Source organism: Scyliorhinus torazame, chromosome 7, assembly GCF_047496885.1.
Source record: "Scyliorhinus torazame isolate Kashiwa2021f chromosome 7, sScyTor2.1, whole genome shotgun sequence".
NCBI classification, from domain to species: domain Eukaryota; kingdom Metazoa; phylum Chordata; class Chondrichthyes; order Carcharhiniformes; family Scyliorhinidae; genus Scyliorhinus; species Scyliorhinus torazame.
In genome coordinates this window covers 103,740,061-103,812,149 of record NC_092713.1, presented here as the reverse complement: position 1 = coordinate 103,812,149, position 72,089 = coordinate 103,740,061, and the positions used below count along the sequence as shown (strand labels likewise).

Sequence of the window (72,089 nt, the reverse complement as noted above, 5' to 3'; positions counted from 1 at the left end):
GGTTATACCCGATCGCATCCAGGATTGCGGTATGCATTTCTGCCAGGGTGCCCCCTCCTACATTCTGTGGGTCGGGAAGGGCTGCTGCGACTGAAGGATCTAAACTTAAAACTGTGAGCTTTACATGCTCTCGCTCATCCAGGCCGTACATGGTCGCCTGCTGCTTTACTCTGGCAAAGAAATGGTGGGGGTCTGAGGTGGGGAGGAATGGTGTGATTTTCTCGCACGCGTCCCGTAATTGGGTCACTGTTAAGGGGGTGGTATACAAAAATTCCGTGTCGTCTGCTGTGGCTGTGCGGTGGGTGGTTACAGGGTTAATTGGAGCCTGAACTATCTGCCCTGTGGGGGGTTGGGGCACTTTCCTCTTTTGTGGCTTTCCCTGCACACATGTTCCCTGAACATATCTCTGCGCTGTCTCGTTTAATTCTTCCCAATCAGGGCCGTCTTCCTTATCTAATTTTGCTCCAAAGGTTTCCTGGAATCCTTTTTGAACTGAAAGCAGAGATTGCAGCTCTGCAATCTGCTTCCGGCACTTTGCGTGGTCTAGTGAGCTTTGTCTTTGCTGTGGTGGCAGCATGGAGTGCTCTTAACGCTGCCTTCAGGTCACCCCACTGTCTCTGCAATGTTTCTACCTGCTTCTCTGTTTCTTCACGTACTGTTTCTGCACGTTGCGTGTCCTGATAGGCCTTTTCATATTGGGACTGGAAGCTGCTTAAGTGCGCCAGGCAAGACTGGTGTGCCCTTTTGGCATCCTCCACCTCTCAGTCTTTTGCTGCCAACTTCCTTCTCAATTCTAAGTTCTCTCTTTCTACCTCGCTTACATCGACCATACTCATTCGATGTATGCCTTCTACCTCTTTCCGGAGCATCCCAACGACCTCCTCTGTGCCTCGCAACTGTGCCAAGCAAGACACGATTGCCATCGGCTTGCGAGCTTTCCCCAAGCTCTTTTTGTGCGTCTCGCTCAGGGTCTCCCACCAAGTATGTCCTATACTCCCGGGGCCGGATTCCTCGTTGTCACAGAATTCACTCCAAAGGGGCCATCCCTTCCCTTTGAGATATTTCCTGATTTCTTCCTCCCAAATGGGACACTGTCCCACTCTACTGCTGCTGGTCGCTGCGACCGCAAATTCCTCGGGGTTCATGAGGCGTTGCATTGCCTGCAATGCCATCTTTCCTATCCGAATGCTGCTCTTCAAATTTGGGACAGGGGTATTAAGGCTGTGCTGTAAATACAGGTACGGCTTTCGCTACATTCCGAAATACAAACTCCCGACAGTTTTGTCGCAACAAAAAATCTATCAGTTTTACCTTATCGCCCTGTTAGTTACGCATGCATACACACACTTCCGAATTATGAGTATTGATCAGAACTGCTTGAACGCTTGTGGTTTTCTGTTCCCAATTGGATCTCTAATTTAAATTCTGGGTTCTGCCGGAGTGGTTATGCCACTTCTAGATCGGGTCCAGTCAGATGTCGCCAAATAATGTTGCTAACTTTCCGGTTGGTTCAATTGCTCTGTTTTATTACCTTTGCTCTCAAGTCGCCAGGTATCTTTATGATACCGCCACGAGGTTCAAGTCCAAGTAATGATCAATAACTCAATACACCGATTAGTAAGATTCAAATCAAAGCACATTTATTATACACAGTAATCGCTACTCATGCACAAATTCCACGTCGAAGCTACTTCTACAACTAACAGGCCTATACTTAACTTCGGACTGGCCCACCAGGTCAGGGGAACAAATGGCCTTTCGTTCGGGTCCTGAGTCTGCGGGATTCGAAGTTGGTACGGATTGGTAGCTAGGAGCGCCTATCTCATAGCGAGCGTTGAATTAAGACTTACTTCTTTTGGTGGTCACTGCACCGGTCACGGTTGGTTTGCGTTGCTGGGTGACCTAGGCAGGACGATGAGAGAGATTTGAACTTGGGGCTTAACTCTTATAGTCCCCAGGGGCTTCCCGCCTTTCGGGGCGGACCCTGTACCTGGTTCTAGGTGATTGGACTTTGTTCCAATCGCTTGGTTCGATTTCTCCATACTGGAGCGGTTCCCTGATCGATGGGCGGTCTTGAGGTGTCCGTTAACCTCTTTTGTGTTGGCTACCTGCTGGCGTTGGGGAGTCTGGCTTTACTTTGTGTCCCCCAAATGTTACTTATTGTTCCCGGGGATTGCTCATCAGTATGTAGATGGCTGCTACATTGTTATGCTGATGGTCGCTGGTATCGATGTTGTCTGGCCTTTTGCAGAGTTAAATACACAGCAAACCTGCACCTGCTGGTTTCTGTCTCTGTTGGCTGACTTTCCCATCAGCCTTTGCCGTTCGCCATTTTAAATCGGGAGTTGGCCAATTTAGGTGGCTACAGTCAGAGGTCTCACAACACTACAGATTGAAGTCTAACAGGTTTGTTTTGAATCACTAGCTTTCGGAGCACAGCTCCTTTTCACCTGATTAAGGAGCTGCGCGCTGCAAGCTAATGATTCGAAACAACCCTGTTAGATTTTAACCTGGTGTTGTAAGACTTCTTACTGTGCCCACCCCAGTCTAACGCCAGCATCCCCACATCAGGAAATATCAACTGTTCTCCGGAGAGACTGAACTTTCAAAAAGAAATTAGAATTGCCAATTGATATGTGAAAAGGATGATACAAGCAGCTTAAGATTTTTATTGTAATATGTCAACATGATTTAATTGAATGGCAGAGCAAGCTTGAAGGGCTGAATGGACTACTCCTACTCCCAAGTCTTAAGTTCATCCAACCAGCAATGATAAAGCACCAGAGTGCATTTCACTTTTGTTAAAAATAGTCTATAAATTCAAAACTACAGTAATAGCCATCCTTTAACTTCAAAGTCCAACTTTACAAAAATAAAAAGACTGCTCCTGAAATTTTGAAACAAAATAATTTTATTGAACATTTTTAATTTGTATACAAATACAAAAACAAACTGACCCCCAAAACTCTCGACAGTGATCAGCTCTTTAAAATACATAACAAACGGCTGTCAACTTAGACAGAATCTCCCAATCGACCCCCTCAGTGTACCCCTAACTTTCTTCAAATAAATTCCAGGAGGTCCCCAAGCCACACTGAGGTATTGCGGGGAGGAGAAGGTGACAGCATAACCAGTCTTTGAGCAATCAGGCCAAAACATCATCCCCGCCTCCGGCTGCAACACCGGCAGCTCGGACACCTCGAACGTGGCCTCTCGGGGACCCGGCTCCAGTTCCCTGCTCCAGATCGCCGACATGGTGCTGAAGAAAGAGCCCCAAAGGTTTGCAATTCAGGACATGGCCAGAATATATGTACATGATTCACTGGGCCTCTCCCACACAAGCTGCACGTATCTTCCACCCTCTCAAACACCTGACTCATCCTTGCCCTTGTTCGCCCGATGCACCTTTGTTGTACATGTAGCATTGCACATGATGACGTGGCATTCACCCTCCAAGGCCTCACACCAATCCCCCTCCTCCTCCCATTTCGCCTTAATCCCCTCCAGTGAGGCCCCATCCTCTGCCAGCAGCCTCCCATAAATACCAAAGTTTTATCCCCCTCCAACCTGACTAGCAACAGTACCCTCTCCACCAACTGGTGGCGCAACTGGAAAACTCAAATCAACCTTCCTCGCAAAATTCCGGACTTGCAAGTACCTGAATGCCTCCGACTGCACCAGCCCATTCTAACTCCACGAACTCCCCCAAACCGTCCCCCCAGGAACAAATCCCCCATTACTGCCACCCCCCTCATCCTCCCATTACCCAAACCTGGCGCCCACCCTAGCCGGCTCAAACAGATGCTTGTCCCCAATTGGTATCATCCTCAACCCTCTCCGAGTGCTGCAGTAATTGCCTCCATGTTTTTTTTAAATCAGAAGACTAAAACATCAACCTGAACAAAACCACAGATCCCCAACATCCCCCAACACCGCACCACATCCTGCCTTTCCAGTTTTTACCCCCTTATCTCCTCCAACCCCAGCCTCCCTGCTAACCCCTCAAACCTCCTTGAAGAAATCAAGGAACGGTTTCCACCTCCTGGTGAACCCCTCTGCAGACCCCTGTTGCGAGTTTCTTTTCTACTCTGTCTTTTCTGCGGCTCTGTTCCAATTATGGCAATCAGTGAGTTTGCCCATCTTTTTATGTCATCTACGTCCGAATGCTTAGAGTCGCCAGGTATCGAAAAATACCACCACAAGTTTCAACCGGCTATCGATCAAAGAGCCAAACACCAGTTAATTAGTTCAAGGGTACTTTATTTACACACAATTAGTCATGCAACATAAACACTACTAGTTAACTACACCTATCAACTAAGACAACCTGTATTTAACTTCAGGCACCTGGCTTAAGTCAGAAAACAGTGGCCGCTGTTCAATTCTGGATCTCTCGGGTTCGAAGGAGTAACTGCTGCTCAGCTGGGCTCATCCGTCTGGGAGCGGGCGTTGAACTTGGGACTCGCTTCTGGTGTTGCTGCAATTGGCGATGACAGTGACCGGGGTACCAAGGCCAAGAGAGAGCGAACATATGGCAAACTCTTCTTCTTATACTCGGTTCGCGCTCTTTTGGGCGGTCCTTAGATTTGGGCCTAATTGGGTGATCCCTGATCACTCCGTTCGATTCCTTAGCCAATAAGTGGGCGGGGATCTGGATGGCTGGACGTGTCCCAAGCGGTCACTAACCCCGTTGTTTGCGTTTCCCTTGAACAGGGAGTGGCGCCAAAATGTCTGGGACTGTCCCGGTTGCTTGAGTACCAGTGAACATAAGAACATAAGAACTCGGAGCAGGAGTAGGCCATCTGGCCCCTCGAGCCTGCTCCACCATTCAATGAGATCATGGCTGATCTTTTGTGGACTCAGCTCCACTTTCCGGCCCGAACACCATAACCCTTAATCCCTTTATTCTTCAAAAAACTTAATCCCTTTATTCTTCAAAAAACTATCTATCTTTATCTTAAAAACATTTAACGAAGGAGCCTCTATTGCTTCACTGGGCAAGGAATTCCATAGATTCACAACCCTTTGGGTGAAGAAGTTCCTCCTAAACTAAGTCCTAAATCTACTTCCCCTTATTTTGAGGCTATGCCCCCGAGTTCTGCTTTCACCCGCCAGTGGAAACAACCTGCCCGCATCTATCCTATCTATTCCCTTCATAATTTTATATGTTTCTATAAGATCCCCCCTCATCCTTCTAAATTCCAACGAGTACAGTCCCAGTCTACTCAACCTCTCCTCGTAATCCAACCCGTTCAGTTCTGGGATTAACCTAGTGAATCTCCTCTGCACACCCTCCAGTGCCAGTACGTCCTTTCTCAAGGAGACCAAAACTGAACACAATACTCCAGGTGTGGCCTCACTAACACCTTATACAATTGCAGCATAACCTCCCTAGTCTTAAACTCCATCCCTCTAGCAATGAAGGACAAAATTCCATTTGCCTTCTTAATCACCTGTTGCACCTGTAAACCAACTTTTTGCGACTCATGCACTAGCACACCCAGGTCTCTCTGCACAGCAGCATGTTTTAATATTTTATCATTTAAATAATAATCCCTTTTGCTGTTATTCCTACCAAAATGGATAACCTCACATTTGTCAACATTATATTCCATCTGCCAGACCCTAGCCCATTCACTTAGCCTATCCAAATCCCTTTGCAGACTTCCAGTATCCTCTGCAGTTTTTGCTTTACCACTTATCTTAGTGTCGTCTGCAAACTTGGACACATTGCCCTTGGTCCCCAACTCCAAATCATCTATGTAAATTGTGAACAGTTGTGGGCCCAACACTGATCCAGGAGGGACACCACTAGCTACTGATTGCCAACCAGAGAAACACCCATTAATCCCCACTCTTTGCTTTCTATTAATTAACCAATCCTCTATCCATGCTACTACTTTCCCCTTAATGCCATGCATCTTTATCTTATGCAGCAACCTTTTGTGTGGCACCGTGTCAAAGGCTTTCTGGAAATCCAGATGTACCACATCCATTGGCTCAACATTATCTACCGCACTGTTAATGTCCTCAAAAAATTCCACTAAATTAGTTAGGCATGACCTGCCGTTTATGAACCCATGCTGCGTCTGCCCAATGGGACAATTTCCATCCAGATGCCTCGCTATTTCTTCCTTGATGATAGATTCCAGCATCTTCCCTACTACCGAAGTTAAACTCACTGGCCTATAATTACCCGCTTTCTGCCTACCTCCTTTTTTAAACAGTGGTGTCACGTTTGCTAATTTCCAATCCGCCGGGTCTAGTGAATTTTGGTAAATTATCACTAGTGCATTTGCAATTTCCCTAGCCATCTCTTTTAGCACTCTGGGATGCATTCCATCAGTTCCAGGAGACTTTTCTACCTTTAGCCCCATTAGCTTGCCAATCACTACCTCCTTGGTGATAACAATCCTCTCAAGGTCCTCACCTGTCATAGCCTCATTTCCATCAGTCACTGGCATGTTATTTGTGTCTTCCACTGTGAAGACCGACCCAAAAAACCTGTTCAGTTCCTCAGCCATTTCCTCATCTCCCATTATTAAATCTCCCTTCTCATCCTCTAAAGGACCAATATTTACCTTAGCCACTCTTTTTCGTTTTATGTATTGGTAGAACCTTTTACTATCTGTTTTTATATTCTGTGCAAGTTTACTCTCATAATCTATTTTACTCTTCTTTATAGCTTTTTTAATAGCTTTCTGTTGCCCCCTAAAGATTTCCCAGTCCTCTAGTCTCCCACTGATCTTTGCTACTTTGTATGTTTTTTCCTTCAATTTGATACTCTCCCTTATTTCCTTAGATATCCACGGTCGATTTTCCCTCTTTTTACCGTCCTTCCTTTTTTTTTGTTGCTGAGCACTGTGAAAATCACTTGGAAGGTTCTCCACTGTTCCTCAACTATTTCACCATAAAGTCTTTGCTCCCAGTCTACCTTAGCTAGTTCTTCTCTCATCCCATTGTAATCTCCTTTGTTTAAGCACAAAACACTAGTGCTTAATTTTACCTTCTCACCCTCCATCTGTATTTTAAATTCCACCATATTGTGATTGCTCCTTCCGAGAGGATCCCTAACTATGAGATCCTGAATCAATCCTGTCTCATTACACAGGACCAGATCTAGGACCGCTTGTTCCCTTGTAGGTTCCATTACATACTGTTCTAGGAAACTATCGCGGATACATTCTATAAACTCCTCCTCAAGGCTGCCTTGACCCAGCTTTGTTTTGGTGAAGATGGGCCATCAAATGTTAATCGGCCCCATTAAAATGCTAATTGGACAGAGTTTCGATACCGTCGTGAACTTTTTGCTGACAAATATGCATTTCAGGCTCGGAACCTGCCCGAGTCTTGGCTTGTCCATTTTACCCGCCAGGCTTTGCGAGTTTTTCTGCACCTAGTTGGAAGTGGCCACCCCAGACCCCGTAAACCAAACTTCACCTTCTCCAGCCGCAGGAATTCTGTCAGGTCACTCACCCATCCCCCTGCCCCCGGTGGCTCAGAGTCCCGCCAACACAACAAAATCTGTCTCCGGCCTATCAGGAGGCAAATGCCAGCACTTCTGCCTCTCTCGCCACCTGGACTTACGGATCTTCCGACACGCCAAATATCGCCACCTCCGGACTCGGGACCACTGCCACACACAAAGCCTCGGGCATAACATCTGAGAACTCCTGCCACCCAAAACATGCGGACTTGATTCGCGGGGACCGCCGCACACACCCGTCTTCCACTCCCACAACTCATCTCACCACCATCATGTGGGCCCTATGCACCATCTTAAACTGGGTGAGGCTCAGCCTCGCACACGTTCACCCTCCACAAGGCTCAACCCATGTCCCGGCCTGCACCTCCCCTCCCAGCTCCTCTCATATATCCTCCACCGGAGCACCATCCCACTCGATCAACTCCTTAGAGATATTCAATATCCTCCCCTAGATCGTCCCTTGGCCTCCGACAACTTGTCCTGCAACAGTGGAGGCGGCAGCCCCAGGAAGGACGGCACCTCTCCCCTCACAACGTCTCACATGCAGCACCCAAAGCCATTCCACTTGAGCAACTCATACAATTCTTCCAAATTTTCCAATTCCTCCAGCCCTGCAAACTTACCTCCTATAAACAAGTCCCTAAAGTACTCTATCCCCACCCGCAACCACCGCAGGAACCTCACATCAGCCTCGCCTGCACAAACCTATGGATACCATGTAAGGTGCCCACAACAACATGCCCTCCAGCCTGCACATGTTCAAATGTTGCCTGCACTGGTCTCAAACTCACAATGTCAAAACCACCAATATCTGCACTCAGTCCCCTCCCCCCCCCCCAAAGGGGAAAGCGACTTTTGCCTAGAGTGGTCCTCTTTCAGGTTCTGGACAGTATTAAGTCTCTCTCTCATTGGGCAGCATGGTGGTTGTGGTTAGCACTGCTGCCTCACACCGCTGAAGACCTGGGCTCAATCCTGGCCCACTGTCCGTGTGGAGTTTGCACTTTCTCCCAGTGTCTTCATGGGTCTCACCCCCACAAACTAAAAAAAAAAGGATGTGTAGGCTCGGTGGATTGGCCATGCTAAATTGCCCCTTCACTAGAAAAAAAATTGGGTACTTTAAAAAAAGGTTCCTCCCCCATGTCCATGCCCGGGCTCGCCACCACCATCCTCTTCATAAAGCCGACAGCGTCCCAAATCAGTGAGTCAACATTCACCAAAACCACCGATTTACATTCCAATCACCATCACATATGTCCCCCCCCACTCCCTGATCTTCCACCACCTTCCCCTCCTGATTGTCCACCACCTTCATCATCTGGAACCGGATTGTTTTATTCAACAGCACTGCCACCCCCAGGCTCTACTATCAAAGCACGAATGGAACGCCTGACTTACTCACCCTTTACGGAGCCTTACCTGGCCTTCATTTGCAAGTGGGTCTCTTGAAACAGCACTACATCGGCTTGCAAACTAAATGCGCAAAAACCCTCATCCATTTCACCGTGCCTCCCAACCCCAGGGCATTCGTCACCCTCCCTCAGCCATTGGTAGCACAGTGGTTAGCACTGTTGCTTCAGAATGCCAGGGTCCTAGGTTCGATTCCCTGCTTGGGTCACTGTCTGTGCAGAGTCTGCACCTTCTCCCCCGTGTCTGCATGGGTTTCCTCCGAGTGCTCCGATTTCCTCCCACAAGTCCCGAAAAACATGCTGTTAGGTAATTTGAACATTCTGAATTCTCCCTCCGTGTACCCGACCCAGGCGCTGGAATGTGGCGACTGGGGGCTTTTCACAGTAACTTCATTGCTGTGTCAATGTAAGCCTACTTGTGACAATATATCCTTTGGGGTGGGGAGGAAAGAAATGTTCTCACCACCACCATCACCCATGTCCCACACAAGATGGCATCATACCCCACTCAATGTGGTCCCCCCCCCCACCCACCCATCAGTAAACAAACCCATCTTCCTTTCCCAGAAACCCCCTACCACTTTCTCTCAAAACCGCCTCATTCCCACCTACGCATCTCCCTAGGCTCACCAAAACTGACTGAACAGGTTCAGCAGGCAGCAGTCTCTACCGTTCTCTAGCTAACCAAAGCTTGCTAGCATGGGTGCCCCTCCACCAGAGTTCACTTCCCCCCCCCACTCAAACAAAGGAATCTCCACCTCATCCATCAACCCTGCCACCCAAGGACCAAGCCTTGAACTCTTACCCCGTCCCCAGCTACCCTCCAAGAAAATAAGGGCATTAGAATAGCTAGGCAAAGAGAAATATACAAATGTAATCAAAACTTAGTCCCCCATCCACGACCAACGTCTCCCATCCACCATGATCAGCCATGCTTGAGACAAACGCCTCCACCGTCTTGAAATAATGGTCTCTGCCATTGCGGGTAGCCCTCAACTCCACCCTTGTACTGTGCCGCATTTGCTTTATTGAAGACAGCGCTCCTTTTCACGAACTGTACCTGGATTCCTGGTAAATTCAAATCATAGTGCCTTCCCACTTCATCTCCCATATCTGTTTGGTTCATCTCAACACCTTCTTCGTCGCCTCGTAGCTATGAAAGCACACTATCACCATCCTTGGCAGCTTCACTCAGTGGTGGGTGGGCCCTATCTAACTTTGGAGGGAGGGGGAGGAGGGGGAGCCACTTCCCTCCCCCCACTATGAACTCTGTTGGCCTTGCATCCTCCACGACCTCCGGTAGCCCCACAATCCACAAGTTCTGCCTCCGAGACAGGTTCTCAAGGTCCTCCATCTTGCTCTCAGGCCTCTATTCCAATCTTCCATCTTGGCCAGTTCGGCATCAAGCAAGGTGAGCTGGTCACTGTGCCTCGACAGTGCCTCCTCCACCCCTTTCAATAATCACCCTGCTCCTGCACCGTTTCCAACATTCTTCCAAGCGTCTCCTTTATCGGGGCCAGCAAGTCCTCCGTGGAATGTTTGCATGCCTCCAGCATCCCTCTCTTGCCTTGTAAAGCGTTTATTGAACTGCTGTTCGAACTCCACCGCCATCACCTACAGTCAATGAATCCATTTAGGCGGTCCCTCCCAGCCCACCCACCTCCACCATATTTGCTGCCCCCGCACCCTTCATTGTTCTCGAACCTCCTGCCAGACTAGCGCTAGAATCCTTCCTCCCCTCACACACCATCCTGAGTTGGAAAGAAATCACCATTCTTTTCACCATCACGAGGTTAAACTCCCTCCCTTGGGACTCCTTCCCTTAACAGTACCTGTGGATGCACCAGCACCATATGGACAGCAGTGATTCAAGAACACAGCTCATGCCTGCCACCTTCACAGACACAATTAAGGATAGTAAGAAGTCTTCCAACACCAGGTTAAAGTCCAACAGGTTTGTTTCAAACACTAGCTTTCGGAGCACTGCTCCTTCCTCAGGTGAAGCCTCAGGTGAAGGAGCTACGCACCTTCAACACCAGGACTTTAACCTGGTGTTGCAAGACTTCTTACTGTGCTCACCCCAGTCCAACGCCGGCATCTCCACATCACAATTAACGATGGGCAATGATGGCAACACTCACATCTCAAGAACAAATATAAGAAGCACAGAAAAGATTTACAATAAAACATTTTGCATAAACGTGGACCCCAAACACTTCACACGAACCTAAAAGGGGCAACATAAATGCATCGTCAGGTCTATATTCTGGCAGCATCCCTATATTTCACAGCTGTCGCACACAATTCAAGCAAATCTTTACCGAAAAACAAACTTCACAGCCTTAGATTTACCGGTTACTAATTTGGACTTGTGTCCTGGTAGCCGACTCGATTAACTTACTTCAGTCTTCTACGTGGTTTTTTTCCTACGTCTAAGCAACTAATTTAACTCCGGCACATTTAGCCATTCCCGGCAGCCCCTGCCGCTTCACCCTCACTCAATCCACTGAAAGCAAGCAGTACCGCCAACGGCAACCCGACAGTGTCACGCAACTGACGGTTGCCCGGTCAGGTTTCACGTGCCGCTCTGGCCGCCAGGATGCTCCTCCCACGTTTACGTCACTGGACGGACAAGGTGGCGGCTCCCATGATGCAAGCGGAGCAGGTTCGAGTGCCACGTGTCCCCTGCGCTCATGCGCACTGGCGCGGCACTTCTCTGGGTTGCGGAGCGAGTCGGCCTCTGCTTCTTGCAGCATCTATAGGCTCCTCTTGAGGGTTGGTTTGTTGTGTGGGAGGTATGGCTGGCTGGGCAGGATTCTCGGACGAGGAGTTGACGCGAATAAAGCAGCTGAAAGGTAACTGGAAGAACCGTGAGATTTCGATGGTTTCTGGGTACTCCGAAGTTTAACCTCTGTTTCTTTTTTTCGGGGGGGAGGAGAACGTTTGAAATTATAATTCAGTCAAAATTGTTAGTCACTTAGGCAAATGTGGGTTGTTTAAGGAAAGCCAGCATAGACTTAAATGGTGTTGAAATAATTTGCTGGAGTTTTGTGGTGAGGTGACAGAGGGTTGATGAGGGCAATGTGTTGAAATGGTGAATAATGTGGGAAAATATGAACTTGTCCACTTTGGCAGGAAGAACAGAATTGCAGCATATTGTTTAAATAGTGAGAGACTACAGACCCTGTGTGGTACAGAGGGATCTGGGTGTCCTGGTACTTCATATGAAGCAAGTATGCAGGTACAACAAGGAAAGCAAAGGAAATGTTGGTATTTATTCCAAAGGGAATGGGAAATAAAAGGAAGGAAATGTTGCAAAAGTTGTACAAAAGAATAGTGAGATCGCATCTGGAGTACTGTACTGTTTCGGTCCTTAGTTAGGATATAATACACAGCTGTTCAGAGAAGGTTCTTTCAACTGATGGGGAAGAAGTTACCTTATGAGGAAAGATTGAGCAGGTATACCCATCAGAGTTAAGAATGAGCAGTGATCTTGTATAAACATATATATGAAAACAGAAAATCTTGAGGAACTTTGACAGGGTTGATGCTGATGGTATGTTTCCTCTTGTGGGGGAGTCTGGAATTAGGGGAGACATTTTAAGTTATGGGTCTTCCATTTAAGACTGAGGTGAGAAGAATTCTTTTGAGGGTTGTTGGTCTGTGGAATTCTCTTCCCCAGAGAGCAGTGGAGGCTGGGTCATGAGACATATTCAACACCAAAATAGACTTTTGATCGCCAAGGGAGTCAGAATTATGGGGATGGCAGATAGAAAAGTGCAGTTGAGGCTGCAATCAGATCAACCATAATCCTATTGAATGGTGGAGCAGGCTCCAGGATACAAATGGTTCACGCGTGCTCCAAATTCATGAGTGCATGGACTTCCAAAGAACATTGGATATAAAGTGCTGCACAACTGCTCATGGGAGAGTTCATGGACAGTAGCAACATGGATATTGCTCAAGGACAATTAGGGATGGGCAACAAATGTGGCCTAGCCAGCGAAGCTCACATCAAATAGTTATTTTGCTGTGGAGGAAGATTTATGGTGAAGTTCCCCAGAGAAAATGGTTAGGACCCTTGTCTTTCCTGATGTATATTAATGACTTAGGCCTTTGTGTACAGGACATAATTTCAAAATTTGCAGATCGCGCAGTGGGTTAGCCCTGCAACCTCACGGTGCCGAGGTCCCAGGTTCGATCCCGGCTCTGGGTCACTGTCCGTGTGGAGTTTGCACATTCTCTCCGTGTTTGCGTGGGTTTTGCCCTCACAACCCAAAGATGTGCAGGCTAGATGGATTGGCCATGCTAAAATTGGCCCTTAATTGGAAAAAATGAATTGGGTACTCTTTTAAAAAAAAAAAAAAAAAAAAAAAATTTTAAGCGCATAGTGGAGTTTGACGTTCTCCCCATGTCTGAGGGGGTTTCCTCTGCGTGCTCTGGTTTCCTCCCACAGTCCAAAGATGTGCAGGTTAGGTGGATTGGCCATGCTAAATCGCCCCTTAGTGTCTCAAGATGTGCAGGCTAGGTGGGGTTATGGAGAGTGTGGTGGGAGAGTGAACCTAGATAGGGTGCCCTTTCAGAGGGTCGGTGCAGAGTCGATGGGCCGAATGACTTCCTTCTTCACTGTAGGGGTTCTATGGATAGTCAGGTTGGTGTCATGGGTGGGCGAGTGGCATTTGAAATTTAATTCCGATAAGTGTGAGATTTGCTAGGAAAAACAGATGATAAAAAATAAAGGTTACAGTTGTAAGGGGGTGCAGGAACAGAGGGACCTGGTTATACATGTGAAGGAGGCCGGTTAGGTTGAGAGAGAAGTTAATAAAGCATTAGGAAACCGTGATTTTATCAATAGGGGCATAAGAGTACAAAAACAAGGAAGTTATGTTAAATAAAAGCAAAATTCTGCAGATGTTGAGGACCTGAACATATGAAATAGGAGCGGGAGGAGGCCATTTGACCCCTCGAGCCTGCTCTGCCATTCCATGAGATCATGGCTGATCTCGACTTCCGGTACGCTAAGCCGCACATTTCGGCAGCTCCCGCGATAACGGACTTTTGGGCTCTCCAGAGGAGTCCCAACGGAACTTTTTTGATTTAATCCCGTGTGGGAAGGTGAAGTAAGGATCTCTTCCCCCCCCCCCCCCCTTACGTTGTATAGCCGAGATTAGCGGTGGAGCGGCGGGAAAAGAGGCTCTGGAGCAGCGGCAGAAACGAGGGGGAAAAAGCAAGATGGCGGAAGGCGGAGATCGAGCAGCATGGGGGCTGGACCAGCAGGAGTTCCTTATGCGCGTGTGGAGGAGCTCAAAATGGAAGTGCTGGCGCCAATGCTGTTGGCGATCGAGGGGCTGAAGGAGACCCAGAAGGCCCAGGCGGTGGAGCTTTGCGAGGTGAGAGATTAAACGAACGAGGACGAGATCCTGGGCCTGGCGTAGAAATGGAGGCGCACGAGGCGGTGCACAGGAGGTGGGCCGAGTAAATCGAGGTCCTGGAGAACAGGTCGAGGAGGAAGAATCTCCGGATTCTGGGTCTCCCCGAAGGAGTGGAGGGAGCTGATGCTGGGGCGTATGTGAGTACGATGCTCCATTCGCTGATGGGCGCAGAGGCCTCTCCGAGCCCCCTGGAGCTGGAAGGGGCTCACCGGGTCCTGGCGAGGAGACCCAAGGCTGATGAGCCGCCAAGAGCGATAGTGGCAAGGTTCCATTGCTTCGTGGACAAAGAAAGTGTTCTGAGATGGGCCTACAAGGTGTGGAGCAGTAGATGGGTGATCCGAGTTTACCAGGATTGGAGCGCGGAGGTGGCAAGGAGGAGAGCTGGCTTCAACCGGGCCAAGGCGGTGCTGCACAAAAAAGAGTCAGGTTCGGCATGCTGCAGCCTGCGCGACTGTGGGTTACTTATCAGGACTGACACCATTATTTTGAAACGCCAGAAGAGGCTTGGACCTTTATTCAGACGGAAAAATTGGACTCGAACTGATGGGATGTGGTTGTGGGGGGCGATGTTGGTTGTATACGGGGTTGTAAATATGGGTAAAGATTACTTCATGGGTGGGACGATGGATGGGGATGTGGGTAGAGTTCTAGTTAAAATTCCCCTTTTCTTTTTTCTTTTCTGTAGACGAGATGATGGGGAATTTGGGCGTCGGTGCTGGAGGGAGGCGAGACTCGGGGATGAGGGAACTGGGATAATGGCCGCAACAGGAGCTGCGCCATAGGGGGTGGGACTGGCTCAGGAAAGCGCGTGCTTTTCCCCACGCTAAAAGGGGGGGGGGTGGAGGAAGGCGAGGAGGAGAGGCTCCCACACGGGGAGATCAACAGGAAGGCGGGGGAAGCCGGGGTCAGCAGAAGTCAGCTGACTCACGGAAGTAATATGGGGGGAGCAAAAGTGATAGATGCGGATGTAGCGGGAAGGGGGGGATGGGGGGGGACATAAGGGTTGCTGACGCACTGTCCGAGGGGGAACTGAAAATGGAAGAGGTGGTCGGAACGGGGGTTTCCCGCCTGGGGGACTGGAGGGTGTGGGAGGCGCGAGCATGGGACTGGCCTAAGTTGGAGATGGCTAGTCTGCGGGGGGGGGGGGGGGGGGGGGAGGTAGGTAACCCCCCAATCCGGCTGATCACGTGGAATGTGAGAGGCCTAAATGGGCCGGTTAAGAGGGCCCGAGTGTTCGCTCACCTAAAGGGACTGGAGGCAGACCTGGTCATGCTTCAGGAGACACATCTGAAGATGGCAGATCAGGTCAGGTTAAAGAAGGGATGGGTAGGACAGGTGTTCCATTCGGGGCTGGATGCGAAAAATAGAGGGGTGGCAATATTGGTGGGGAAGCGGGTGTCGTTTGAGGCCAAGAACATAGTAGCGGACAATGGAGGCCGATACGTGATGGTGAGCGGTAGGTTTCAGGGGACGGAGGTGGTACTGGTGAATGTATATGCCCCGAACTGGGACGATGCTGGATTCATGAAATGGATGTTGGGGCGTATTCCAGACTTGGAGGTAGGGAGCTTGATAATGGGTGGGGATTTTAACACCGTGCTGGACCCAGCATTAGATCGTTCCAGATCTAGGACTGGGAAGAGGCCGGCTGCGGCCAAGGTGCTTAGGGGGTTTATGGACCAGATGGGGGGGGAGTAGATCCGTGGAGATTTGCCAGGCCTTTGGCCAGAGAATTTTCTTTTTTCTCCCACGTACATAAGGCCTACTCCCGGATAGATTTTTTTTGTTCTGGGCAGGGCATTGATTCCAAAGTGGAGGAAACGGAGTATTCTGCCATAGCCATTTCAGACCATGCCCCGCATTTGGTGGAGCTAGAGCTGGGGGAGGAGAGGGACCAACGCCTGTTGTGGCGGTTGGATGTGGGACTACTGGCAGACGAAGTGTGTGGAAGGTGTGGGGGTGCATCGAAAGGTATCTGGAGGCCAATGACAACGGGGAGGTGCAGGTGGGAGTAGTATGGGAGGCGCTGAAGGCGGTGGTCAGGGGAGAGTTAATCTCCATCAGGGCTCATAGGGTGAAGAGTGAGGGCAGGGAAAGGGAGAGGTTAGTGGGGGAGATTTTACGGGTGGACAGGACATATGCAGACGCCCCTGATGAGGGACTACTCAGGGAGAGACGAAGTCTCCAGACGGAGTTCGACCTGTTGACCCACCGGGAAGGCAGAGGCACAGTGGAGGAAGGCACAGGGGGCGATATATGAATACGGTGAGAAGGCGAGTCAGATGCTGACACATCAGCTCCATAAGAGGATGGCAGCGAGGGGAATAGGTGGAGTCAAGGATGGCAGGGGAACTACGGTGCAGAGTGCGGGGAAAGTGAATGAGGTATTCAAGGCCTTTTACGAGGAGCTGTATAGGTCCCAGCCCCCAGGGGGAAAAGGGGATGCGACGATTCCTGGACCAACTGAGGTTCCCGAGGATGGAGGCGCAGGAGGTGGCTGGTTTGGGGACGCTAATTGGGGTGGAGGAGCTGGTTAAAGGACTGGGGAGCATGCAGGCAGGGAAGGCCCCGGGGCCGGATGAGTTCCCGGTGGAGTTTTATAGGAAGTATGTAGACCTGTTAGCCCCGTTGCTGGTAAGGACCTTCAATGAAGCAAGGGAGGGGGGGGGGGGGGACCCTGCCCCCGACAATGTCGGAGGCGACGATCTCTTTGATCTTGAAGCGGGATAAGGACCCACTGCAATGTGGGTCGTATAGACCGATCGCGCTCCTCAACGTAGATGCTAAGTTGCTGGCAAAAATGTTGGCTACGAGGATTGTATCCCAGGGGTGATTCATGAGGACCAGACGGGATTTGTAAAGGGTAGGCAGCTAAACACCAATGTGCAGCGGCTCTTAAACTTGATAATGATGCCATCGGTGGAGGGAGAGGCGGAGATAGTGGCAGCCATGGACGCGGAGAAGGCCTTTGGCCGAGTAGAGTGGGAGTATCTCTTTTTTTTTTTCCTTTTCTGAGTTACCAAGCCAGGGCTCAGAGTGTGGGTCAGGGGCGAACCCCTAATCCAGCTCCTCGCCTGCTCCAAAAAACGAATTCAAATTGAATCGAATTCATGATCTCCACAAGAGAGACATACCAGATCTGAGCCAAAGGCTAAATCTACAGACACTTGATCTTAGCCAAAAGGCCGAGAAGCGATAGTGGGAGTATCTCTGGGAAGTGTTGAGGAGGTTTGGGTTCGGGAGAGGGTTTATTAGTTGGGTTAAGCTCCTGTATAGAGCCCCGGTGGCGAGTGTGGTCACAAACCGGCGGAGGTCGGAGTATTTCCGGCTGTATCGAGGGACGAGGCAGGGGTGCCCCCTATCCCCTCTGCTGTTTGCATTAGCAATTGAACCTTTGGCCATGGCGTTAAGGGAGTCGATGAAATGGAAGTGGGTGATTCGAGGGGGAGAGGAACATAGAGTGTCACTGTACGCAGATGACCTGTTGCTGTATGTGGCGGATCCAGTGGAGGGGATGGTTGAGGTCATGCAGATCCTAAGGGAGTTTGGAGACTTTTCGGGCTATAAGCTCAATGTGGGAAAGAGCGAGCTCTTTGTGGTGCATCCGGGGGATCAGGGAAGAGGGATAGATGACCTACCGTTGAGGAGGGCAGAAAGGAGCTTTCGATACTTGGGGATTCAGATAGCTAGGAGCTGGGAGGCACTGCACAAACTCAATTTGACGTGGCTGGTGGAACAGATGGAGGAGGATTTTAAAAGGTGGGACATGTTGCCACTCTCGCTGGCGGGCAGGGTACAGTCGATTAAAATGGTGGCCCTCCCGAGGTTTCTTTTTGTTTTTCAATGCCTCCCAATTGTGATTACCAAGGCCTTCTTTAAGAGGGTAAGCAGGAGCATTATGGGATTTGTGTGGGCGAGTAAGACCCCGAGGGTAAGGAGGGGGTTCCTGGAGCGTAGCAGAGATAGAGGAGGGTTGGCGTCATCAGCCAACGTGGCAATGATCCGTAAGTGGGTGATGGAGGGAGAGGGGGTGGCGTGGAAGAGGTTGGAGATGACGTCCTGCAAAGGAACGAGCCTGGGGGCGCTGGTGACGGCACCGCTGCCGCTCTCGCCGACAAGATACACCACGAGTCCGGTGGTGGCGGCAACGCTAAAGATCTGGGGGCAGTGGAGACGGCACAGGGGTGCGATGGGAGCCTCGGTGTGGTCCCCGATCAGAGATAACCATCGGTTTGTCCCAGGAAGGATGGATGGGGGGTTTCAGAGCTGGCATCGCGCAGGGATTAGAAGAATGGGGGACCTGTTCATCGATGGGACGTTTGCGAGTTTAGGGGCGCTGGAGGAGAAATTTGGACTACCCCCAGGAAATGCCTTCAGGTACATGCAAGTGAGGGCGTTTGTGAGGTGGCAGGTGAGGGAATTCCCGTTGCTCCCGGCACAGGGGATTCAAGACAGGGTGATTTCGAGCATATGGGTCGGAGAGGGCAAGGTGTCGGCGATATACCAGGAGATGAAAGAAGAGGGGGAGGCTTTGGTAGAGGAGCTGAAGGGTAAATGGGAAGAGGAGCTGGGGGAGGAGATTGAGGAGGGGTTATGGGCTGATGCCCTAAGTAGGGTTAATTCCTCTTCCTCGTGTGCCAGGCTTAGCCTGATACAATTTAAGGTGGTTCATAGAGCGCATATGACGGGGGCGAGGCTGAGTAGGTTCTTTGGGGTGGAGGACAGATGTGGGAGGTGCTCAGGAAGTCCGGCAAACCATGTCCATATGTTTTGGTCATGCCTGGTACTGGAGGGGTTCTGGAGGGGAGTTGCGGGAACAGTATATAAGGTGGTGAAAGTCCGGGTCAAGCCAAGCTGGGGGCTAGCACTATTTGGAGTAGTGGACGAGCCGGGTGTGCAAGAGGCGAAAGAGGCCGGTATTCTGGCCTTTGCGTCCCTAGTAGCCCGGCGATGGATCTTGTTAATGTGGAATGAGGCGAAGCCCCCCAGCGTGGAAGCCTGGATAAATGATATGGCAGGGTTTATCAAATTGGAGCGGATCAAGTTTGCCTTGAGGGTCTGCGCAGGGGTTCTACAGGTGGTGGCAACCGTTCCTGGACTATCCCGCGGAGCGTCAGATGAAGGTCGGACAGCAGCAAGTAGTAACCCGGGGGGGGGGAAGGGGCGTTTTTCTGGGGGGCATTTGAGCAAGGAAACACATGAACGTTCCGGAAAACTGACATGTACGGGAGGAATCCAATGTACAAAGTTCTGTATCTTATTGACTTGCCATGTTCATGTCTTGCTACGCGAACTTTCTTTCTTTTTGTAACGGGGGGGTTTGTTTGTATGGTTGAAAATTTTGTTGAAAAATTCTTAATAAATATATTTTTTAAACAAAAAAGATCATGGCTGATCTTTTGAGTTCAAATGTTGCATTCCCAACTATTGTTGGTCACCATTGATTCCTTTGCCGAACAAGAATCCATCTACCTCTGCCTTCACCTGAGGAAGGAGCAGTGCTCCGAAAGCTAGTGTTTGAAACAAACCTGTTGGACTTTAACATGGTGTTGTAAGACTTCTTACTGTGCTCACCCAAGTCCAACGCCGGCATCGCCACATCTTAAAAATATTCAGTGGCCCCACCTGAAGGCATAGAAGCAGGAGGAAGCCATTTGGTCCTTCTAGCCTGCTCTGCCATTCATTATGACCGTGGTTGATCATCGAGTTCAATACCCTGATTCTGCTTTTCTCCCCCCCCCCCATACCCCTTGATCCGTTTAGCCCTAAAAGCTACACCAATTTCATCTTGAAATTACACAACGCTTTGATCTCAACTACTTTCTGTGGTAACAAATTCCACAGATTCATCAGTCTCTGGGTGAAGAAATTTCTCCTCACGTCAGTCAGAAAACTTTACCCCCTTATCCTCAAACTATGAGCCCTAGTTCTAGGCTCCTCCACATTCTTTCTGAATGTACCCTGTCTAATCCTGTTAGAATTTTGCACGTTTCTATGAGATCCCCCCCGCCCCGCCCCCCCACTCTTCTAAACTCCAATGAATAGAATCCTAAATGGGTTAGTCCCTCATATGACAGACCTGCCATCCCAGGAGCCAGCCTGGTAAATCTTCACTGTACTCCCTCCATAGCAAGAACATCCTTCCTCAGATAGGTACAACAAAACTGCACACAATCCTCCAGGTGTGGCCTCACCAATGCCCTATACATTGCAGTAAAACATCTCTATTCCTATACTCAAATCCTCTCTCTATGAAGGCCAACATACCATTTGCCTTCTTTACTGCCTGCTGTACCTGCATGCTTACTTTCAGCAACTGATGCAGAGGACACCAAGGCCTCGCTGAGTCTCCACCTCTCAATTTACATCCATTCTGATAATCTGCCATTCTATTTTTGCTACCGAAGCAGATAATCTCACATTTATCCACATTATCGTGCATCTGCCATGCATGTGCCCACTCACTGAGCCTGTCCAAATCTCACTGAAGCACCTCTGCATCTTCTTCACAGCTCACCCTCCCATCCAACTAGGTGTCAACTGCAAATTTGGAGTAACAATAATTGAGTACTCGTGTGACTGTGTGTGTGACTGTGTGTGTGAGACTGACTCTGTGACTGCGACTGTGTGTGTGAGTGTGCGACTGTGAGTATGTGTGTGTGTGTGTGACTGTGTGTGTGTGTGCGTGTGACTCTGTGTGTGTGGCCCGTGATTTTGGGCAATCGGAATCGCAGAAGATTTTTAAAAACATTGTATGTAATCTTCCTGCCTGTAAGGGAGGTAGAGAGCAGGTCACGGCCCCCGAATGTCGCCATCACGTGCTTTGGCCGCATTTGCGATTCCTCCATTTTGTCAGCAGCAAACAAGGTAAGAGAAAATGGTGGGTCGCGAAGGTCGGCCGGCGTGGGTCCCGAAGGTTGGCCGGTTGGTAAAAATGAGTCCGCAGGAAAAAAAGTTTGAAAAACACTGCATTAGATGCCAGAGGATCAGTGCAAAGGGAACGTGCTTTTCAAATGTGCTCTTTGCAACAAAAATCAGCAGTTCATGCAAGATCAGTTTTATTAGCAACCACATTGTGACTGATGTGTTTAAAATTTAAAAAGATTTGATTGAATAGTTCATTCGGCTAGCCAGTAATCCAGAGACCCAGATTAATGATCTGGGGACCCGGATTTGAATTGCACCACGGCCAGGTGATGGAATTTAACTCCATAAACTATCTGGAATTAAAAGTCTAATGACCAGGAAACCATTGTCGATTGTCGTAAAAACCCATCTGGTTCACTAATCTCCTTCCTTTAGGGAAGGAAATCTGCCATCCTTACCTGGTCTGGCCTATATGTGACACCAGACCCACAGCAATGTGGTTGACACTTAACTGTGCCCCCTAAAGGGCAATAAATCCTGACACAGTCTACGATGCCTACGTCCCATGAACGAATAAAAATTTATTTTTGAGGTTGCAGAATACTTGGAAGTGCATGATATATTAGGACTGAGTCAGCACGGCTTTGTCGAGGGTAGGCCATGTATAACAAATCTGTTAGAATTCTTTGAGGAGGGGCAGCACGGCGAAGCAGTGGTTAAAACTGCTGCCTCTCAGCGCCGAGGTCCCAGGTTCGATCCCGGCTCTGGGTCACTGTGGAGTTTGCACATTCTCTCCGTGTTTGCGTGGGTTTCGCCCCCACAACCCAAAGATGTGCAGGTTAGGTGGATTGGCCATGCTAAATTGCCCCTTAATTGGAAAAAATGAATTGGGTACTCTAAATTTATATACAAAAAAATAATTATTTGAGAAGCTCACAAGGAAGTTAGACAAAGAAGATTTCCAGAAGGCCTTTGACAAGGTGCCGCATAGTAGACTGTTCAATAAGTTAAGATCCCATGGCGTTAAGGGTAAGATCCTGGCATGGATAGAGGATTGGCTGACTGGCAGCAGGCAGAGAGTGGGGATAATGGGATCTTTTTCAGGGTGGCAGCCAATGACTAGGTGGTGTACCTCAGGGGTCAGTGTTGGGACACACCTTTTTACAATATACATTAACAATCTGGAAGAAGGAACTGTTGCTAAGTTAGATTTCGATTTATTGTCACGTGTACTGAGGTACAGTGAAAAGTGTTGGTCTGCGTACAGTCCAGGCAGATCGTTCCATACATGAAAAAACATAAGACCTATGATAAATACACAATGTAAGTACATAGACATAGACTTTGGATGAAGCATACAGAGTATCGTGCTATACAGTAGAAAAAAAATGTGAAGAGATCAGTTCACTCCACAAGATGGTCATTCAGGAGTCTGGTAACTGTGGGGAAGAAGCTGTTTTTGAATCTGTTAGTGTGTGTTCTCAGACTTTGTATCTTCTGCACGATGGAAGAGGTTGGAAGAGAGAATAACCTGGGTGGGCGGGGTTTTTTGATTATGCTGCTCGCATTCCCAGGCAGCAGGAGGTGTAGACCGAGTCAGTGGATGGGAGGCAGGTTTGTGTGATGGACTGGGCTGTGTTCACGACTCTCTGTAGTTTCTTATGGTCTTGGGCTGAGCAGTTGCCTTCATAAGCTGTGATGCAGCCAGATAGGATGCTTTCTATGGTGCATCTGTAAAAATTGGTAAGAGTCAATGTGGACATTCCAAATTTCCTTAGTTTCCTGAGGAAGTATAGGCATGGTTGTGCTTTCTTGGTCATAGCGTCAACGTGGGTGGACCAGGACAGATTGTTGGTGATGTGTATATCTAGGAATTTGAAGCTGTCAACCATCTCCACCTCAACACCATTAATGCAGATAGGGGTTTGTACGACACTTTGTTCCTTGAAGTCAATGGCCAGCTCCTTAGTTTTGCTGACATTGAGAGAGATCGATTGTTGTCCTTGCACCATGCCACTAGGTTCTCTCTCTAGTTTGCAGATGATACAAAGATTTGCAGAAGGGCAGGTAGTATTGAGGAAGCAGGGGGCTGCAGAAGGACAGGCTAGGAGAATGGGCAATGAAGTGGCGGACAGGCTAGGAGAATGGGCAATGAAGTGGCGGACAGGCTAGGAGAATGGGCAAAGGAGTGGCAGATGAATACAGTGAGGAAAAGTGTGAAGTTATGCACTTTGGTAGGAAGAGTGGAGGCATAGACTATTTTCTAAATGGGAAACGGCTTAGGAAATCCGAAGCACAAAGGGACTTGGGAGTCCTAGTTCAAGATTCTCTTAAGGGTAAATTGCACGTTCAGTCGGCAATTAGGAAGGCAAATGCAATGTTAGCATTTATGTTGGGAGGGCTAGAATACGAGAGCACGTATGTACTTCTCCGGCTGTATGCGGCTCTGATCAGACCCCATTTGGAGTATTGTGAGCGGTTTTGAGCCGTATCTAAGGAAGGATGTGCTGGCCTTGGAAAGGGTCTAGACGAGGTTCACAAGAATGATCCCTGGAATGAAGAGCTTGCCATATGAGTAACGGTTGAGGACTCTGGGTCTGTACTTGTTGGAGTTTAGAAGGATTAGGGAGGATCCTATAGAAACTTACAGGATACTGAGAAGCCTAGATAGAGTGGACGTGGAGAGAATGTTTCCACTTGTAGGAAAAACTAGAACCCGAGGGCACAGCCTCAGACTGAAGGGATGATCCAAACTTAGATGAGGAGGAATTTCTTCAGCCAGGGGTTGGTAAATCTGAGGAACTCTTTGCTGGAGAAGGCTGTGGAGGCCAAATCACGGAGTTGTCTTTAAGACAGAGATAGATAGGTTCTTGGTTAATAAGGGGATCGAGAAAGCAGGAGAATGGGGATGAGAAACATAACAGCCATGATTGAATGGTGGAGCAGACTTGATGGGCCGGATGGTCTAATTCTTCTCCCATGTCTTATGGTCTTATTCACTTGGAGAAATTATTTATATGTAAAAGCAGATAGGAGGGTTGGAGTGGTTAGCACTGCTGCCTCACGGTGCCGAGGACCCGAGTTCAATCCCGGGCCCAGCTCACTGTCTGTGTGGAGTTTGCACATTCTCCCCGTGTCTGTGTGGCTCTCACCCCCACAACCCCAAAATGTGCAGGATAAGTGGATTGGGCACACTAAAACTGCCCCTTAATTGGAAAATAAAATATGTAAAAGCAGATGAAAAAAGTTGGGATACAAATCAGCCATGATCTAATTTATAAAGGAGCAGGCTTTTGAGGAGCTGAATAGTCTACTCCTGTATCTTATGTTCTTGTGATGTAAAAGTTTGAATTACAAAAACCTTAATGACAACCATTTTAACTTGGAATAATTTTAATTTTGTTAGCATTTATATACAGTGCTTAATGAAGCAATGATTGTGACGCTAAATATATTACAAAGTATTTGTAAAACAGATTTAATAGAATTAGCAATTAATTAATACAGTATGTCTCAATACAAACAGACCTAGCTAGTCCAGATTCACATAAGGAAAATTAGTTTCCCAGTCTCTTTAAAGTGATATAGTTATTGCAGTAATAAAAATGTTTACATTTATGTAGTACTTGCATTTATGTAGTCCTTTATCATATCAATACATCTCTAAACGCATCTCACAGTAAATTGGTTTTGAAATATTGTAACCTATATAGTTTTTTTATTTTTGAATTTAGAGTACCCAATTTTTTATTTTTTTATTTGTTTGTAACCTATATCGTTAAATGTATTCGTAAAATGTCAAGTTAATCTATTTTTGTTATTGCTCATTGAGGGAGTCACCATGTTCATCATTGAATAGCACTGAGACCTTCAGTGCCACCTGAACTATTGGAACAATGGCTGTGGTCAGTGTCAACTAAAGTGCATAGGTGTCACCTGCCATATTTGCAATTGAATGAGATTTAATGTAGTTCCATAACAGTTAATCCATTTTGGAAACAGCCGACATATGGAAAACTGGCCTCGGACTCGGTGGAAAATAGTTTGAGCATTCTTTTCAACCAACTGAATACAACATTAAAAGTTTATGCTTGTTTGGCTAGAAATAGTTGTGTAAGAACTTCATTGCCCAAGGAACTTCATCTACGGAAGCGTCAAGGCACCTCTGGTACAGTTTGGGTTAATAATTCATAGTACAAACCTGCATTTGTAGATTTACTGGGTTTTTTCAAAATCTTAGGGCATAATGAAAAAATGGCATCAGATTGTGGAAAAAATGGGTGCCAGTCTGTCTGTCTCCAATGCTTCTACCTGTACCACAATTTAAGTAGTTCTTGAGCTCTTAGCGACATCATGGCTCCACTGTATAATAAATATTACAAAATTAGTTGGTTCACCAAAATCTAGAAACCTAAATGATGCCGACCACTGTGCATCTATGATGCATTGGTGCAGTAATTGTTAAATGCTGTATTTTTTAAATTTAAACTGTCCAAATGAATAATAATACTCAAGGAGCCACTGGGCTGGCAAATATGTAAAACCTGCTTCACTTGCAAATCATGAATGGGGTACCATGTATTTTAGTTTATGATATTTTAACATTCACGCCGTTGGAAGTGACAAAACAAAAGTTGCTACTATTTTTTCTGACAATCCACAAAGTTGGACAGAGTTAAAATCAGTTTTAAGGGGAGTCATAATATTTATAACCTCATTGAGAATTGAATTAACTGAAAAGAGAAAATGCTGAAAGTATGCAACAGATTGTTCTATTCAATCCAATAAAAGGGACTTGGATATTTTCCAGCTTCTTGACAAAGGTTAATGTTTTGGGCATAAATCTCTTCTTAGATGCTGATAGACTTGTATTTTCTATTTTTAATTCATGTTTCCAATGTTTGCAGTCCATGGTCTCTTTTTCTACACTGCAAATTGAATCATTGCCGGTCACATTTTCTTACTGTAAATTGGTTGCAAAATGCTTTAATTAATTGCAGTCCACTTAGAAAGGTGTGTATGTATTTTTGTGTCAAATTTATTTCGCCATTATTATCTCTTTTAAGCTCTCGTCATAATTTAAAACCAATTACTTCAGTTCAAGCAACCTTTCTGGAATCTGGAGGGAGAAACGGTTGAGTTCTAACTAAATTAATTTTATTCTTCATGCAATTTTTGCCAGCCCTTAGTTCAGTACTATAGTTCTGTACAGGGGCTGGTTTAGCACAGGGCTAAATCGCTGGCTTTGAAAGCAGACCAAGACAGGCCAGCAGCACGGTTCAATACCCGTACCAGCCTCCCCGAACAGGCGGCGGAATGTGGCGACTAGGGGCTTTTCACAGTAACTTCATTTGAAGCCTACTTGTGACAATAAGCGATTTTTCATTTTTTGCATTTTTCATAGTAGACGGTGCCCCGTCGCTCTTTTGATTTCCACAACACTAGCTTGCACGCTTTTTTTGACACTTTTTTTCTATTGTAATAAAGGCACATTCATCTAATAGAGACGCAGAAAGCTATGCATGCTAGAAATCTAAAATACCAACAGAAAATGCGAGGGAAACACAGCAAGTTAGGCAGTGTCGAGGGAACCAAAGTTAACCATAAGACATAGGAGCAGAAGTAAGCCATCAGCCCATTGAATCTGCTCCACCATTCAATGAAATCATGACTGATCTGATGTGATGATCCTCAACTCCAATTTATCCCCCAAACCCTTGATTCCTTTACTGATTAAGATTCTGTCTATCTCAGACTTGAACATACTTAACGACCCAGTCTCCACAGCTCTGTGCGGTAAAGAAATCCACAGATTCACTACCCTCAGAGAAGAAATTCCTCCTCATCTCCTTCTTAAATATGCGACCCCTTACTCTGAGATTATTCCCTCTAGCCCTAAACTCTCCTACTAGGGGAACCAAGCTCTCGGCATCTACCCTGTCAAGCCCCCTGAGAGTCCTTTTTATTTCCATAATGTTGTCTCCCTATTCCTAAGCTCCAGTGAGTCCAGGCCACCTTACTCAACCTCTCATCACAAGAAAATCTCTCCATACCTGGGGTCAACCAAGTGGACCTTCTCTGAACTACCTCCAATGGCAGTATATTTTGCCTTTTAGATAAGGGGCCCAAACTGTTCACAGTATTCTAGATGTCGTCTAACCTGTGCCTTATATAGTTTTAGCAAGACGTCCCTATTTTTATACTCCATTCCCCTTGAAATAAAGGTCAAAATTTCATTTGCCTTCCCTATTATCTGCTGAACTTGCATGCTAGTGTTTTGTGACTTAAGCACAAAGATCCCCAAATCCCTCTGTGATTTAGCTTACTGCAGTTTTTTTTCCATTTAGACCTTTCAATTGATACTCTGATATATTCATTCGCAGACCTTGAAAACTGTTTAACTCCTTACTTCTGTTTTTGCTCCCACAATTTTCAGGTTTTTTAAATCCACAAGCAGTGCCTCTTGTTCACAACATCTTACTTTGCTTCTTTTATGCTTTTCAATCTTCTTCACTCTGGCTTTTTAATTTTAATTTGTCAGTTCAGAGAAAATTCACTGCAAATTGTATTGAATAGATGCTGCAGGTATGTGCTCCTGTTGGAGATGTTGATGGGTTTCAAGGGAATTGTAACACTTTTAAGGTTTATTTAAACGAGCTGAATTTTCAAGCCACCTAATTAAATCACCTGTGTTTTGACACAGTACAAAAATCCATTCTAGTTGCTTCCACCTCTGAGACAGATTGTAAGTTCCAGCATCTATGAGACAAGCAGTGGAGTGGACGGGATTAAACTACTATTGGTTGTGGACTTCCGGTGGTGATGTGCTGAGCGGTCGCACTAAAGGTGGCTCTCATGGGATCTTCAATTTAGGCTATTTTGGCCCATAAATCGGACAACAGAATAACAAAAAAAAAAAAACACCCTCATCCTAAACTAACAGCCAGCCGAGGAAATGCCTGCAAACAAGCCGCAAACCTGGAAAAACGGCAATAGTAAGAGCCGGGAGAGGAAGACCCAGATCTGGGACACACTGAGCAGAGCATGGCGGGTGGCGCTCCTATCAACAGAGCTCCAAAAGCATAGGGACTCCATTAAGGGGGACCTCATGGTCGCCACAAGATCGGCCATAGAGATCGCTTTGGCACTGGAAAGGATGGAGGGGAGACTAGAGAACCAGGAACCGATGGTGCGAAACCTGGAGAAAGTGTCCACCAACTAGAGCAATCACCGCACTTGAAGCAGAAGTCGTGAGGTTAGTAGCAACCCAGAGAGTGCTTAGGGGAAGGTGAAGGATCAGGAGAACAGGTTCTGCCACCAGAACCTACAGATTGTCAGGCTACCTGAGGGCACAGAGAGCAGAAACCCAACAGAGAGACAGTGACTGGAAGCACCATTAGAACTGGGGCAGGTCATGGAGAGCATTAACACCATGCAGTCGGGGAAGGCACCAGATCCAGTGGACCTCTATAAAAAGATTTGCAGCAGCAGGGGCCCCGCGCTTGTGGGAGATGTTCAGTGACTCACTATCAAGAAGGACTCTGCTGCCCATGCTGGCACAGGCCTCTGTATCACTGATCCCTAAAAAAAACAAAGACCTGACTGACTATGTGGGTCATACAGACCCATCTCACTCCTAAACACTGATGCCAAAGTCTTGGGGAAAACCCCAGCGAGGCGACTGGTGAAACTACCGTCAAACTAGCCCAACCAAATTCCGATACCAGGGGATCCAAATGGCTCACGATTGGACACTGATCCACAAATGAAACCTATCGAGTCTGGTGGAGGAGGTAAAGAGAGATCTGCATAGATGGGAGTCGCTCCCATTCTCCCTGGCGGGCAAAGTGCAGACAATCAAGATGAATGTGCTGACCAGGTTCTTCTTCCTTGTTCCGATCCCTCCCGATCTTCATCTCCAAGGCTTTCTTCATCAAAATACACAAACCAATCATGGCGTTTGTGTGTGTGGGGGGGAGGGGCAAGCCAAGGATTCACAAAGGTGTACTACTAGAAGGAGGAATATGAGGGGTCTGGCCTTTCTGCACCTCCTATTCTACCACTGCGCAGCCACCGCAAAAAGAGTACAGGGGTTGATCAGAGCCGGAGGCAGAATGGGTAAGAATGGAGGAAAGCTCATGTACGGAGACATCCCTCTGAGCACTGGTCACGGCCCCAGTCTCATTCCCCACAGCCAAGTACTCGAAGCCCAGTGGTAGTGGCCTCGCTGAGGACGTGGAATCAACTCGGGCACCACTTTGTTCTGGTTGCAATGTCCACTATGGCCCCCACCTGCAAGAATCATAAATTCACCCCCATGACAATAGATGCCTCCTTCAAATGGTGGAGACGGGACGAAGGGGTACTGACATTAGGGGATGTATACGTTGGCGACAGAGTAGCAGCCCTGGGGCAACTCACTGATGAGCTCCAGCTCCCAAAAGGGAACGAGCTTCTCTGTATACAAATAAGGAATTTCCTCCACAAGGAGACAGCAACTTTCCCTCGGCTACCAGGACTGTTCCTACTGGACAGACTTCTAACCGCGGGTGAAATGGGAAACGGTAACTGCGCTGACATGTACGGACGACTACTAGAGGACTGGACAAGACACAGGAGAAGTGGAAGGAAGAGCTAAGCATTGAAATGGGAAGAGGACTCTGGATCGAAGCACTGCACAGGGTGAACTCCACCCTCATGCGCAGGGCTGAGCCAAACACAACTAATGGTAGTGCACAGAGCACACTTGACCAAAACACGCATGAGCGAGTTCTTCCTGAAGATGGAAGATACATGTGAACGGTGCCAGGGAGGCCAGACCATCGACACCCACATGTTCTAGTCCTGTCCCAGACTTGTTGGGTACTGGACCGCCTTCGTCAAGGCCATGTCCAAGGTGTGGGCGTGAGGGTGGAGTCATGCCCACTGGTGGCGGTCTTCGGGGTATCGGAACAACCAAAACTCATAGAGGTGGCAGACGTCCTAGCCTTTGCCTCACTGATCGCCCACCAGAGACCCCTGCTCGGCTGGTGATCAGCCGCAGACTGGCTGTCCGACCTGACAGAATATATTAAATTGGAAAAAATAAAATACACATTTGAGGATCGGAGGAAGGCTTCCACAACACAAAGAAATTATTCATCAGCCTGTTCCAAGACCTGTTTATGACCAACAGTCAATGGTTGAGAAGGGGGGGGGGAATCTACATGGAGAACAGAAGGAGAAAAGAAAGGGGGGTGACTACAACACCAGGATACACCCAGTTTTTAAATAATTCATTTACCGCATGTGGGTGTCGCTGGTTAGGCCAGCATTTTTTGCCCATCCCTAGTTTTCCTTCAGAAGGTGGTGATGAGCTGTCTTGTTGAACCTCTGAAGCCCTTGAGGTATAGGTACCCCCACTGTGCTATTAGGGAGGGAGGTCCAGGATGTTGCCCCAGTGACCGTAAAGGAGCGGCGATATTTTTCCAAGTCAGGGTGGTGAGTGACTTGGAGAGGATCCTCCAGGTGCTGGGGTTCCCAGGTATCTGCTGCTCTTGTCTTTCTAGATGGTAGTGGTCCTAGGTTTGGTTGGTGTTTTCTAAATAACCTTGGTGAGTTACTGCAGCGCATCTTGTAGATAGTACACACGGCTGTCACCGTTCGTCGGTAGTAGAGGGTTTGAATGTTTGTGGAAGGGGGGGGTCCATTCAAGCGGGCTGCTTTGTCCTGGATGATGTCGATCTTCTTGAGTGTTTTTGGAACTGCGCTCGTCCAGGCAAGTGGAGAGTATTCCATTACACTCCTGACTTGTACCTTGTAGATGCCGGACATGCTTTGGGGGGTCAGGAGATGTTACTCGTCGTAGGATTCCTAGCCTTTGGCCTGCCCTGTTAGCCACAGTATTAATGTGACTAGTCCAGTTATGTTTCTGATCAATGGTAACCCCCAGGATGTTAATTGTGAGGGATTCAGTGATGGTAATACCATTGAATATCAAGGGTGGTGGTTAGAACCCCTCTTGTAGAAGATGGTCATTGCCTGGCACTTGTGTGGCGCAAATGTAACTTGCCACTTGTCAGCCCAAGCCTGGATATTGTCCAGGCCTTGCTGCATTTGGACATGGACTGCTTCATTATCTGAGGAGTTGCAAATGGTGCTGAACATTGTGCAGTCATCCGTGAACAAAGGACAATATAGCACAAGAACAGGCCCTTCGGCCCTCCAAGCCTGTACCGATCATGATACCACCCTTGGCCAAAATCCTCAGCACTTCCTAGTGCCAAATCTTTCTATACCCGTCCTATCCATGCATTTGTTGAGATGCCTTTTGAACACCATTAATGTATCTGTTTCCACAACCTCCCCTGGCAGCGCATTACAGGCACTCTGTGTAAAGAAAAAAAACCTGCCTCGCACATCTGCTCTAAACGTTGTCCCATGGACTTTAAACCTTTGCGCCCTCGTGACTGACCTCTCGACCCTGGGAAAGTGTGCTTGCCCATCAACTCTATCCATGCCCCTCATAATCTTGTAGACCTCTATCAGATCGCCCCTCAACCTCCGTCGTTCTAATGAAAACATAGCTAATATCCTCCAGACCAGGCAACATCCTGAAAAACCTCCTCTGCACCCTCTCCAAAGCCTGCACACCCTTCTGGTAGTGTCGCGGCCAGAATTCTGCGCAATATTACAAGTGCAGCCGTACCAAGGTTCTATACAACTAGCATGATTTGCCAGTTTTTATACTCTAAGCCCCGTCCAATGAAGGCAAGCATTCCACACATGCTTTCTTGACTACCTTGTCCACTTGTGTTGTCACTTTCAAAGATCTGTGGACCTGCACACCCAGATCTCTGACTTTCTATGTTCCTAAGAGTTTTGCCATTTACTGTATATTTCCCCTCCATGTTAGACCTACCAAAATACATTACCTCACATTTGTCCGGATTAAACTCCATTTGCCATTTCTCTGCCCAAGTCTCCAACCTATCTACGTCCTGCTGTATCCTCTGAAAGTCCTCAACACTATCTGCCACTCCGCCAACCTGTCATCCGCAAATTTACTAATCCGACCAGCAACATTTTCCTTCAAATCGTTTATGTACACTACAAACAACAGAGGCCCCAGCACCGATCCCTGTGGCATACCACTGGTCACAACCTTCCATTAAGAAACCCTAAGGAACTCCTGCAGTGATGTCCTGGAAGACTAATGAATCACACCTGAAGGAAAGGCTCTTGTGCTCATCCTAGCCAAACATAAAGGTTGTAGGTCAGGTGAACTTCATAATATACTTTGGAGTTTCTGAGGGCCTGTTTTCTTCCCACCCCTCCCGACATTTGAACAATACTATCTGCAGCTGTTCGTGGCTTCTTTCAATGCCCTACCACTTACTGACTCTCATCTGGAAAAAGTCAGGGGTGTGAAAAAAAAAAAGCAAAGAATTATGAGAGAAATACAGAAATGAACTTGTAATTGTTTCCAATACTTCACAGCCTTTGAAGTACAGTACCTTCAAAATATAGCTTCTGCTGTAACAAAGTCAACCGGAATGCAGAGAGAACTTATTTTCTTCAACTTGCCATGTACAATATCCAGAGATTAAATAATAGAATAATTTTGTGTCTGTACAATTCCTGTCTATTTATGCCATTGCAAATTACCATGTCCACATAATTGAAACAGATCTCCACCAGGAAGATAAATAATATGTTTACATGGATACTTCATGTAGACAGAGAAATTTACAATGGAAGAATAAAATAGAGAGAAAATATATTACTTTAAAATGGATTCTAAATCTTGCCTGCTTATGTCCTGTTCTCTAACCTTATTTCTGTGTACATTTGGTCTTGACTACCTATGTGCAATGCCACAGTTAATTATCCAGTAACATATTAAAAATCCTTGCATCTGTATGCAGTGCTTCTTGTCTACCAGATATAACTTTATATATCTTTCTGGGGAGGCGCTAGTATAGTGGTAATGTACATTGGACTAGTAATCCAGAGGCACATGCCAATACTCAGGACACTGGTTCAAATTGCACCAAGGTGGCGGGTGGAATTTAAATTAATTTGATAAGTCTACGTATAAAGCTAGTCTCCGTAATGGTGATTATTGCAAAAACCCATCTGGTCCACTAATGCATTTTTAGGGAAGGATATCTCCAATCTTCCTTGATCAGGCCTACATGTGTTTCCAGACCCCAGCTATATGCTTGATTCTTAATTGCCCTCTGAAATGTCCCAGCAAGCTTGTCCGTTCAGACTGTGACCCAAGCACAATTAGGAATGGGCAACAAATACTGCCCTTGCCAGCAATGCCTAGATCCCATGAAGAAAAATGATACAAAGCCTGTTTCCTGTTCTCATTTTTGTCAATGCTGCAGTTTCCATTATAAATTTCTATAAAACTTTTCATTTTACTTGCATCTACTGCTGCTGCAAGCGGGAGCAGCTCAGTTTTTGCATCCCTCGGCTGCTTGGTCTGTATCGCAGAAAGCCTCTTATGTTTCCATGAGCTGTACCCCTCTTCCTTACAATTTGCCATTTTTCTTACTATTTAATCACTGTATAAGTTGCATTACCATTGTGACAGTTTAAAAAGTACTTCATTAGCTGCAAAATACTTTGAGATGTCTGGTAGTTGTGAAAAGCACCACATATGTATATGGAAGTTTAAAAAAAAATTTAAATCCTATCATTCCAAACTAAGATTACATCCAAATGCAAAACTTTGCAATGTGGATTGAATTAGATCTGCACATCCTGGTTCAGTGTGACCTCTAACCCCTGTATTACCTGAAGAGTGCTCTTGGTCTTTGTTCCCCACATGCAATGCTGAGTGATTGACTAACATAGGGTAATGTATCTTTTCACTATAGTTAAACTTGACTAACTCGTCTCATAGTAAAGATAGTTTGCAACTTCTGTGTGAAAACTTAGATAACTTTTTAATTGTTTCCTGACCAGGTATGGAAGTTGTATGCCAGTTATCGCCACTTTAAAGACCCTAGTTCAAACAGGTTGATCTGAAAAGTGCATGATAAATATTCCCCAGGGCAGTAACCAAAGTTGAAGTGTTAGATAAATAACTGTTAAATTGTAAAGATTGCCAATTAGGAAAGTATCTGAACAAATCATATGCACACTTGCACTTGAATTGAGTGCTTAAGTTTTTCCCACAAACACACTTCCAGGAGACCAGCTTATCTAATAGTCATAAGACTGTCAAGTTAATCTCTATGTAACTTCTGTAAGTGAGGTTTTTAATTCATTAAACACAATGACCGAGTTAAAGGAGCTAATACCAAGCTAAAACATATACAAAAAGCCTTAATTATTGCCCTTCATGTTAAAATGTCCTAGCTCGTTCACTGATGGCATTTGTGCCTAAATTATAGGAAATGAAAAAATGAAAGGAAGAAGAGAAAATGTTGAAGTGTCAAACCTTCTCCATTTGCAAGCTTTTGTTGAATAAGGAACCTTGGGCGTCATTCTCCGCCGGCGGGAGTCTCCGTTCTGCCGGCGCTCGGGGGTTTCCCGATGGCGTGGGGGTGCCCCACAATGGGAAACCCCATTGACCGGCCGGTGTTACGGAGACTCCCGCCGGCCGGTCGGCGCAGAAATGTGGCGGGGCGGGTAGGAGAATTTCGCCCCATGTCCTGGGACAGAGACCAACATGTACAAACATCTTCCTTTGTGCTAGATATAAGACCATAAGACATAGGAGCAGAATTAGGCCACTTGGCCCATCTAGTCTGCTCCGCCATTCAATCATGGCTGATATTTTTCTCATCCCCATTCTCCTGCCTTTTCCCCATAACACCTGATCCCCTTATTAATCAAGAACCTGTCTATCTCTGCCTTAAAGACACTCAGTGAATTGGCCTCCAGAGCCTTCTGTGGCAAAGAGTTCCCCAGATTCACCACCCTCTGGCTGAAAAAATTCCTCCTCATCTGTTTTAAAGGACCGTCCCTTTAATCTGAGATGGTGTCCCCGGCTCTAGTTTTTCCTACAAGTGGAAACATCCTCTCCACGTCCGCTCTATCCAGGCCTCGCAATATCCTGTAAGTTTCAATAAGATCCCCCCTCATCCTTCTAAACTCCAACAAGTACAGACCCAGAATCCTCAAACGTTCCTCATATGACAAGTTCTTCATTCCAGCGATCATTCTTGTGAACCTCCTCTGGACTCTTTCCAAGGCCAGCACATCCTTCCTTAGATATAGGGCCCAAAACTGCTCACAATACTCCAAATGGGATCTGACCAAAGCCTACTACAGCCTCCGAAGTACATCCGTGGTCTTGTATTCTAGCCCTCTTGACATGAATGCTAACATTGCATTTGCCTTCTTAACTGCTGACTGAACCTGCACCTTAACCTTGAGAGAATCGTGAACAAGGACTCCCAAGTCCCTTTGTGCTTCTGCTTTCCGAAGCATTTCCCCATTTAGAAAATAGTCTATGCCTAGATTCCTCCTTCCAAAATGCATAACCTCACACTTTTCCACATTGTATTTCATTTGCCACTTCATTGCCCACTCTCCTAGCTTGTCCAAGTCCTTCTGCAGCCCCCTTGCTTCCTCAATACTACCTGTCCCTCTACAGATCTTTGTATCATCTGCAAATTTAGCAACAGTGCCTTCAGTACCTTCTTCCAGATCATTAATGTATATTGTAAAAAGCTGTGGTCCCAGTAAAGACTCCTGAGGCACACCACTAGTCACTGGCTGCCATCCTGAAAAAGACCCCTTTATCCCCACTCTTTGCCTTCTGCCAGTCAGCCAATCCTCTAACCGTGACTCTGACCAGTGGAGAGTTTCCCCCTTAATCCCATTGACTTCAATTCTGCTAGGGTTCCTTGATGACGGACTCAACCAAGCACTGCCTTGATGTCGAGGGCAGTCACTCTCAGCTCAGCTCTTGAGTTCAGATATTCTGACCATGTTTGGTCTAAGACTGGAATGAGATATGGGGCCCAAATTGAGCATCAGTGAGCAGGTTATTGCTGTGTGACTTGGAAGCACTGTCAATGACACCATCAGTCACTTTGATAATGCACAACAACGGTACAGTAGCACTATTGCTTCACAGCACCAGGGTCCCAGGTTCAATTCCCGGCTTGGATCTATGTGGAGTCTGCGCGTTTTCCCTGTGTCTGCATGGATTTCCTCCGGGTGTTCCGGTTTCCTCCCACAAGTCCCACAAGACGTGCTGTTAGGTGAATTGGACATTCTTAATATCCCTCTGTGTACCCAAACAGGCGCCGTAGTGTGGTGACTAGGGGCTTTTCACAGTAACGTCTTTGCAGTGTTAATGTAAGCCTACTTGTGACAATAAAGATTATTATTAGTAGTGTTAATGTCGGCCTACTTGTGACAATAAAGATTATTATAATTTATAGAGATCCTTTTTCATAAGACACAATAATTGTGACAAATTTGGTTGCAGTCAGAGGAAAAATATAATTATAAACTAGAAAACTAAATTTTCCTAAGACACTGAAGACTTCTGGGAAAAAATAATAATTATTGTATGCAAGTTGTAACTTGAATGTCTCAGTTGATTTAGGGACTACTTTAAGGGTTTTATTATGCAATTTGAATGCTCCATAAAAGAGTAAATTCTCTGAGCAGTAATGACTGGTAATCTGGCTAAATATTTTCCCAACTAAAATAAATCGTCATTGAAGGAAATTGTACAGTTGTTGTAAGGTTTCTCCTGGCGTATCCGTATCCTAGTTACCAAATTAAACTAATTGTGATTTATAATCTTCATTAGTATCACATGTAGGCTTACATTGACGCTGCAAAGAAATTACTGTGTAAAGCCCCTAGTTGCCACACTCCGGCGCCTGTTCAGGTATACTGAGGGAGAATTCAGAATGTCCAAATTGCCTAACAGCACGTCTTTTGGGACTTGTGGGAGGAAACGGGAGTACCCGGAGGAAATCCACTCAGACACAAGGAGAAGGTGCAGACTCTGCACAGACTGTGACCCAAACCGGGAATCGAACCAGGGTCCCTGGCGCTGTGAAGCAACAGTGCTAACTACTGTGCCACCCGATTTGATGGCCAGCCTAAGTAGCAAGAGAGGAGAACACTGTTGGAATAAACCTAGTGAGTCTTGAAACTGTCATTCTGCTTTGATGAATAATCCTTTAAAGGCTAAAGGAGAATGGGCTGACCATTGTTGCCTTAATTATCAGGACACCCTCCAGTGATTTTCGACTAACTTATCTAACACAGGTAAATTATAAACATTAATTTGGGAGACTTCCATGAAGCTTCTATTGGAATGATTTGTATGAAAATTTTGCACCAGTGACAGGAATGTGCAAGTCCTGTTAGAATTGTTTGTAATGTCATGGAAAAGAGGGCACTGCTTCACCAGTTTTATTTGTTCCTTGTCTGATGAACAGTCACTATTTTATTTGGGGTATTTCAGGTCTTGCAGAGAATACATGCCCAACAAGAATTTAACTAATTATTTCCACTCTCGCTCTTGCTTCAAAGTCACCTGTCAGTACGACAGAGGTCTATTTGGATATATTTATAAAAATAGCTTTGTTCCCTTTACATAATACTGTAGTTTGAGTTGGATCTAGATTAATGATGATATTTTAGACTTGGATAAGCTTTCATGAATTGTAATAATCAAAATAATAAATGCAAGTCTTTCACTTGTTCTGAAAAAGCCTCCCTGATTAAATTAATAGAATTACTATGATTCAAATTAAAGAGAAATGGTACATCAAACATCTATGAATGCTATCCAAGTCTAATTCATTTGTGTATTTTTGCTATTTCCCAAATTCTAAATTTACTTGTCATTGCTCATGTGCCATGGTATCTTAGATCCAGTATGATGATATTGATAGACAATCTTGTTTCAGCCACCAGATGTCACCAGTTTTCTTAGTTAATGCTATATAATAAAAGGTTTTCTGAATACCTGGAGCATCTAAGTTTCTGTCAATCGAGATATAATTAAATACCGATTAACTTAGTTTTATGGACCAGCTGGATGTAACCATATCCAAATATTGGTAGTCCTCCAGTCGTGCATACTGCAATATGATGTATAAGATAAAACGCACAAAATTTCAAACTATCCTAGTCTACCTGCTAGTTTTAATAATAAGTGGATCATCTACTAATCTGTTTAATTAGGCTGTGATGGATTGCAGAATGACTTGAAATGTCTTTAGGACATCAAAGTGTGTGTTATTTAAAAGTTATTGTAGAAGTAACCTTTTTATTTAAAGGAATGATTCATTCAAAATTTTCAACATATTTCTACTGAAAGCCAAGATAAATAATACTGTTGCAGGTGCTAGACAGTTTTAACATATTTTATAATGCTTCAGATGTGAAGTGGAAGGTCTATTATAAACATACATACTACCACAGCAATAATGTAGTAATTGGAGAGGGGTATTGTGCATATCATGTACCAATTGCATCGCTAACATCTACAGTAGGATTTGTAGGGAAAGTTGAACCTACTAGAAGACTTGAACTGTGATGGGCAGTAGATACTGCACCAAATTGTTCTACCCCTTCCCCCACACACTATCTTGTGACAGTACATTTCAATGATTGCTATTGTTCTTTTGTACCAATTTGCAGATTTAATAGATGAAAAATGAAATGAAAATAGATAGGACATATTGGAAACTTGCATGACATCTCCTGACTGCTTTCAGAAGTGGTGACAGACATTTAAGTTATCCAATCTACAGTCGAAGATAGCTGGTTATTCCACTCTTGTAAGCAAAAATGGTGCCATTTTAAAAACATGAAATTATGATAACCATTAAGAACCACAATGATGCATACTAGTTTATCAAAATGTAAATGTGATGTGTAAGGAATAGATCTCCACTACATCTTTTTCCTATTTCATAAAGTTAGCATCATCCCGGAACTAATTTTCTCTTTCATAATGTATGTGTGAAGAACAACAGTGAACACTTCCAAACCCAGACTGATTTTAAACTTTAAATTACAACAACGGTACAAGCAAACAAAAAAATTCAACCGTCAATTGTTTTTTTAAAAATATTTTATTGAAAAATTTTGGTCAACCAACACAGTACATTGTGCATCCTTTACACAATATTATAACAACACAAATAACAATGACCTATTTTATAAACAGAAAATGAATAAATAATAAATAACAAAAATGAAAACTAACCCTAATTGGCAACTGCCTTATCACAAGTAACACTCTCCAAAAATATAATTTAACAGTCCAATATATAATTATCTGTAGCAACGACCTATACATATTATACAGTATATATTAACAACCCTGAGAGTCCTTCTGGTTCCCCCCCCCCCCCCCCCCCCGATCCTGGGCTGCTGCTGCTGCCTTCTTTTTTCCATTCCATCTATCTTTCTGCGAGGTATTCGACGAACGGTTGCCACCGCCTGGTGGACCCTTGAGCCGACCCCCTTAGAACAAACTTAATCCGCTCTAGCTTTATAAACCCTGCCATGTCATTTATCCAGGTCTCCACCCCCGGGGGCTTGGCTTCTTTCCACATTAGCAATATCCTGCGCCGGGCTACTAGGGACGCAAAGGCCAAAACATCGGCCTCTCTCGCCTCCTGCACTCCCGGCTCTTGTGCAACCCCAAATATAGCCAAGCCCCAGCTTGGTTCGACCCGGACCCCCACTACTTTTGAAAGCACCTTTGTCACCCCCATCCAAAACCCCTGTAGTGCCGGGCATGACCAAAACATATGGGTATGATTCGCTGGGCTTCTCGAGCACCTCGCACACCTATCCTCCACCCCAAAAAATTTACTGAGCCGTGCTCCAGTCATATGCGCCCTGTGTAATACCTTAAACTGAATCAGGCTTAGCCTGGCACATGAGGATGACGAGTTTACCCTGCTTAGGGCATCTGCCCACAGCCCCTCCTCGATCTCCTCCCCCAGCTCTTCTTCCCATTTTCCTTTTAGTTCATCTACCATAGTCTCCCCTTCGTCCCTCATTTCCCTATATATATCTGACACCATACCATCCCCCACCCATGTCTTTGAGATCACTCTGTCCTGCACCTCTTGTGTCGGGAGCTGCGGGAATTCCCTCACCTGTTGCCTCGCAAAAGCCCTCAGTTGCATATACCTGAATGCATTCCCTTGGGGCAACCCATATTTCTCGGTCAGCGCTCCCAGACTCGCGAACTTCCCATCCACAAACAGATCTTTCAGTTGCGTTATTCCTGCTCTTTGCCACATTCCATATCCCCCATCCATTTCCCCCGGGGCAAACCTATGGTTGTTTCTTATCGGGGACCCCCCCCAAGGCTCCAGTCTTTCCCCTATGCCGTCTCCACTGTCCCCAAATCTTCAGTGTAGCCACCACCACCGGGCTTGTGGTGTAGTTCCTCGGTGAGAACGGCAATGGGGCTGTCACCATAGCCTGTAGGCTAGTCCCCCTACAGGACGCCCTCTCTAATCTCTTCCACGCCGCTCCCGCCTCCTCTCCCATCCACTTACTCACCATTGAAATATTAGCGGCCCAATAATACTCACTTAGGCTCGGTAGTGCCAGCCCCCCCCCCCCCTATCCCTGCTACGCTGTAAGAATCCCTTCCTCACTCTCGGGGTCTTCCCGGCCCACACAAAACCCATGATGCTCTTTTCAATCCTTTTAAAAAAAAAAAGCCTTCGTGATCACCACCGGGAGGCACTGAAACACAAAGAGGAATCTCGGGAGGACCACCATCTTAACCGCCTGCACCCTCCCTGCCAGTGACAGGGATACCATATCCCATCTCTTGAAATCCTCCTCCATTTGTTCCACCAACCGCGTTAAATTTAACCTATGCAATGTGCCCCAATTCTTGGCTATCTGGATCCCCAGGTAACAAAAGTCCCTTGTTACCTTCCTCAACGGTAGGTCCTCTATTTCTCTACTCTGCTCCCCTCCGTCAATTGTTTTTAAACCAAACACTAGCATATGGTGTCAGCAGAATACTTTGTGAAGATCGTTGCTTTGAGCTAAGTGGTGAGCCCATTTATGCAATGTATATTTTGTCTCAAGGGAGTGCCAGCTGATAACACTGGACAGGTCCAAGTGAAGCCTGGCATGATGGATCCTAACTTTATTTTAGAAACTGTGGAGATAAGTTACTGAACAAATTCCAGGAGTCTGCTGATGAACTTTTAACAAAAAGCATAAAACATTTATTAAATAAGAAAAATGAATTATATTACACCAAACAAGCAAAAGTTGGAAAGATCTCCGTACAAACACAAAAGAAAATTCAAATATTAACTATTCCTTCATCCTAGTGACATAGTGGCATAAAAATTCAGAAAGATAGAAAAATTCATCATATGTATCTTATGCTCTCATATTCAGGGTAAGTGTGCAGTACATGTGTAGAGTAAAAACGCACCGCACTCCAGTAAATAACAGGTGGGACCAAAGTAGATTCTGTGGATTTCTCAACTACCCACCCAGATGCATATCACACTATGAGCTAACCGGTTTCACTTGAACTCTCTCCTTCCCAAGGAGGTTCACCTCCTTGTTCCAAGAACTCACAGAATCACAGAATTGTTGCGGAGCAGAGGTTGACCATTCGGTCCATCATGTCTGTCCCAGCTCTCCAAATGAGCATTATGGCTTAATGCCATTCCCCTGCCTTTTCCCCATACCCTTGCACATTGTTTCTATTCAAATAATCATCTAATGCCCTCTTGAATATCTCAATTGAACCGACCTCCACCACATTTCCTTGGAATTCTCTCCAAAAGTCATTCCTACTTCAACAAGGATCCACCTCCAAGGTTTCAATCTTGCCTTCAGAGACTCCTCTCCTCTGGAATGTTCACCTTCCAAGCACACATTCAGATCTTTAGCCGTACCAAACGGAACCCCATTGCTTCAAAATGTCCACAGTAAGGAACCACAAACCGTCGGCTGCCTCCAGTCTGCTCATTGCTACTCTGTCTTTAATGTGGAGCCTATTTCTCTGCTCCTTACTTTGAGCTTTACTTAACGGAACCTGTTTCAGATTTCTTCCTTGTCCTTTAACTTGGGACTTCAATCTGGGACCACGATTCACCTATTTAAGACCGAGATTAGAAGCATTTTTTTTCTCTTGAGGTAGTATGTCTTTGGAACTCCCTTCTTCAATAGGCAGAGGACGATAAATTCCTGATAATCAAAGGGGTGAAAGATTACTGGGAGTAGGCTGGAGGCTACAGTCCGATCAGCCTTTTTTAGATTTGACTTGTAACAACGTTGTTACATCAGTGTTTAAACATACAAGAAACAAGAACCGGAGATCCTGTGAAAATATGCAGTATAAAATGTTACGTAAACTTGGAATTAACTTGATCTGTTATTGGAGAACATATGGAGGGTTTGGGGTCTGTTTGTTTTAGGCCCCCGGTGATTGGGTACCCAACCAATCTGTTGGATTATTTCTGTGTGGCTCCCTGGTATTTAAACAAAACAAGAGCTTGCTTGCGGTCACCCAGATATGTCGTCCTCCTTGGTGTTTTGGGCATCCTTCCTGGGCTCTCGGCTCTCTTCCCCCCCCCCCCCCCCCCCTCCCCTTTGGTGCCCTTTTGGTCCCTCTGCCCTGTTCTCCCTGTGCCCCAACCCGGATTCTCCCCTTCACTTGGTTACTGATTACTACGAACAGATCCTCAAACAAGTTGGTAAATTGCTTCCATGTATTGTGGAAGCCCTCCTCCATTCCTGTGCTGAATTTTATTTTTTCCCAATTTGAGAAATTTGGTGAGGCCAGACAGCCAGTCCGTGAGGCGCTGCAGATCTCCAGCTGAGCAGGAGTCTCCAGTGGGCGATCAGGGAGGCAAAGGCTAGGGCGTCTGCCTCTCTCCCTGAAAAGAGTTCTGACTGCTCTGATACCCTGAAGACTGCCACTTTTGGCCATGGCTTCACCCTCACCCCCTCAACCTTGGACATTGCCTCAAAAAAGGCGGTCCAGTACCCGACCAGTCTGGAACATGATCAGAACATGTGGGCGTGGTTGGCTGGGCATCTTCTGACGTCATTCGCATTTTCCTCCACCTCCAGGAAGAACTCTGCTCATGTGTGTTCTGGGCAAGTGTGCCCTGTGTACTACCTTCAGCTGCATTGGGCTCAGCTGTGTGTATGAGAAGGTGAAGTTCGCCCTATGCATTGCCACGATCTAGATTCATCCCCCTATCTCCATGCCCAGTTCCACCTCCTATTTTTACCTTTTCTCGTCCAGTGGTGACTTGTCTCTTCCAGTAGTCGTCTGTACATGTCGGCGCAGTTACCGTCCCATTGCTCGCTTGCGGTTTGTCCAGTAAGGAATGTTCTGGCCGTTGGGGGAATGTCGCAGTTTCCTTGCGGAGGAAGTTCCCTTTTGGGAGCTGGAGCTTGTCCGTCAGTTTCCCCCAAGGCCTTTGTCATGCCATCTATGTATAGGTCCCCAACCGTCTCTGTCCCCTCGTCCCATCTCCACCTTTTAAAGGAGGCGTCTGTTCTCCCTCTCTTCTCCCCCCATCCGCATGTTTTTGGGAACATTCACACTTTCGCAGATTGAGTTTGTAGCCTGAGAAGGCTCTGAACCCCCTTTGGAGGTCCATTATTCCTCCCATACTGGCTAGGGGATTGGAGGCGTAGAGGAGCAGGTCGTCCGCATAGTGATATGCTGTGCTCTCTGTCTTCCCTCTAGATGCCTCTCCACCCCTTCGCTGGTCTGAGGGTGATGGTCAGTGGCTCGATTGCCAGGGCAAATTGCAGCGAGACAAGAGGCATCCCTGCCTCGGTGTAGCCAAAAATCCTCAGAACGTGTGGTGTTCGTTCATATGTTCGCCATGGGAGTACTGTTTCATCCATGAGGTGAATCTTGACCCAAACCGTTCTAGTACCTCCGTGAGGTACTTCCATTCGACTCTGTCAAAGGCCTTCTCTGCATCAAAGGAGATGATTATCTCTGGTGTCTCCACCCCGGGTGGGGTCATATTCAGTCGGCAGGCATCTGATGTTCGCTGTTAGTTGCCTGCCCTTGACAAAGCCCGTCTGATCTTCCGCGACTATCTCCGGCACGCAACTCTCCAATCGCCTCCCCAGTGCCTTCGCCAGGGCTTTAGCGTCAGTGTTTAGGAGTGAGATTGGTCTCTATGGCCCTCACTCCGTTAGGTCTTTGTCTGTTTTAGGGGTCTGTAATATCGAGGCCTGTGCCAACGTGGACGGCAGGGACCCTCAAAAGCGAGTCATTGAACATCTGTAGATGCAGGGCCAGCGCTGCTATGGATTTTTTATAAAAGTCCACCAGGAATCCGTCCCGACCTAATGCCTTCCCCGATTGCATGGAGTTGATGCTCTCTAGGACCTCCCCCAATCAGATCAGCCATGAACTTTATTGAATGGCAGAGAAGGCTTGAAGAGCTGAGTGGCCTAGTTTGTATGTTCATCTGTCATTCAATGATTCATAATGAAAGTCCATGAAACTCAACTTTATAAGGACTACTTGTTTGAACTTTATAAGGACTACTTGTTTGGGCTATGGAAGAGACCCACACCCTGTGTTTCCTGCAATTGCATAATGCAGCCCTCTTTTACACAACAAATAATCATCTCTTGGACTTGTTTTTGGACTTTCTGGGGACCCATTAGGAGCTGAGCCATAAGTACCGGGGAAAATGGTGTTCTTTTTGATTACCGTACAGCCATCAGTTGTGCTGAGTTCACATTATGTGTAAAATAGACTAGATTTGATAAGAATGTTAAGAAATATGTGGTAATTTGTTGGTTTTAATCTTTAATTGTATGCCAATAGGCATATACAAATGAATAGCACATTTCTACAAGTATTAAGGATATGGTGTGTATGTTTTTTTTCATGATGTGGGAAATTAGTTTGGGTTTGAGTTCAAATTGATATGGTCCAACATGGGACTGGGAATGAGGCTTGCTTTGAAGGAAAACACAATACAAGCTTGTACAATAAAATGTGTTGGAGCCATGAAGTATGGCAAAGCATTGGCCTATTACAGTATTAAGGAGAAATTGCATACCCTGAATAGAGAAAGTTATTGTCCTTGTAATTAGACATATGACATTCGGCCTGAGTAGATAATGACTTTTGGTGTTGAGTACAGTGAAACTAACATTTTTGAACACTATTTTCAGATCCACTGATCTCAGAAAAGCCAGGAAAATTAAAACGAATACCGTCAACAAACAAAAGTCGTCAGCAGTATCAGAGGGAACGAGCCTTGCAGCAGCTGCAGAGTCAAAGAACAACTCAGCAAAACCAAGCTGCTCTTAATCTTCAAGATCAACAATTGTCCAAACCAAAGATGAGATCTCCACAAGTCACAGAGCCACCATCACCCAAACTAGAACCAAAGCAGGCTCTACAAGTGACTGAAAAACAACCCACTGAAACTGGAGTAAGCCACCAGAAAGAAACAAATAAACCTGGACCCAAAACTTCATATATATTCCAGGATTCCTCAGTTCAAGAGTTATCAACAGAACAGATCAAAGGGGTGGAATTGTTAGTAAGTCTAGAAATAAATATAACCCTTAGAAACATTAGTCAATTATTTAAGCTGTTATCCTAGTAACTAAGATTCAGTGGTCCTTGGAAGAGGAAAGAGTAGTCAGCTGCAGCTGCATCAAAGTAAGACTAGATGCAAGCTTGATTTTCAAACATGGGAGCAGGAATAAGCAATTCGACCCCTCAGGCTTGCTCTGCCATTCAATTAGATCATGACTGTTCTTTGTCTTCATTCCATTTGCCTGCTGTAGTTCCATACACTTCAGTACCCTTCCTAAAAATCCTGTTAATCTCAGTTTTGACATTTTGAATTGATCTAGCCTGAATGTTTGATTTTTGGAGGAGAATACCACCCTTTGTAAGAAGGTGGCTTCATCCTTGAATGTTGTATCTCTAATTTTAAGTTCATTCCCTTTTGTTCTGGATTGTCCCTCTAGAGGAATTGTTTCTATTTAACTGATCATATCCGTAATCATAAACCACTCCTCTATTAACCTTCCATAATTGGGGATAAAAGCTTTTTAGCCCAGGCATCATTCTGGTGAATATGTGCTGCAATCTCTCTGAGGGCCATGTTGATTTGGGGAGGGAATGTTATTGGTCTCCATACCACTTTGGTGTACTTCTTCGCTCCGCTACAATGGCAGAGACCAAGGAGGAAGGTCATGACCATAGGTGTATATCCAAGGGAGCAAATGGAGAAATTTCAGCATGAAGATTTCTACTAATGGAATTTCCTATTCACTTAGTTGTAGCAAAGTAGTTTTGCCCTTGTACTATGACGATGTAGTTTTTGAAATAAATGGAGCAACGCAATAGAATACTGTTCTGAACAGATCAGTTTCTATTTAACTTATCATATCCGTAATCTTAAACACTTCCTTTAGATTGAGGTCATCAGTATTCTACTGCAGCTATCTGTAGATGTCTGAGTTTTTTCACCCCTGTTTGATAATCTGTAAACAATATAATTCAAAAATTAATTGTCGGATTTCAACAAAATTTGGTACACCGATAGGGTATATCCCAACAAAGAACTGATTAAGTTAAGGCAAAGATGTGGGTTCAAATCTTGGAATTTTTTTAACGGATCCGGCATGGTAGCACAGCACCTAGCACTGTTGCTTCACAGCGCCAGGGACCCGGGTTTGATTCCCGGCTTGGGTCATTGTCTGTATATTCGCCCCGTGCCTGCATGGGTTTCCTCCGGGTGCTCCGGTTTCCTCCCACAAGTCCCAAAAGACGCGCTTGTTAGGTGAATCGGACATTCTGAATTCTCCTTCAGTGTGCCCGAACAGGCGCTGGAGTGTGGCGACTAGGGGATTTTCACAGTAATTTCATTGCAGTGTTAATGTAAGCCTACTTGTGACACTAATAAAGATTATTATTATACTGGGAGTTAGGGTGAATTGACTTTTTCTTTTAGAATGAAGATTTGTTCTATTTAGAAAGTGATTGATTGTATTACCATATTGTGGATTGTCTCGAGTGCTGTGGTGGCATTTGTCACACCTGTCAAAATGTGAGTAGAGTTTTCAGAGCAAGTTATTGGATGTGGATTGGCCCGAAGCCAATCCAGTGAGATGGAAGCTCTTAATTAAAGCATTTCTATTTTCAGCTTTAGTTATAGAACATCAACCAAGCAGGGGAAAGCCTCCAGGAAGAGTTGCAAAATTGCAATAATGTTGCATTAACAGTGATGGAAATATGCACTCTACTGAGTACCATCTTCACTTATTTTATCTGTTTCATTTCCTCTGTTAAACACAAGTAAAGTAGATGTTTTTGAGCAAGGAGTCGCTTATATTTTTCTGGAGCTATAAGAATCTGAAACAACCATTGCTTCTCTCTCTACTTTTCTCTCTCTCTCTCTCTCTCTCTCTCTCTCTCTCTCTCTCTCTCTCTCTCTCTTTATCTCTCTTTATCTCTCTTTATCTCTCTTTATCTCTCTTTATCTCTCTTTATCTCTCTTTAGCTCTTTCTCTCTCTTTATCTCTTTCCTTTTTCTCTCTCTCTCTCTCTCTCCCAGGAGCTGTGATCTACATTGGACTGCACCTGTACTTTATTGGGATTTTTTGTAGACCATGACTGACCAAAGTTGAAAATCATTTGTTTCATTCCCCACCATTGACCACTTCATTCCATCAACAAATGTTCACCAAACAAAGCTTATGCCAGTGCTAACCATTGGCATTTCCCTGTCCCCTTCTGTATCAAAACTCTGTCCTGCTTAATACATTCTCAGTACAATAAAACTTTAATCTCAGCATCTCTGTGATAAATACAAAAGACGCACATGTCTAATCTTAATCAAAGCTGTTCAATTCATATATTATTTTTAAGCGCTAAATATCTATTTTCATGCTTTACTTTGTTTCGTTTGTATTATTGTATAACTTTTATGCGTAAAAATGTCTTTGAATTCTCAGGAATGATAGATGATGCCACTCAGATGTAACACATTGGTGCACCAGTCTGCTAATGTGTCAGCACCAAAATCAATCAATCATGTTGTTAAAGCTGTTAGAAGGCTGTTATTTAAATACTCTAATTGAATAGAAGATCGCCCAAACTTAGTAACTGACTAGTTTTCATGTAAAACAAAAATACTCGACAAATGATTCAACATGCATGGGAAAACAAACAGTATCAGAATCATCCCTGGACTTAAAGCAAAGTCATGCTTGTAATTGTACTTTTGCTTCTCTGTTTGGACACTGCACAATCTGTTCAACAAAGTAATATTATCAGTAGGGTGGTACGGTGGCGCAATGGTTAGCACTGCTGCCTCACTGCACTGAGGACCTGGGTTCAATCCCGCCCCGGGTCGCTGTCCATGTGAAATTTTTACATTCCCCTTGTGTCTGCATGGGTCTCACCCCCACAACTCAAAAAGATGTGCAGCGTAGGTGGATTGGCCATGCTAAATTGCCCCTTAATTGGGGGAAAAAGTAATTGGGTACTCTAAAAAAAATTTTTTAAAGTAGTATTATCAGTGAGCAATTGACTAAGTCAGCTGATAGGAAAAATTGTAAAGAAACATTACAACAGAAATGTTATTTTTTTCACAGGCGCGAGAGATCACGTCTGGAACAGCTGCAACTGGAGCAACGATTAATGGAAGAGAAGAATAAACGCAAGAAAGCACTTCTCTCAAAGACCATTGCAGAAAGGTATGGAATATTCTTAACAGGAGGATGAGCTGACTCGCTAAATTGGTGCACCAATTCTCACTTATATACTATTGTATACCTTCAGAGCTAATATTCAGAAAAGTTACTTAACACTAAACTGGACCATTCGAAAGGGTTTTTTGTCCTCCATTGTCAAATTTGTGTCTCTCCCCCAGATTTGGATGATAATGGTGCACTGCACTATGATCAAAGGTTAACAAAAACAATTTGGTCACTTTCCATCACCACTCATGTTTACGACATCTTGGTCATCTACCAGTATTTAAAATGTATTATTTAACACAATGTGGGCATCGGTGGCTATGCAAGCATTTATTGCTCTTGAGAAGGTGGTGGTGAATCCCCTTCTTGAACCACGGTAGTCCATGTGTTGTAGAAACACCCCAGTGTGCTGTTAGGAAGGGAGTTCCAGGATTTTGATCCAAAGATAATGAAGGAACGGCAATATAGTTCCAAGTCAGGATTGTGTGTCACTTGCAGGAGAACTTTCAAGTGGTTGAAAGATGTGCAGGTTAGGTGAATTGGCTATGCTAAATTGCCCCTTAGTGTACAAAGATGTGTAGATTAGATTACAGGGATAAGGTGGGGGAGTGGGCCTAGGTAGAGTGCTCTTTCGGAGGATCGGTGCAGACACGATGGGTCGAATGGCCTCCTGCACTGTAGGAATTTTATGATTCTACAGTGGGGCTTCCCGTGCATCTGCTGCCCTTGGCCCTAACTCTCTCCGTTAAAACTCCAAGGAATGATGTTCACGTGGGTGTGGTATGGAAGAGCAATCAATAACTGGGCATATGCATAAGCAGAGGAGCCGTTGCCTACTGAAGAGATGAGGGAGTTATTGAAAATAAAGAATGCATACCTAAGTCTTATTCATTCAGAAGTGACAATATTAAGTGTATATTATGTTGTATTTGAGGACTTACATAAACATCAATCATTACATTTTCTCCAGCTTCATCTAAACTTGTTAGAGTTTAATTGGGTTATTTTTAAAGTATGTTGTGGTACGGTGTCAGTGGCTACATGTCTAGTGCAGTTCTGACCAGTTATACTGATCATTCCAGGTCTAAGCGAACCATGGCAGAAACTGTGAAACTAAAGCAGATCCAAAAGGAACTTCAGACCTTGGATGACCTGTTATCATGTGATGTTAATATCTTACGGAATCGGATAGAACAGTCCAGCTGGGAATATTATCAGGCTAAGTAAGAATATGTTTGCCCTCAAAGGCACAATCTACTGCTTCTGTTCTAACCATTCAGGCCCAAGTCGTACAAAGTTACAACCATTCTAGTTAAATAATTGCAAGTACATGTTTATAAAGTCTTCGTACAAACTCAAACTTTAATAACTTTGGATGTAGATATGACAGCAAATTAAACAGCAAGGATAGCATAATTCATTATTTTTTAAATATTAGTTATGGACTTCAGTTTGTAACACAGTCCATCTTTTTCTATGTCCCCATTTTCAACCAGTTCCAGCATCTGAAGTAAAATTAAGAATCATGAGCAATATTAATGAATCATGCTTCCATGTGCTGTTTTACAGATTGCTTCAATTTTTTGTACATGATCTGTCTGTGTTGAGGCCAGAAGTCTCCACACAGAATTAGAAGTTGAGATGCTGTTCCTTGAGCGTGCATTGACGTTCATTGAATCAGTGAAGCGGCTGAGTTCAGAATGATAATAGGGCAGAGAATTAAAATGACAGACAACTGGAAGCTTGGGGCCATCATTATGATCAGACCAGATATGTTTCACAAATCTGATCTCCTAAACTGTATGTGGTACCCACAGTATTAAGGCTACCACATCCTTAACAGCAGATTTTTTTTTTTTAACTACATTGAATGTAGTGCCCAGGGTATTAAGGAAGGAACAGTCGTTCTGGAATGCTGAAACCTTATCATGATTCTGGAATGGAGGATAAGGGGTGACAGTAAAAATGCCTGGGAAATGGAACAGATACTGTCACGGGACACTATAAATGCATAGTATTGTGGGATTGGGGCTTTCTTGTTGGGAAATCCTCACTTGAGAGAAGGAAGACATATCAGGGTCTCCGTCTCTGTTGCAACTAGGAGTATGGAAATTGTAATCAATCTGGCTGTGAGAGACAGTGGGTTTACAATGATGATCATATCCCTAGAAATATAGATGGAAGTTGAGAAAACGAGGATTGAGATGGACCATACAAAGACGAGGATGGAAATTAGAAGCAAAATTGAAGTTCTAAGAAGTTAAGGAAGAAAAAGAGTCCTCGGGGCATCCCTTTGGGAGCTGGAGTTACAGCAGAGTTAAATGTTCATGGTGAAAAGGAGCTGGTTAGGTTCAGGAAACTGGTAGCTCTCAGGAAGAGACTGGGCAGGAGGCGAAAAAATAATCGAGAGAGGAAGTAGTAAGTTCTCTGGGACGAAAACAGAAACTGTGGATCTCCCAGGACAGTCCTGTTTGCAAATCTTGATTAGGAGATAGAAGCAGGCGCTGCAGGGTTGGGGGTACCACAATGTTTGAGGCAATGAAGGGTGATCTCCAAAGAAGATGAGGTCTGTGACCAACTCGGAAATGATGGCTTCATATTCTACGGTGAGGATGTGATTCGGAAGAAGTAGGAGGAGTTGTTATTTGTTCAGTCATTTCAGTAGAAGATATTTAAATATCACCCCATCAGCAGGTCAAATAATAATGTTAGGGTTGATTGTGAGAAAGCAGTGTTGCAAGTTCAGAGGAAGATGAGTTTGATTGAGGGAAGCAGAGAAATTGAAATGGTCAGTGCCATTCTGTCAGTTTTCAATGGAAAGATCCAGAGAAGGCAAGAGACCAGAGGGAGGATGCCAGGTGGAGCAAACATTCTGAAGACAAAAGAAAGGGCCGTGTGTGGGGAGGAGGTGTGAGACTTCTAACAATAGTAATTGGTGTGGTAGCAAAGGAGATGGAAGAAAAGCACAGCATCCTGCTCAACACTAAATTAATTCAGGATATATGTGGATGAAGGTTGTAGCCTTTGCTGAGGACTGTTCAGGATCAGCGAGGATATCTAATTGACAGCATGGGCAAACAGGGAAGGTGTCCAATGTAAATGAAGGAGAAGAAGGATCGAGAAGGACATTGGTCTCCTGACCTGTATGCTGTTAATTACATATAAGCCTGCTCAATACCCATTTATTTCCAGGACTTTGAAGTGAAATATCCTTGCTCCTGTTTATCCTTATGAAATTGTTGTACTGTTTGTACTGCTCTACTCGGTTCATATTTGGAGCATGCATAAATTTAAGAGATTTAGCAGGGCTGTCAGCCTGAGCCTGTGCAATCGAAGCTATATATTATTCAACAAATAAATTGGGATCTTCAGAGCCTTATTATAAAATAATATTGTAGTGGCACTGAATGATGGGGTTGTAATGCTTGATTGAGTTAGAAGAATATTGTCACTGCTTGTTCACGATCTATACTACACCAAGCAGGATGTGTATTTTAAAAAGGCATACCTCACCTAAAGTAGATGGTCAAAGTGGTTAGTTAATAGACAAGGTTTTCTCTCAAACTAGTTATATTGGCAGCCGAGATATCAATTCAGTTCTACTGAATTTGTATTGGCAGCATTTCAAACTCACAAGATTCACAACCTTGTTGATTTGAGGACATTTTGATGTGGAGGGAACAGATTCTGCAAACGAGCTCAAGCTTGGGCTTGAAACTCAAGTACAATGCAACTTCCTTTTGTTTTAATTACCACAGTTGTTGCACACACATTAGATTACAGTAGTTTGTGTTAGAAATAACAGCTCAGGATATCTATGTTCGGAAATAGGATCCTGTCTTAAGTTTATGTTGGGCCTAATAGTTTGTACCAAGTTATTTTTAAATTTCAAAAAGCTGTGTTCATTGGAAGGATTTAAGAAAACATTACCAGCTATTGCACATGTTTTATGAGTTTTGGGACTCACCTTATCACTGAAGAGCGCAGAAGAGTAAATGAAAATTAGGCATTCCCCCTACTTAGGATATAGCAAAAGTGAAAGCTACACATTGGTATACCAGCTGAAGGAATGGGCAACGGTGTTGGTTGGGAGAAAAAAATGAATGATAAGTTATCAGACCATTGTTGTGAATCTCCAAACAGCTGATAATGATACAACTGGTGAGTTGTAAACTGGTTCCCTACGACTTAGTTACATTTTGGTATGACCTGAGGAGCAAGGACAGAAAGAGTTCTTGGAAAGAAAAGTTCAGAATTGTGTTGCGTTTTACATCACTTTGCAACTATGTTAATGACTTGGAGTGATATTTGTGCATGCAGCCTTAACAGTGAACAAATTTCAACTTGCTCATTGTGCGATCTTTCCTTGCCCTCAGAAAGAGGTATGATAAGGCCGAAGTGGAATACGTTGCAGCAAAACTGGATCTGTACAAGAAGACTGAATTGAAGGAGCAGCTAACTGAGCATCTGTGCACCATAATCCAGCAGAATGAGTTACGCAAAGCTGATAAACTGGAGGAGTTAATGCATCAGTTGGAAATGGAGACCGATGAGGAGCAGCTGGAACTAGAGATTGAAGTGGACAATATATTGCAGCAGCAGGAAATGTTCAAAGGGACTGATCAGACTAAAGCAGGTGATGGATCAGCACAGCAAGCTGTTCAAGAGGGGGACAATCCAAATCGCACGGCTAAGCAGGTTGAAAAAAATGACATCTCTGCTGCTAATGACACAGGTGAGAAAAATTCAAAGGACAAAGCTAAAACTCAACCAGAGAACTTGAATCATACAATGTCAGAGAAGATTCAAACACCAATTGCTATGAATTGAGAGAGAGTATGTTTGTGTTTCACAATGGGTTTGGGTGAAATTGATGTTAGTTTCCATAATGTGATCATCCATCTGTTGGCAACTTAATCCGTACCAACATCAATTATTTTTAAAAAGTGACCAAATATTCTACATATTTTTATGCATCATATTTTACTAATGAAGTGTTCAACCAATGAACAAGATTGTGCACACCCTAAACCTACAATCTGTGAGGTGTTTTGGAGCTGAAAATTGACCTGTAAGTTGAGGCACTTTATAAGTGTTCCTGCACTTGACAGATTCTCCCAACACACTAATGTACTGTAAATTTTAATGTGTGCAATATAGTTTGTCTCCCCATGATGTCTTATGAGATTTAACTGATCAAAAAGTTGAGACTGGCAGAAGTTGCCTTGAGAACATCTTTTATGCAAACTTATTTTTTTTAATATTTGAAGAAACAAATCATTAGCATTTTCTCTGAAGTTTACATCATTATATCTGCAACTAGTTGATTGATTTGCTTGAACCTGTCATTTTTAAAAGTTTAAAACCATTTAATTGGAACCACAGTGGCTAAGAGTTTGAAGATGAAATGATTTGGGTCATCGCTTTTGTGTAATTCTGGTTTAATTTTTTTATCATCTGTCATTTTCTTGTATCATGATCCCTGACCAGACTCCAGCAGTGGCTAGGATATTAGAGTGAACCCCATATTTTATTTTGTAAGACTGAGGAAATGCTCCAGGAGTGATTGCGTGAAGAAATGGGGATATGGCATTTTAAAACAAAACTTTATTACTAACACAGTACTAAAATCTTTAACATCACATCCACAAATAGCTTACAGTTATCCCATAAAAAATACTACTCAACACAGTGAATACAATAACGTTACTTGCTATCTTTATTTCCACTTAAACAAGAAGAAAATAGACCATCCCAACTCGCAATCCACCCTAAGTGCCAATGGCCATTGGCTTTATAGAGTTATTCTCTGAGAAAGAGATCTTTTGACACTGCTTTACAGAACAGATCTGACTCTGGTCCAAACCCCTGCAGAAGCTCTGGCTGGATGTCTTCAAAAGCTGTTTTCAACTGGCTTGTTTCAGCTCCCCCTTGTCCTCAGACAAGTTTGCACTGCTTCAAATACAGTTAATCTCTTTTAACTAACTTACAGTGAGAACAAGCTGCTTTGCCTCAGCATCAGCCAGAATCAGAAATTCCTGATGCCTTGGCTCCACCCAGCAATTACATCTCACCAAGTTGAAAATTAATTAACTCCCCAAGGAATCCTCTTAATCAAAACAAAATTGCATTGGCCCAAGCTATTTACGATGTCTAATTGCACCTCTGGCTGCTAAAAGCTTTGTTATCTTTCAAACCAAGATTCTTTTTAAAACGTGACTGCAGCAGTCAAACACACTCAAACCGAGGCTTCTAACCGTCACCAAATATTTATTATCCAATATATCTAAAATCCTACATTTATCACACTTGAATATGTTAACATTTTAAGTGTTGCCAATAATAATCTTGTTACAGTAATTACACCAAGGTACTGCCTTGGCCTTAAACTGTAGATGCATTTTTATAAGATTCAAAAAGTTTAACTTGTACAAGCTGTGGATTATTACCAATACGGAAGAGAACTACAATGTGATGAGTATTTAAAAGTGAGCTATTACAGGTACAGTCTCAAGTTTGGCTATCTGGAAACTAGGGTTGCCTGAAAACTGAACATTTTTATTAGCTGCCATGTATCACTTTTAATTGTTATTAAATGAGTAAAATAACTCACCAGGACAATTCGGCTCGGTGCTGCATTGGCATGGTGGTGCACCAGGCTAGTTATCCGCTTCCATGCTGGTCCTTTCCATGGCCCAAGTGACCCTTGACCTCACCCAACCTGAGCCTGCGAATCAGCCTTATTTACCTTATTATTTAATTTATTTTCAAATGTTATTTCTTCAAACCAATTAACTAAATTAAGGTTCAGATTTTTTTTCTCTCCGAAAATCAGCAAGGACTTAAATCCGGCATGGATTCGGTCCAAGGTGGCTTTGGGACACTGTACCCACATACAGAAATTAGATAAAAGCAAATTCGACAAAGTTAGGTTCTGCAGAAATGGAAATAAACATTTCTTTATAGATTTATTGAAAGTCTTTGTCTGAAACTTAGACTGTTTGATTTATAGATATTTATGCCCACTTCTGTAAATTTCATGGTAACACATTTAACACATCCTGTTGATGTCTGTTTAGACTGGCTGCTGGACCAATATGAAATAACTTGGATTTGTTTGTCAGTTCAACCTTTATCTTATTGTTTGTTTCCATAGATTTTGGCGGCTGTTAACACTAATTTATGTACATTGATTGCAGAATGTGTATGAAATGGATTTACACCAGATTTGAGCTCATTTTATTGTTTACTTCTGAGCTTGTTCACTTTGCATAAATGTATTTTTGTATTTATACATAACTTCATTGATTGATCCATTTAGATATATTTGTGTGAAATTAAATCTGCAATTAAAAACTCTTTGGTTATGGGAATTTTGCATTTTAATTTCCCTACTAACACCCCCATCCCACTCTTGCATAGTTTTTTCCCTTCCCCTGTAGAAGGCAATGACCATGGTTGGACGATGGTCCCACCAGTACAAACAACCCTGTAGAATTGTTGGAGGCTGAATGCTGTTAACTAGTTATTGAATCACAACCTAGACTGAACCCGATTTTCATCAGATGTCAACATGTAAGTATACCTTCCAGTCGGGTCAATAGTTATAATGACAAGATGCATTCTAGCTGGTTGTTTCTTACTCCCATCCCTCCCTCTCTCTCTCTCCAGTCAGAAGCTGTATGCAGTTCTCTCCATCTGTAACTCTGTATAGTGGGCCTAGGTGGGGTGCTCTTTCAGAGGGTCGGTGCCGACTCGATGGGCCCAACACCTGTAGGGATTCTGGACTGTAGGAGTGAGATGGATGCCTATTGTGTTCCCGACTTGTCTATCCTCTGCATTGATTCAGCAGCCTGGAGTCTTTATCTGTGGCAAGAGAAACTGAGTTTTCATCTTCCAGGTCACCCTGTTTCTGCTACAAAATTTAAGGCGGAGTGGTGGCACATTGGTTAGCATTTCTGCCACACAGTGCCAGGGACCTGGGTTCAAATTCCAGCCTAGGGTAACTGTTTGTGTGGAGTTTGGGCACACTCCCCGTGTCTGCGTGGGTTTCCTCCGGGTGCTCTGGTTTCCTCCCAAAGTCCAAAGATGTGCAAGTTAGGTGGATTGGCCGTGGTAAATTATCCCTTAGTGCTCAAATGTTAGGTGGGTTATGGACTTACGGGGGAGTGGGCCTAGGTGTGGTGCGTTATCGGAGAGTCGGTGCAGACGCAATGGGCCAAATGCACTCCCCTTTTTAGTTATTTTAAAAATCATTTGTTGCAGTTTTGTTTGCATTCAGTCCCATGCTCCTGATCTTCAGGCATTGAGTGCAGAGGCGGGCCGGGAAGGAGGACCTCCTCATGAACCTGCTCCTGGCCAAACTTGTCATCGACTGAGGGTGTCGTCAGACCAGACTGTCTGACTCTCTGCCGCGGCTACATTCGTGGCCAGGTATCACTGGAGAGGGAGCATGCTGGATCCACTGGCACCGTTCCGGATTTCCGTGTCCGGTGGATACTGCGGGACATTAATCAACCCGCTTACTCACGTTTTGGGTTGGTGTTTTCAGTCAAGTCATCTCCGGGTGAGGGTAAGAAGTGAAGGGCGTGCAGTAGCAGCCCATACAGGAAACCACTCCATGCAGTACGAAAGGTTACTAAGGCCATCTGCGAGGCAGGTCAGGCTGTGGGGCATTGGCTCCTAAAGGGGGTGCTCTAGGTTTAGGGCCAATGTGAAATTCCACCTGAGCAGGGGTGCACGTAGGCAGTTGCCACTGTGTACCCTTTTTCTCCCATCCCAGCCTAGCCTAGACAAGTTAATTGTAGTGTCCCTATAAGATCTGCTTTTCATCAAACATATTCTGTGATTAATTTTTGAAATTAAAAACTGGTAGGATGCAGTTAGAAATGGTCTGCATCAGAAACCATATTGATGTGTAAATGTACTGAGGTATAACTAAAAACAAAGAACAAAGAAATGTACAGCACAGGAACAGGCCCTTCGGCCCTCCAAGCCCGTGCCGACCATGCTGCCGGACTAAACTACAATCTTCTACACTTCCTGGGTCCGTATCCCTCTATTCCCATCCTATTCATGGATTTGTCAAGATGCCCCTTAAATGTCACTATCGTCCCTGCTTCACCACCTCCTCCGGTAGCGAGTTCCAGGCACCCACTACCCTCTGCGTAAAAAACTTGCCTCGTACATCTACTCTAAACCTTGCCCCTCTCACCTTAAACCTATGCCCCCTAGTAATTGACCCCTCTACCCCGGGGAAAAGCCTCTGACTATCCACTCTGTCTATGCCCCTCATAATTTTGTAGACCTCTATCAGGTCGCCCCTCAACCTCCTTCGTTCCAGTGAGAACAAACCAAGTTTATTCAACCGCTCCTCATAGCTAAAGCCCTCCATACCAGGCAACATTCTGGTAAATCTCTTCTGCACCCTCTCTAAAGCCTCCACATCCTTCTGGTAGTGTGGCGACCAGAATTGAACACTATACTCCAAGTGTGGCCTAACTAAAGTTCTATACAGCTGCAACATGACTTGCCAATTCTTATACTCAATGCCCCGGCCAATGAAGGCAAGCATGCCGTATGCCTTCTTGACTACCTTCTCCACCTGTGTTGCCCCTTTCAGTGACCTGTGGACCTGTACTCCTAGATCTCTTTGACTTTCAATACTCTTGAGGGTTCTACATTCACTGTATATTCCCTACCTGCATTAGACCTTCCAAAATGCATTACCTCACATTTGTCCGGATTAAACTCCATCTGCCGTCTCTCCGCCCAAGTCTCCAAACAATCTAAATCCTGCTGTATCCTCTGACAGTCCTCATCACTATCCGCAATTCCACCAACCTTTGTGTCGTCTGCAAACTTACTAATCAGACCAGTTACATTTTCCTCGAAATCCTCCAACGAACCCTTTGGATAAAGTGTTTGTGTTAACTATAAGTCTACAGTCGTTATTCAGAATTAGAGAATAACATAATTTGCACGGACTTTTTATTCACTATAGACCTACCTTTAAAGTCAATCTGATTTGTACACGAAATGTACCAGATCAGATCATATTTCAAGGCTGCCTCACATGTGCTTGGTGGAGAGTTTGTAGAAACTGATATGAAGTAAGCTTTTGTTCTGTTGGATACAGGTGGCAACACCGAATCTGGAACCTGGTCTTTTAATGAGTGACAGTTGCAGCAGACCAAAAGATTTTGTGAAATAGTGGGTGAAGGATATGGAATGAGAATGTTTTTTTTCCTTACTTATTAACAGCCCACTAATTGAAATGGCTGGGCACTTGATTCTAGTTCAAATTTTGAATGGTGTTTGCAACAGACATATTAAAGTATTTGTTGGGTTCATTAAGCTTCACAGGGCTGGCCCCTTAAACAAGACTGATTAAAATTTATAGATGACACAGTGTTCATGTTTTTTTTTTCATTTAAAAAAAATATTAATATTGACATTGGGGTTAATTCTCCGACTCCCCAGCTGCATGTTCCTCGGCAACATGCCAGCGGTGGCAGCAGAATTCTCCATTCCCACCACCAGCCAGTGGGATTTCCCATTGTGGCCACCCCACGCCGCTGGAAAACACATGGGCGGGGATGCACTGCCAGCAGAGCAGAGAATCCTGCCGGCGGAGAATTCACCCCAATGTCAATATTGATTTTTTTTTTTAATGAAAATAAACATGAAATGAACACTGTGTCATCTATAAATTTTAATCAGTCTTGTTTAAGGGGCCAGCCCTGTGAAGCTTAATGAACCCAACAAATACTTTAATATGTCTGTTGCAAACACCATTCAAATTTGAACTAGAATCAAGTGCCCAGCCATTTCAATTAGTGGGCTGTTAATAAGTAAGGAAAAAAAACATACTCATTCCATATCCTTCACCCACTATTTCACAAAATCTTTTGGTCTGATGCAACTGTCACTCATTAAAAGACCAGGTTCCAGATTCGGTATTGCCACCTGTATCCAACAGAACAAAAGCTTACTTCATATCAGTTTCTACAAACTCTCCACCAAGCACATGTGAGGCAGCCTTGAAATATGATCTGATCTGGTACATTTCGTGTACAAATCAGATTGACTTTAAAGGTAGGTCTATAGTGAATAAAAAGTCCGTGCAAATTATGTTATTCTCTAATTCTGAATAACGACTGTAGACTTATAATTAACACAAACACTTTATCTAAAGGGTTCGTTCTGCTTCCAGAGCTCAACTAGATGTAAAACAGTCAAAAGGTATCACCAGTGAAACTAAGGTAAACTGCCTATGCTAAGCTATCCCTGTGTGCTGCTGCTCACTAGCTCTGTGCTTCTAAAAGAGGCGGATCCTGCCTTGGGCTCAACCCTTTATACCCGTCTCTGATGCTCCCTCTAGCGATGCTGTGGCTGTCACATCTGTGCTGCAGTCCCTGGTGTATGTGCAGATGTATGTACAGATGACTATACAAATGATTTGAGGATTTCAATTTCCCAGGATTTGTATGCATTGTTTAAGAAACCAACACACTTGTGTGGGAGCCGTTTGCCAATTTCATTTTGTATTCTAGGAATTCACCATCACTCTTTGTAATTGTATGCCTAAAATGATGTAGCCCTCTTCTGGAGTCTCAGAATTTCACATTTGCCTTTCTCACAGCCGTAATAAAAGTTTTACTATTCTAATAATTGTCTTGAATAATTTGATTTTGCATTTTGACCTTGGATCCATTGTCTACTTTAAAGAGATGTGAATAGAGGATGTTTTTGGAACAATATCCCTGAATGCATTTGAATCAAAGACTACAAGGAATGGAGAGAAAGCTATTCATAAATGTTCCTACTGGAAACCTATTTTTCTTATCACAACTAAAATCTCGACAGTTTTCCTTGGTGGTACTGCTATTGTTTGGCTCTGCTCTTGCCTGGCTAATGATAGCCAGAGCATCTCCATCAATGGAAAAACAAAATACTGCAAATACTGGAAATCTGAAATAAAAACAGAAAATGCTGGAAATACTCAGCAGGTTGGGCAGCAATGTAGGGAAGCAGTAAAAGTTTCAGGTCGATTACCCTTATGAGAACTTCATCTCCATCAATAGCCGTTCTATCCATGATTCCCTTGTATTCCTCACCTAATCTTTGACAACATAATCCACATCACCTTTGTTGCTGATTTTCTCCTTGGTTCAATTGCTCTGTTTTATTACCTTTGCTCTCGAGTCGCCAGGTATCTTTATGATTCCGCCATGAGGTTCAAGTCCGAGTAATGATCAATAACCCAGTACACCAATTAGTAAGATTAAATCAAAGCACATTTATTATGCACCGTAATCGCTACTCATGCACAAATTCTACGTCTAAGCTACTTCTATAACTAACAGGCCTATACTTAACTTAGGACTGGCCCACCAGGTCAGGGGAACAAATGGCCTTTTGTTCGGGTTCTGAGTCTGCGAGATTCGAAGTTGGTACGGATTGGTAGCTAGGAGTGCCTATCCCGTAGCGAGCGTTGAATTAAGACTTACTTCAGTCGATGATCACTGCACCGGTCACGGTCAATGTTGGTTCGTGTTGCTGGGTGACCCGGGCAGGAAGAAGAGGTGAAGAGAGCGATTTGAACTTGGGGCTCAACTCTTGTAGTCCCCAGGGGCTTCCCGCCTTTCGGGGCGGACACTGTACCTGGTCCCAAGTGATTGGATTTTGTCCCAATCGCTTGGTTCAATTTTCTCCAATACTGGAGCGGTTCCCTGATTGATGGATGGTCTTGAGGTGCTCGTTCACCTCCTTTGTGTTGGCTCCTGCTGGCGCCCAGGAGTCTGGCTTTGCTTTGTGTGTCCAAAATGTTACTTATTGTTCCCGGGGATTGCTCATCAGTATGTAGATGGCTGCTACATTGTTATGGTGATGGTCGCTGGTATCGATGTTGTCTGGCCTTTGCAGAGGTAAATACACAGCAAACCTGCAGCTGCTGGTGTCTGTCTATGTTGGCTGACTTTCCCATCAGCCTTTGCCGTTCGCCATTTTAAATCGGGAGTTGGCCAATTTAGGTGGCTACACCTTCAACAAATATGCTGATAACACCCAGCTCTACCACATACCTCAACATTACCTCTATTGTCAGACGGCTGGTACGGCATCCGATTTCGGATAAACACCAGTTTCTTATAGCTAAACAGTAGTAGGGCTGTTATAAAAGTAATAAAAGCAAATTACTGCGGATGCTGGAATTTGAAACCAAAGAGAAAATGCTGGAAATCTCAGCAGGTCTGGCAGCATCAATAGGGAGAGAATAGAGTTAATATTTTTAGTCCAGATGACAAAGGGTCATCTGGACTCAAAATGTGATCTCTTTACTCTCCCTACAGATGCTGCCAGACCTGCTGAGATTTTCCAGCATTTTCTACTTGGGGACAAAAGTAATAATTTTTTGCTCTTGTAATTACTTCTGTATCATCCATCACTGGCTCCAGTCCCAGATTAATCCACATTGTTTGCAATCCCATGAATTCTATTCAGCCTGTGCTAAACTTTCAACTCTTATCAGAAAACTGCCAACAACCATCTCTAATGGTCCCCAACTCTGCTTTCTGCTGAAACTGTCGTTGTATCTTCACCTCCAGGTTCAATTGCTCCAATGCTCTGATCTGGTCAACGTCCCATTCACCATTAACTTGCCTGCCCCTAAAACTGACCTATCTGAGAGCTCCAGCCTATAATGCCTCAAATTCTCATTTTTGTAAATAAATTTAGAGTACCCAATTATTTTTTTCCAATTAAGGGTCAATTTCAGTGCGGCCAATCCACCTACCCCGCACATATTTGGGTTGTGGGGGTGAGACCCACACAGCCACGGGGAGAATGTGCAAACTCCACGCGGACAGTGACATGGGGCCAGGGTCGAACCCAGGTCCTCCGCACCGTAAGGCAGCAGTGCTAACCACTGCACTACCGTGCCGCCCTTAAATTCTCATTTCTTAGGTGCAACTCCTCTCTTGGCCTCAGTTTCTTATCTCTGTAATCTCCACTAGCTCCATCTATCTCTCTTCCTTGGAATCTAACCTTTTGGGCTCCCCTTCAACTCCAACATTGGTAGCAATGATAGTAAACTAAACCTCTCTATCTCTTTATTATTTACCTTTTTAAAGCCCTCCTTACAGCTCACCTGTTTTGACCAAACGTCTAGTTACCCAGCCTAATATCTTCAGCAGCCATGTTTTTTTTTTATTGCACTTTGAAACACCCCAATGTTTTTTTTTCCATATTAGAGGCACTCTAAATGCAAGTTGTTGTCAAGACGTTTGGTCAAAACAGGTGAATTGTAAGGAGGGCTTTAAAAGGGTAAAAGGTAAAGAGACAGAAGTTTAGCTTCAAGGCATCTCTCAATGTTGGAGTTGAAATGAGATGTCCAAAGGCACTCTATAATTGCAGTTGTTTTCAGGGGCTAGAGCAAAAAAATCAAGGTTTAATATCCATTGCACCACTGTCTGAGGTGTCCTTCAGATGAAACATTAAATTGAGGCCCCATCTATTTGTTTGGGTAGATGTAAACAATCCCATGGTACTATTTTGAAGAGAAATAAGTTATCCACTGGTGTCCTAGCCAATATTTATCTCTCAATCAATATCACCGGAAACAAGATCCAGTCATTATCACATTTATGTTAGTGCACATTTCTGTTTGAGTGCAAATTAACTACCAAGTTTCCTCCATTACCACAAAATCACACTTCAAAAAGTGCTTTATTGTCTAAGTGCTTTGAGATGTCCAGTGTTCATGAAAAGTGCTGTTTTAACATATTTATTTTTCTTTTAACCTGAAATGGAACTGCATTTTATTGTTTAAATATCAGATCATATGAGAGTGCTGTCCTAAGTCACCTACTGCGTTATATTGCTTATTCACCTATTGCTCTTCTCCTTTCCAACTATTTAACTTTTGTTACAATGTGTTTCACACTCTACCCTTTTTGTTTATAGTATGGATATGTTATGCTCTGAACTTGTATAAATACAATGTCAGTGAAGTTGTTGGTAGCATATGCCATTTTGCCTAGCAATATCAGAGGTGTACCAGTAAACTTCTAGACACTGCCATTAAAGTTTTAACGGGGAGAGTTAACTAGGGTCTGGAAGCAAAAAATGAATGACATTGAAAATGAAGTTTCCAACTGGTACAGCGTAGCATTGAGTTTGGTTTTATTTGAAACTAGTTACACTGCTCGTGGGAAGTTGCAACACTGTGACACCACCTACTAAAAGTATTCCCTTTATTCTGTTTGGAATCTTTTACTTTGCAATGTGAAAATAGCAGATAATAGACTGATATGATTTGTAGAGTTCTAATGGGGCATTCTCTTCTTTAGCAGCCTTGCTGCACTTACCATGATTGAACTTGATTCTAGGAACTCCAGAATCTTAACACACCATGAGAGTTCATTGCATGCTCCAAATTAGATTGCTGGATCAACTTCTAATAACATTAACAAGCATAATTCATGCACACTGGCCTGCCAGCTCCCTCTGGCCCTTTGATGGACACACTCTACTCCCTTGGCAGTGAATGAAATTTATTGGATCTAACATGAGTACAGATCTGGAGTATTGTTATAAATTTAGTTCAACTATAAGCTACCATCTTGAGGTTTGGTGTGTTTGACCATGCTGGGAAGTGGTCTTGAATGTTTATCTTTCATAGGAGTTCACTTATATATCCTGTGTCTACTTACACCATTACTTGGGTATGTAGCAATAATATACTCTTTCAGTCTAAATTGAATATTTGTGTCCACATATAATCCTTCTACCGCAAGTGTTTACATGGTCCACCTTTGATGAGACATAGCCAGGTGCAAAGTGTTAATCTGCTTTATTTCCCATGAATGTGAACAGGCTGAATAATATGGCTGAACTACTTAATTCAATCAGTGGTGCCTATCTTTACATAATACAAATAAAGAACACGCTATGCTGGTTCACATAATTTTGTCCCACTTAAATGAGATGAACCCTAACTTCTAAAACATTTTTTCTCCAAGCCAGTAAATTGCTTGTTGCTGTCGTTGTGTAGAAGTTACTTTTTAAACTTTATCCACTTTTCATCGAGATAGCTTCTTTCAAAGAAAAGGTCAATGGTAACTGTTTTCAAATGTTTGTAAATGCTTACAAAATTCTGAAATCCAATGAGCAACCTGCTGTATGCCTTATTTGTTCACTCTTTTCTCCTTGGTCTTTCTGTCCAGGATTAAAATGTCATATCCTGCTTCATGTGCTTGGAAATCATAGGGAATTCAAATCACAACTAAATGTGGATGTGTCTTATTTTGCTCTCTTTCTACATTACCTCAAATCAATGATGCTATTCACAAATTCAGAACTTGGGCATCTTGGCTTGATTTGTTCACCAAACCAGTGTTAATTCCCAAAACAATGGATGGTAGTAACATAACATAACCTACCACAGCAATAATCTTGCTCATGGGTACTCAGTTTGTGTTCAGCCAGGTCACTCTGATCCTGACATCATTACAGCCATGGTTGAAACATGGGCAAAGGAGCTGAACTCCTGAGATAAGAGTGACTGCCCTTTACATCAAGGCACCCTAGCAAAGCTGAATTAAATGGGAATTGGGGGAAACACCCTGCTGGTTGCAGTCAGATGGTTGTTGGAGGTCAATCATCTCAGCTCCAGGACATCACTGCAGAAGTTTCTCGGTAAGTGTCCTAGGCCAAACTCTCTTCAATTGCTTCATGAATGATCTTCCACCATAAGGTCAGATGTAAGGATGTTCATTGATGGTTGCATAATGTTCACCATTTGTGATTCCTCAGATATTGAAGCAGTCCACGTGCAAATGCAGCAAGATCTGAGTAATATCCAAGTTTATGCTGGCAAGTAACATCCATGCCACATAGTGCCAGGCTTTGACCATCTACAACAAGACATAATCTAATCGTTGCCCCTTGACATTCAATGGCTTTACCATTGCTGAATCACCCACTATCAACATCATGGGGGTTTCCATTGACCAGAAACTAAACTGGACTAGCCTATAAATACCACGGCTACAAGAGCAGGTCAAAGGCTAGAAATCCTGTGGCAAATAACTCTCTGACTACTCAAAATCTTCTCCACCATCTACAAAGCACAAGTCTATTATAATGGAATACTCTCCACTTGCCTGGATGAGTGCAGCTCAACAACACTCAAGAAGCTCAACACCATCCAGGACTCGGAGACATGCTTGATTGCTATCCCTTCCACAAACATTAAATCTCTCCACCACCGGTAAACAGTGGCAGCCGTGTGTACCATCTACAAGGTGCACTGCAAGACCTCACCAAGGTTCCTTAGACTGCACCTTCAAAACCCACGGCCCCTACCATCTAGAAGGAGAATCACAGAAAATGCAATGAGGAGAGGTCCATTGGGTCTGCACCGACACATGAAAAACCCATGACCTACCTACCTAATCCCAATTGCCAGCACTTGGCCGATAGCCTCATATCGTTTGATGTACCAAGTGCTCATACATAGAAACACCACCTGGAGGTTCCCCTCGAAGTATCTCACCAAACTAACTTGGAAATATATCGCTGTTCCTTTACTGTCGCTGGGTCAAAATCCTGGAATTCCCTCCCTAACAACACTCTGGGTGCACTTACACTCCAGGGACTGCAGTAGTTCAAGGAAGCAGCTCACCACCACCTTCGCTGGTAACTAGGAATGGCCAACAAATACTGGCCCAGCCAGTGATGCTCACAGCCTATGAATTAATTTTTAAAAACTTGTCAGCTGTATTCTACCACTGGCCCAGGAAAATACCTGCCTGCCTTACTTTTATTTTCTCAGCATAAATTAAAAGCTAGTACAAGGGGGGGGGGGCGGCAAGGTGGCACAGTGGTTAGCACTGCTGTCTCACGTCACCGAGGACCCAGGTTCAATCCGAACCCGGGTCACTGTCCGTGTGGAGTTTGCACATTCTCCCTGTGTCTGCACAGGCCTCACCCCCACAACCCAAAGATGTAAAGGGTAGGTGGATTGGCCATGCTAAATTGCCCCTTAATTGGAAAAAAATTGAATTGGGCAGTTTCAATTATTTATTTTAAAACTTTCTACATGTAATCAATTGCATCCCCACTGACGTGGCTGCAGACTGTAACAGCTCTGTTAGGATGTAAAATCAGAATTCTGCATTTCTGTTTTAATTGTAGGTTTAATATTACATAGATACAAGGTGTTTGTGTCAGAGGTAGCCCTTTAGTAGGAGGCAGCCACACCCTGCCCCATAGGTGGATGGATAACTGTACTTGGTCTTTGATACTCACCCACCTGTGGCTCCAAGCAGGTGCTTGTGCATGACAGTGGCCACATCCCGATAACTGCATTGGTTGACAGGCCTAACCAAGTTAGGGTAGTGTGCAGGCTAGGGTCCACATGAGAGGTAGAATGCCTATCTCCAACCACCCTTTTTGAAACACAAAAAAGGTTCCTTCATGGACATGGCGGAGGAAATGGCATTATCGCCCAGCTTTGTGGACATAGAATCACTACACTACAGTGCAGAATGAGGCCATTCAGCACATTGAGTCTGCATCGACCTTCTGAAAGAACACCCTACCTAGGACCACTCCCCCACCCTATCCCTGTAACCCCACCTAACATTTTGGACACTAAGGGGCAATTTAGCATAGCCAATCCACCTAACTTGCACATCTTTGGACTTTGGACATCTCTGAAGTTCATCAGTGCAAGCACAATCCACTTCCACTGTTATTAACTCACAGTAGATGTTTCTTGTGTCTGCACCTTACAGACACGTTCATGCACATCCTGTTATATCCCCAAAAATGCGCTCCTTTAGTATTCACCCACTCACTACAGCAGGGTTTTTCAAAGTGCGGGTCATGACACGCAGGCAGATGTTGGAAGGGTTGTGTTCCAGAAAGAAGAATTTCTTCTCACTGCGCCCATCAGCTGCTGATTGCATTTATAATGAGAAATGCTGTGTAATCAGCCATGCAGTCTTCTGACCATAAGAGGCAACAGTGAGCAGGTCAGCACGCCCTGCATGTACACTTGGCACCGAGCACCGAGTATTTTTGGCGCGAAATCACAGAGGCGAGTGTCTTTCATTTTATAGCAAAACAAGCAAGAGGACTGTGAACATAGATCATTTTGTTTCAGGAAAGAGACAGCCAGAGACACAAATAGGCAGTGTACCTATTGGTCAGGATTGCACATCAGAATCTGCTGGAGAGAGCTGTTTTGGAGAGTCTACAGCAGGACAGAGCAGTGCGAGTGTTAGTTCTGTTAGTGTACAGAGCTCCAGGGCCTCTGGTGAACAGTATACAAAAAAGACACTTAAATTAGGAAGAAGATGATTTCTTGAAGTATGGTTTTGTTAATCGTGCCAGAACAAATCAGAACGCAAAGCCCATGTGTGTTATATGCTGGGAAGTACTAGCAAATGGAAATTAAAACCCCTCAAAACTGCAAAGGCATCTGAAGCTTGGAGAGCTGGAGAACAACCTCTTGATTTTTTTTCAACGGATGCAGCGTGAACTGAAGTCTTTAGCAGAAATGCAACATTGAATGACAAAGCACAATTAGCCTCTTGCATGGTAGCTTACCATATAGCTAAAGAGAAAACGGCCCATGTAGCAGCGAGATTAATTCTCCCTCCAGCATTAGTAATGGCTCACATGGCCTTAGGTGAGAGGTCAGCTGAAAATCTGAAGTGCATCCCATTTAGTGATAACACATTGACTCACTGAGTTTGTGATATTGCTAAGAATTTACAGGTATAGCTTATTTCTTGTTTAAAGCCAGCACAGAAGTTCTCAAAATAACTGGATGAAAATAGATGTTTGATTGTGCAACCTTGCTGATTTACATTAAAGATGTTTGACAATTAACTTGTTGAAGATTTGCTATGCTGCCTGACATTACCAACCAGCACAACTGGCACACATATCTTTGAAGCATTGAATAGTTATATGGCTGGAAAGTAAGGGCTCAACTGTTCATTGCAGAGGAATCACAAGCGAGAGGGCAGACAACATGACTGGGAAAAACAGCTGAGTTATAATAAGGATTAAGGAGGGAGCTGCTTAGGATATTGTTTTGAATCATTGCATTATGCACCATGAGGCATTGACATCAAAAGGAATTCCATCTGATCCTGAAGTGGTGTTGAAAGGAATAGTCAAAGTCGTCAAAGCAGTGCAACCAATACCAGGATTTTCAAGGCTGTGTTCCAAAATCGGGGCCGAGCACACACATTTATTGTCCCACACAGAGGTACAATGACTGTCAAGAGGTTGGGTGCCTGGCAGAGTTTATGAACTGAGGTGTGAAAGCCATGCTTTGTTCCTTGAGAAATTGTCCCCTCTGACTGATTCATTTGGTGGTGATAACTTGGATGCTAACTTGTGTCTTACCTTGAAAACATCTTTTCAATTCTCAACAAACTGAACCTCAAATTGCAGGAAAGGATGATGATTGTTTTTGGCACTGTGAAGAAATAGATCCTTTCCAAAGGTTATTGAAAGTTTGGCAAGTGCAAGTACAAAACCAAAACTGCTACATGTTCCCCACGCTGCTCACACACATCGGAGAAAACAGTTAGTAAGGAAACAGTCAACAGATTGGCTAGCCTTATCCAGCCACATCTGGCTGCGCTGATAACAGTTTTTGTCACTACTTTTCAGAGGAGAAGTTTCAGATTTTGAAAGAAAAGAGGTGGGTGAAAGATTCACCAGAGTCAATTATTAACTCTCAGCCAGGGGTGGACTTACAATGAAATATGCAGTGCATGGCACTGGCCAATGAAGGGACCCAACACTGAGAGGTGGATGTGTGTGCCCCAAAGAATTTAAGTCCGTGTCGGCTGCAAAGTGGTTAGCACTGTTGCTTCACAGCGCCAGGGTCCTAGGTTCGATTCCCGGCTTGGGTCACTGTTTGTTCGCAGTCTGCACGTTCTCCCTGTATATGCGTGGATTTTCTCCGGATGCTCCGGTTTCGTCCCACAAGTCCCGAAAGATGTGCGGTTAGGTCATTTGGACATTCTGAATTCTCCCTCTGTACCCAAACAGGCGCCAGAATATGGCGACTAGGGGCCTTTCACAGTAACTTCTTTGCAGTGTTAATATAAGCCTACTTGTGACAATAAAGATTATTATATTACATACCAAAATTATCAATGACACACCCCTGAAAGTTGTAGGTAACGTCACCAATTTTGGAAACACAATCTCCAGAAATGTCCACTTTGACAGTAAGGTGGTAAATAAAATTGTCAGAGCAAGCTCATCATTTGCCCATTTACCCAAGAGACTATGAAGGTATCAAACGTATCACAAAATGTGCTGTGTACAAAGCTGTGGGAATACTTATCCTCCTATGTCTGTGTGACATGGGGTGGGGTTTTACAGGCTCACCAATCACCGGGATCATCCGATCCCACTGAATGTCAAGGGACTTTTGGCAGGTCTGCAGAATCTCCCACGACAGGACACACCACAACAGGGCAGGAAAGTCCCGGCCATGGACTACCTACTCTAGACAGATTAACCTGTTGGACAGGTTCCACGTGAGATGCATTTGGTGTATCATGGGCATCAAATGGGAGGACAAGGTGCCCAACTCTGAGATAACTTCAAAATGCCCACCACAGACTGGGAGAAAAATGCACAAGAAAGAGCTACCTAGAGAGCAAACTCAAGTTGTGGCATTGTGAGCTGGAACTGGATGCAGGTGGTTGTGACCCATGTGCAGCAAGGTTCCAAGTGGGGGATTTATAGACAGGAGACTTAAACCACAGAATCACAGAATAATATAGTACAGAAGAGGCCCTTTGGCCCATCGAATCTGCTCCAACGCATGAAAAACACCTCACCTGACCTGTCTCCCTAATCCCATTTGTCAGCACTTGGCCCATAGTTTTGAATGATATGACATGCTAAGTGCTCATCCAGGTACTTTTTAAAGGATGTGAGACAACCCATCTCTACCACTCTGCCAGACAGTGCATTCCAGACAGTCGCCACCCTTTGGGTAAAAAGGTTTTTCCTCAAATCCACCTTAAACCTCCTGCCCCTCACCTTGAACTTGTGTCCCCTCGTAACTAACCCTTTAACTAAGGGGAACAGCTGCTCCCTATCCACCCCATAAAGCCCCTCATAATTTTGTACACCTGGATCAGGTCGCCTCTCAGTCTTCTCTGCTCCATAAAAACAACCCAAGCCTATCCTGTAGTGATCTCTGTAGGTGCATGCACACATGGGGTTAATAGGTAAATAGCAGCACCACATGATCACTAGAGGGCTGGACCAACAAGGGTATAAAAAAGCAGCCACACGGGGTCTCTCTCTCTTGTGGGTGCACTGTGAACAGGGTAACATCAGAATCACATAGATAGTTAGTGGAGTTACGTTTAGTTATTATTGTTAAATCTTGTTAACCAATTTCTAGTTTCCATGTTAAGTAAAGAACTCATGCATTAATAGTTATAGTTACTCAATAAATCTTTGTTGTTACTGGACGAGTTCGAGTCTTCTTCAACAAGATTCAGAGGACCTCTCACATCAACCAAGGATTGAGTAACATGTGTTATCGACCACGCAGGTAACACAACGTGGTACCAAGGAGTGTTGGCCTTAACGACAAAAACAGAAACTAGCTAGATTAGGTTCGACAGACAAGAAAAAGAAAACATTCGGATAGATATTCGACCACGGAAGGCATCGCAGCAGTCGGACCTCTTGGGCAAGAAAAAAACAGTAAGGTGGACTCACTTCCAGCTCCAGAACCCCTCAGAACCTCTGGTAATCTCCAGTATAATTAGAAAATTTTCCTTCAACACTTTAATCTATTTCTGGAAATTAAGGACATAACCACTACGCCAGATTCTAAAAAAATAGCCTACCTCTTATCTGCGGCAGGGAACCAGGCCAAGGAGATATATAATTCATTCAATTTCTTGGAAGGTGAAGACAAAACTAAATTTAAAGTAATTATCGCAAAATTTGAACAATACTGTAGAAATCAGTCTGGTGAGACGCTGGAAAGACTTAAATTTCGTAATAGGTGCCAGAGATTCGGAGAGTCAATCACTGATTTTATTGCAGACCTCCAGGTACTAGCACAAGGCTGTAATTATGCTGATCTCAAAGATGCTATGGTAATAGATCAATTAATTTATGGACTATCTGATA

At 44.5% G+C, this 72,089-nt stretch overlaps 1 protein-coding gene and 1 non-coding gene across 2 annotated transcripts; one reads left to right on the top strand and one right to left on the bottom strand.

Annotated features, from left to right (window-relative positions):
- The first annotated feature begins 11,585 nt into the window (after positions 1-11,585).
- gorab (golgin, rab6-interacting) lies at positions 11,586-56,260 on the top strand. The gene is made up of 5 exons (XM_072511211.1): positions 11,586-11,747; positions 45,339-45,708; positions 48,783-48,884; positions 49,970-50,110; positions 53,264-56,260. The coding sequence occupies exons 1-5, from the start codon at positions 11,690-11,692 to the stop codon at positions 53,715-53,717; spliced, it is 1,125 nt and encodes a 374-aa protein (XP_072367312.1). The 5' UTR covers positions 11,586-11,689; the 3' UTR covers positions 53,718-56,260.
- LOC140427570 (U2 spliceosomal RNA) lies at positions 17,328-17,521 on the bottom strand. The gene has a single exon (XR_011948570.1). It is a non-coding gene; the product is annotated as a U2 spliceosomal RNA (small nuclear RNA).
- Positions 56,261-72,089: the final 15,829 nt, after the last annotated feature.

What these genes read in the sequence shown, in the direction of transcription:
- gorab (XM_072511211.1), top strand. Translation starts at nt 11,690, where the DNA reads ATGGCTGGCTGGGCAGGATTCTCGGACGAGGAGTTGACGCGAATAAAG. An exon ending in GCGAATAAAGCAGCTGAAAG is followed by an intron (nt 11,748 to 45,338) that starts GTAACTGGAAGA and finishes CACTATTTTCAG; the next exon opens with ATCCACTGATCTCAGAAAAG. An exon ending in TCAAAGACCATTGCAGAAAG is followed by an intron (nt 48,885 to 49,969) that starts GTATGGAATATT and finishes TGATCATTCCAG; the next exon opens with GTCTAAGCGAACCATGGCAG.